General features: G+C 46.0%; 2 protein-coding genes across 2 annotated transcripts; one reads left to right on the plus strand and one right to left on the minus strand.

Annotated features, from left to right (window-relative positions):
• Positions 1–19119: 19119 nt before the first annotated feature.
• Positions 19120–22106, plus strand: LOC117856829 (probable E3 ubiquitin-protein ligase LUL2). The gene is made up of 3 exons (XM_034739246.1): positions 19120–19559; positions 20423–20921; positions 21720–22106. Exons 1-3 carry the CDS (start codon positions 19267–19269, stop codon positions 21855–21857), a joined length of 930 nt encoding a protein of 309 aa, XP_034595137.1. The 5' UTR covers positions 19120–19266; the 3' UTR covers positions 21858–22106.
• A 793-nt stretch (positions 22107–22899) lies between these two features.
• Positions 22900–28397, minus strand: LOC117856827 (uncharacterized). The gene is made up of 3 exons (XM_034739245.2): positions 28257–28397; positions 27965–28161; positions 22900–26551 (listed from the first exon to the last, which is right to left on the minus strand). The coding sequence occupies exon 3, from the start codon at positions 26391–26393 to the stop codon at positions 23262–23264; it is 3132 nt and encodes a 1043-aa protein (XP_034595136.1). The 5' UTR covers positions 26394–26551; positions 27965–28161; positions 28257–28397; the 3' UTR covers positions 22900–23261.
• Positions 28398–72089: the final 43692 nt, after the last annotated feature.

Here is a 72089-nt window from a genome sequence, read left to right on the forward strand (position 1 = left end):
AAAGAGATCCAATCCAACACGTTTTGGCGCTGGATTCAGACTGCAGCTCTACCCCAACTTGCAATAGCCGCCACGACCTCATCCAGACTCCGTATTGGGTGTTTAAATACTCCTTGGAATCCTTATGAAGTCTATTTTCATATGGATCTAGACTCATATCCATATCTGTTCTGAGACGGCCGCAATCACCAAAATACTACTGAGAGGTTTTCTGTCCACAGGTGCTGCGTCGCCTTATTTTGACCCAATGGGCCGTGTATAAGGTTGGGTCCATTAGGGACATGTCCTAGAGTTGGAGCATGACCCCAAAACCACCTAGTTATCCTCCTAGGTATTAATAAGGATTAGAGCTGCCAAAAATAGATTGGGTTTTGTTTAGATCAAGTTTAGCTCTTGCTACTTGCTTGTAAGCGCGCATGCTGGATCAGCCGCCCATCTTCCTATCTTCGGAACCCCAACTTATTGAGATTGAGTTGGAAACCTTCATCTTTATCTAGTAAATTCAGTACTTGTTATACTTGTTCTTACTAGTTCTTCAATTGCTTGAAGGACGAATGCCCTAGTGGCCGGGTGACGCGCTCCACAAGATCGCAGCAGCCATTGGAGGTGGTGTATTGATTGCTAAGGCGGAGCTTGGAAGGCTGTAGTCGGGCTGTGAACATCATCTCCATTAACCAATCGAGTTATCCCATGCCTCTCATCGAAAGATCGGGAATCAACCCAGCGGGTTCATATCAGTCCTCAACCTCGAGGGCTGCATGCCTAATCTTGGTCGGCGTGCCTCCATGGCTCCACTAGTCCTCGACCTTGGGGTCTAGGCGTCTAATCCTGGTCCACATGCCTCCGTAGCTCCACCAGTCCTCATCCTTAGGGGCTGGGTGCCTAATTATGGTTGGCGTGCCTCCGTGGCTCCGCCAGTTCTCTTCCTTGGGGGCTGGGCACCTAATTCTGGTTGTCATGCCTCCGTGGCTCCGCCAGTCCTCATCCTCAGGGGCTGGGTGCCTAATTCTACTCGGCGTGCCTCCGCGGTTCTACCAATCCTCACCCTCGGGGGCTGGGTGTCTAATTCTGCTCACGTGCCTTCATGGCTCTGCCGGTCCTCATCCTCGGGGGCTGGGCGACTAATTCTGCTTGGCGTGCCTACGTGGCTCTGCCAGTCCTCATCCTCAGGGACTAGACGTCTAGTTTCAAGTCAGTATGCCTCCGTGGCCCCATAAATCCCCAAAACCAGATGGAGGAACATATTTTTGCTTAGCTACAATTCCTTTCCCTAGAAATATTACTAGCATTACATATTACAAGCGACTATGAATAGCTCTGGGATAGCTGACATCCTAGGATAAGAAGCTACAATGCAGAAAAAGAAAAAAGCTCAGTACAAGAAAGCTGCACAAAACACTTCCCCTAGTGGTGTCCTAAACAAAATGGCAGGGTTCACGATACAGCCTCCTCATGAGGATTCTTCTAGCATCGTTACCTCCCAGCTTCATCGAATAGACTGCGAAGGGAAGGAGCATCTAGGTTTTCTTCACGAGAATTCTTCTAGCATCAGGCTTTCGAGCGGGTGTTACTCCTATTAAAAACAACAAGCTTCAAGCCTATGAGTGCTATTATTTGGGCCATGACTCTCCACGCTGAACGCTGGTCTATTTATAGCCGGATCGCAAGATAACATCCAAAGTGCTATAGTGGACTCGTGAGGGTGCACGACAAGGCTTTCCCATGCCAATATGGCTCTACAGTATTCACATGATGCTCGGACTAGTCTTCAAGTACTGATGAGAATCCTAACGTTGCTTAGACGGCGCAGTACTCCCGTGAGTATACATTTTTGTCACTTATCTATCATTGCATGAGTCCTTATCTCCAGAAATTTGGACGTGTATTTTTAGTTGGCAGGCCTTCGTGGCTACGCCTATCCTCATGCTTGGACACTGGGATCCGCTTCAAGGGAGAACTTCTTCTTCTTTGACCATTGGAGTGATTATCCTAATCACTTCTATGCTCAGGGGCTACTCCTATGGAGTGCATCTTGCGATGCCCTCCGTAACCTTCGCTTTGACTTGCCAGGTGCTAGCATCAATCAACTTGGCACTTGTCTTCGCTCTATGCGTTGGCTCTGCATTCGCTCGGATTTTCTTCTTTTTTGAGCACTGCGCAGCCTCTCCGTCACTATTATGCCATTGCAGCTTCAGCTGACATCATCTCAAGCTTTGCTGTGATGACCTCAAAATTCCTGTTCGCCTACACATCGCTCGGGGGATTGAGGGATATGGGTACCCCATGGGTCCCCACCGACTAGGATACTGGCCAAACCTGACAAGTGGGCCCACCTGATCGGGGCGTGCGGGCCAAGTACATGAAGTTACTTGGAGTACATGTCAAGGCAACAAGACAGTCCAAATCTACTCGAATATTACAGAACACATATTGTAGTCTGACTCAGATTACCTTCCATGTAACTACCGAGTAGATTAGATTCAAAATGACTTGTAGCTCTTGGTCACCAGCCTTTATAAGGCGGCCAAGGGAGCCTCCGAGGGCAATCGAATCCTAGATCCGAACATCAGATCAACCCCAAGCAATACAATCCACGCACACAAGACGTAGGGTATTACTCTCTGGAGGTCCGAACCTATCTAAAACCCTCATGTCCCCTTTGTGTCCTCGCAATCACCTTCGAGTTCTTGGTTTTGCAATCGCCCTCACTTACAAATCAACCACTTGGGTAACCACCAGGTGGACTGCCGGGCTACTAAATCCAATAGGCTTTATTTACTTTTGCATAGCCGTTGTCTCTTTTGCAAGGATACTTTTGGAGAGACAGGTCACACCACATATGGAGCTTTATTTTGTGGATGGATCGATGTGATGTTACTACCTTCTAGTGTAGAAGTCTAGTATGCGGAAGTGAAGTGTACGTGATCTTAATCATGATAGTATGAAAAATATTCCACAAGGGTCACAACAATTTGGCAAAGCTCGACATGATAGCAAGCAGCATATGTGTATAGGTTTTTCAATAAGATCAACATATGGCTTGGGAAGGACGAAGGCATATCATTGAGGAGCTAGCTAGGTCATTATTTTTCAAGATAAATTTCCCAAGTACTTTGGACAGAATAGAGCAAGGTTCATTTTATCATGCCATATCTCAAACACCAATAACCTAGGTAGCATGCTTTCCTAATGATATAGGTTCACAAGCAGACAGGTGCAAGCAAGGAACATAGAACATGTATGCCAACCATAAGGAGCATGTTTCCTGACAAGGTTCATTTTAATTCTCATTTTAATTTTAATGATCAGGGATGAGACTCATTTAAACTCATGAACGATGGAGTAAAGAGGTAGAGTGCACATACCATCGCTTCTCGAAGAAGAAGGGGATTGAGGTGGACTAGTGGTGACTTGGCCAAACCACGGGGGTGGTCGACTAATTCTGGTGCCCTCGCCTTGTCCCTTGTCATGTTGGTGCAGTCGATGTTGTGCGACACCTTTGTGGGAGATCTCGAGTGTGTGTGTATTGATGAGGTTGAGAGATCTCCCCCACACTTGTGCCTGTACCTATTTCTTTATTCAAACAAAAGATGGAAACAAAAGAGGGACTCTACTGGTTCGAGAACCAGGGAGCATTACTTTATTCTAACTCAAATATTTTTTGGGGATTTTTTTATTTTATTTTCACCATAAGACCTAAATCAAATAAGGTTGAATTAAAACTACATCAACATAAGTAAAAGAGGGTATACTCATGGTGTACTTTCTTTGTATGTGGTGCAACATGACTACGATGTCTTGGTATGTCTTCCCATTTGAATCAACCTCAACGACTTACCCGTTTGGATTTGAAGACTTTCCTGCAGGGGTTAGTCCACATATATAACCAAGATCTATGAAAGTATTAACTCCTAGGTTCATCAATCATACTCGACACCATGTGTTGTTTGACTGAAGAAGACATTTTAACCTAAGCGCCATGCTTAATTTAAAAGGCCTATGGATGTATGCTGCAGCATAAATTCAAACAAGAGCAGCGAGCACAGATAAAGGAAGCATGAAAGCATGATCAAGCTATATTCAAAGGTAGATATAAACATGAGTATAAGACTGGTGAACATTGTGCAACCTCCCGGAAGGGCTTTGTTTAAAGTCAAAAGCAGGACATACCTGAAGGTACTTACCATGGTGTTTGGGTGATGAAGATTTCTGAATCGCCGCCGTGGTAATTCCTCTTTTTATTTTATTTTATTTCTCTTTTTTTTAGTGGGGCAAGATGCAAGAACCAACACCATCTCCAAACCAAGATAAGATTTAGTGAGAAAGGAACTTTACTCGGGATACTCACATACCTTCCCCACACTTGGAGTTTGGATTGCTAAGCAACATGACTCAAGTGTGTAGAGTTCAAGCTTCCTTTCATAATCGTTTCCTCACCAAGACTTACCAAGGTGTTGTAGTTGGTGTAGCTCCCATGTTCTAAGGCATCACCTGTCCGTCGTTCTTTTTAATCTCCACCTGAAATGGTTAGCAACCAAAAATACCCAAAGGAAAATTTATCCTAAGTCATGCTCTTGATTTTATTTGAACGGGAAAAATCTATGATAATCCGGGCTATTTCCCGGCAGTGCTTTGTTTATGGTCAAAAGCTCGACCATGGGAACTTCCTCTTGCAGCTATCATTGGCGATGTTGTTCCCTTCTCACCACCAATTGTTGATGTGTCATTGAATCTCTAGCTGCAAAGATAGCGCCACAATGCATCCATGAAATTTGCAATGTTTATGATAAACATATGCATCTACAACCAACCTTCTAAACTTTTTGCAAGAGAGGACATTAAGGTGTTTGTAGTCCTCGTACATGCTCGGGGCACAAAGCGTGGCTGACTCTAGGGAGGCATTAGATGAGCATGGTTCTTTGGTATTTCAAGAATGAAGCACCCATGCTCATCTATGGAATCCTTTCCTTTGGACTCCAGAGTCAACGCCTCACAAATTCCATGGCCCATGAATTCTCCATCTCAAGAGATTCATCATGAGAGATCAATGTTGATTCTCTATCATGGTCAAAAACAACATAGTACGGGCTGGCGGGAAGAGGCTCAAACTCGATCGAGGGTGATGATGATCATTTTGTTGAGATACGAGGTAGGCTACACTAGCGCAAATCAAACTTTTCTACCGCCTAAACCAGGAAAACTGCCGTATAAGGATCACGGGATTACCACTCGACGCACTACTGGTGCAGAAGATGTAGATTCGCGTCGATGCAGCGAAGTTGATCAACGTAGTCGTACGTAGTCAATCACGTCGACGTCCAGCAGCTCCTCAGCAACTCGTCCACATGCAGCAAGATCACCCTCGTGCCGCGGCTCGTCATCGGCTCATCGTGGCTCGTCGGCGGCTCGTCGTGGCTCGTCGGCGGCTCGTCCAAGTGCTGCAGGCACAACACCTCCAAGGTATCCACACCTGCAGGGAGGAAGCGTCGCAAGCCAGACTGCTAGATCTGTGAGTTGCAACAGGCAAGGGCGTGGGAGGCACGGCAGATGTGTTTCGCCAAAAGGTGTAAACCCTAGGGCACCCCGACCCCTCTATTTATAGAGGTTCCTAACGGGCCTCTGGGTCCGAGGCCCATTAGTACTTCTAAACCTAATCCAACTCAGATCACATCCGAATTGGGCTTCCAGCCCCTTAAGTGTGTGACCCTATGGGTTCAGATACATATGGACATGGCCCGAGTACTCCTACTCGACCCAATAGTCGGTAGCGGCCTCTAGCAAGACATGCCAACTCCTATATGCACACGAAGATCATATCAGACGAACCATCACAACATTATATACATGCTATTCCCTTTGCCTCACGATATTTGGTCTAGCTTCAAGCCGACCGCTCTTTCTCAATCCTGTGATTCGGAATCCCTTTGTAGGTCAACTCTTAACCGTACGTAGCATGGCCATGCATTTTTGAATCCGATCACTCGAGGGGCCCAGAGATATCACTCTCTATCAGAGAGGGGCAAATCCCATCTTGATTAACCATGTCTCACAGCATGCTTCTTGACAAACCCGAAAGCTACCTTTATAACTACCCTGTTACGGCGTAGCGTTTGATAGTCCCTAAGTAGGTCGATCCACATCTTGAATACATGCTACAATCTCAGGTCTAAGGACAAAGCGTATATGTTGTTTAAAGAGAGAACTACTTCTCATGTTGGGTCAATCCAAGCACATGTCTCCACATGTGCCCACATTATTAGTTCAACATCTCCATGTCCATGACTTGTGAAACATAGTCATCAACTAATACATGTGCTAGTCTAATATTCATGTGTGTCCTCACATGAACTCCGACTAGGGACAACTTTAGAATAACCATACAAGTAAAGAGTTTCACACACAATTCACATAATTGCAAATCAATTCAAGTAGCCTTTAATGGATATTCAAGGAACACAATATAAATCATGGATACAAATGGAATATCATCATCTCTATGATTGCCTCTAGGGCATACCTCCAACACATTTGTCTTCACAAAGGTGAAGGGTTTCTTCCGATGAGATGAATAGAGATGCACCCATCACCTTCTTGAGCGGGTTTTTCTCAGGAAGAGGCTTCGCCATAGGATTTTCTAAATAAGAGGTAGAAGTGGCAAAAGCAGTTTCCCTAAGGTTTTCATCTAGGCTCCCTTGAGAAGCATCTAGAAGTTTTTCTAGTGGGTAGCCTAGGAGGAGATCAAAATCGATGATGGCATAGATATGGAAATCTAAGTTCACCTTAATTTTTTCTATGATGATCGGCATGTCCCTCGCCATCCCGCGACATTCAAAGAACAGTCCCGAAGGAATTCTGAATTATTTGTCGATCGGAGTTAAAGGCTTGTAACCCACAAGAATGTCCAAGAGATACTCGGATATGATACAAGCCTCGGCAATAGGGTCATGAAGGGCTTCTATGGCATTTTCCCTCATAGAACACGGGATGGTCATGGATGAGCTATCTGAATTGGTTCAAAAGTACGCTTTACCTCGTTCAACCCATCCACTATAGTTGCATGGTGGAAAACTTCATCGAGGGCCTCATAAGGACACAATGATGTCGTAGGCTTCTCGTGCCCAAGATAATCTCGAGGTGTTTCTAATTTTTTGAGAAGGGTCATCCTCGAATCGGAAAGAGAACTTGGAAGGTTAAATTTCTTCTTCCTTCGATATTCGTGGTTCGGGAGAGGGCTCAACAGATGAATCTTGGGATGTAGAAGGTATAAGCTCGGATTTGGCTGTGGAGGGACTCTCATGGCTCGACTCGGATTCCTGTTGGCGAGGTTCGTTATGGTCGGTAGGGAAGGAAGAGTTTTCTAAGAGGCAATCTAGGATCTCTCTTCCTTCCATCGGATCTTTGTGTGCAAACAAACCTCCGGCAGCAATTTCAAGGTCTAGGGCTGATTTCTTGTCTAAAGACAAGCAAAACATGTTCAATGATACACCATTGGGTATAGACAAGTCTAGGCTAGATGCCAAAAGGCATAAGAATCTAGCCTATGCTGCACCTATGGACTCCTTCTCTACTTGCTCAAAGCCGAGGACGTCAACCAGAAGGGAGTCTATCCGTTCCGTAAGGGAGAATGAGTAACAAAAGTCAACTCGAAGTTCTTCCCAATTATCGCTCACACTCCCTATCGTGCGGGTGTACCATTGCTCCACCCTCTCTGTGAGAGAGAAAGGAAACAACTTCCACCTCAAGGGAGGCTTTGACAGGAAGGCTTCACCATGGGTAGTGCGGGTAAAGGTAGAAGGAAAGAAAAGCAAAAGATACGAGGATGACGAGGTATGAAGAAAGATACACCAACCGTTCCCCAACAATGGCGACAGAAAGCTTATTGGTATAATTAGCGATGTGGAATAAATCCGCAAGTGCACGGATATCGTTGTAGCTTTCACCTCAGAGTATTCCAAGGGTATCGAATCAAAGGGAACGTGTGTGCACTAACTTTTATTCTAGTCGGTCTAAGGACACACCAAGATAGGTGCGTCAGGGTAGAGAGGATTCCTAAGGATAGCACTTAAGATAAGTTACAGGTCGATGTCTCGAGTCAAATACTCGCTTCGAGCACCGGCTTACCTTGAATTAGTCAGGTGCCTCCGACCAATGGCTCTACGCTATATCTGAATGTGGAGGATTATGAAGGACCAATAGGGCCATCACCACCTATGGGCTACCTCTGCGGCCTGTGGGATATAAGGCAAATGAAAGATAACTCTTAGTCTAGACACCACGACTACACTAATGATTACTACTACAGTCTAACTACATATAAGCTCCTATAGCAGACATACAACACTCTATATAAATACAGAGTGATGGACCCGCAAGTAAGACAACTGATCGCACTAATATAAGTCCTACTAGTGTATATTGTATCTAGGTCTCAAGGCATACATAAGAGCATACAAGCCTATACTATGATAGCAAGGGTATATGACTAACATACGAGCATATAAGCCAAGCATATAAACATAGCAAGGATCATATACTACTCATGCATATAAGAACCAAGTATAACACTATAAGAAGGAATCATGAATACGAACTTACTTTACTGAAAGGAAGCCAGCATCCGTAGAGGTACAAGCTTGGAGGAGAGTACCAACACCCTAGCACTCCTCCCAAACCGCCCCTCACTCTCTCCCTATTCTAAGCACAAGCTAGGCAAGGCTTTGCCTTTGGAGTGGATCTCTACTTCCCCCTTGGATGGTGTGTCCTCAAGTAAGGACCTCCCCCTCTAGTATTTATAGAGTGGAGGTGCCTTGGGAGAGTGGAGATGCTCCAAGCATCTCAAGGAAATATTATTCATCCAACCTCTCTCCTTGTGCCACCTAGGAGGATCCGAGGCTTTGAGGCGGTAACTCCTGGGATAACAGCCATAACCGCCTTTAGGAAGTCATCAGGAGTTGACACGTGGAAGATGGACTCGAGGGGTGCCAGGGCTAGTTCGACCAAACCCTGGGCACCGCCTCTCACGCCGCCCTTTTTCTGGGACGCTGCTTGGTGGGCCCTCAAGTCAGTTCTAGGGTGTGCTTTCTCCTAATTGGCCGGAGTTGTGTTTCTTTGCCTCTTGGGTGTGCTTTCTCCTCCTTTCTAAGGATAAGTCACCTTCATACAAATACTCATCAACACTTATGGAAATGGTCAGTAATAAACTCCTAATACTAGGTTGATGCTCATCTTTCTTGTGTTTATTCAAGAGTTGACGGCTAGAATTGGCACTTAAGAGCTGTCAATACTAAGGAAGGAACCGACTTGTAAAGTAAACCCTAGGAAGGAAAGGGGGGCCGATATTTATAATCCTAGGGGGACCCAGGCAGTTGCGCAAGGACCTGAGTGGTAGGCAGGACCAAGGCGACCTGACCACGTGGACCAACAGGGGAATGACGTGTGTCCACTAACTCACGCAGCGCTACCAATAGGCACCCGCCCCCTCGCATGCTGCGCCAAGTGTGGTTCCTCAGGTTTCACCCACCTCGACCCCCGTGCCCGCACCAGGTGGCCTGTGGGAAAACGAGAATGCACCACCCAAGTAGGCTGCGAGCTCAGGAGTAGGTAAGAGAAACTGTTCCACCCCTCCAGATCGCTCTTCTATCCTATTCCTCCACCGGCTGTCTTCCCAACCAGCCGGCAAGGTCTCAGAGCCCATCGTCTGGAAGCTCGGATGACGATCCCCAAGAAAGGGTTGTTGTTGGGGAAGTGGTCCAAGATTGCGGGCTAGAGGGATCGTCCCTGCCAAAGCACTTCCGAAGATTTGGAAGCTCCGATTTCCCCCGCGGAGAGCTCATACCTTTTCTCCCTTATCCTCCCCGGCTGTAAGGAATCGAAGGGCGAGGAGCCAGGCAGGGGAGAGGGGGCCCCGAAGTCTTCGGAGGTCCTCTGAAGCTGGTGTCCAAGAGATTGTCGCCAGCTCCAGAGTCCCCAATGGAACGCAATGGAAACAGGATAATCGGCATACCGTAGGGAGGGTAAAGAACACAGACGAACGTTTCGGGACCCCTCCAGAGGTCTTCGACTCCTCTGGGAGCACCACCCTTCCGGGAAGAGTAGATGGGGGGGCTCTTAGGAAGAATGTGGCAGAACCACCCAAATTAACCTGGCTAAAGTGCTCTTAACTCTACCTCACATGCGAATCAATACTTTAATCAAGTTAACCCGGTAGTCTGTCAAATCATACCCGATAAACCACTTAACTTGGATTGCCATAAAGCATACTCACTCGACGGTGAGTACAGAGATCACAACATTCCAGTTGAATTAAACATAGGTCTCACTTTAATTTATTACAACACAAGTTTGAAAAACAAACATAGTTTTAAGAGTGTTCTTGCAGCGGAAAAGTTCATGTGGAAGCTACTCGTCGATACAAAATATCATGGTGAAGCCAACCATGATATTAATAACCGCAATCCTCGTCGTCCGAGGATGGGTCTCACTTGACCGTCCAACTCGGAGGGAGTTGGGTCGGCCAAGTCAAGCTAGCAGCACAATTATTAACATCTATCATAATACCTGAAAAGATAAGCCACAAGCAAGGCTGAGTATACTAATACTCAGCAAGACTTAACCGTTGGGTGATAACTACTCTACCAACTTCTAGACATGCAAGGCTTTTTGGCTGAGGGGTTTGTTTTGCCAAACGCATCTAGGTGGGTCCTTACTTTCAAGTTTTAGCATCAGGTTCTAGTTGATTATCCATTCTAGGTAAGCACCTATTCTAAGCAATCATGTGATCAAGCAATTTAATTCAAGCATCAGTATTATTCATCACCATTTGTTCCTCTTCTTACTCGGTGCAGAAGTGCAGTCAAGTAGTCTCAAACTATGAGCGGCAGACGATTCAAATCGAGATTTTAAAACCTTGCAAGGTGAACCTAACCCCATGACATCCGCGTACCACGACGGGTTTGGTTCGCTTCAATTGTCATCCATCCCCATCAATCCCCAAGCACGTGGTCGGGCCCACTTCCCTTGGATATAAGGCCCCACGATCCCGGACGATGTCGTACCATGGTAGCACTTGTACCCACATGCGGTCGCAGGGGAGTAGTTTTCTTCTAGACAAACGGGGCAATCCACCATCCACCAAAATAGAACATATAGCCCAGCCCCGCCTATCAATCCTTATGGTTGCAACATAAATAAACAGGCAACTCCTATAGCTCGTGAGTGATAGGAAATCACTCAACTTTTACCGTATCCCTATTTAGCATTGCAACTACTTGCCTTAACATACTAGTATTCAACACATAGGTACCTAGGATCATGCAACTAGGGTTTCAAGCAACTCCTATGAACGTAAATGCACAAATATAATTAACATAGATATTGCATGAATTTAGAAAACTAGGTTATGCTCCGGGGCTTGCCTTCCTGGACTAGGTTAGTAAGCGGGTCATTGGAAGCTTCAGGAATCTCCTGCTCGGCCTCGGTGTGGTGCAGCTCAGCAGATCCTTCCTCCTCAGCAGGCATCAGCTCGTACGTTCCGTCTGCAAGGTTCGCTTCTACACGAGATGCATATGCAATGTTCAAGTTTCATGAGTTTACGAGCAAGATGCATTTCAAGTTAAACAGACGCATTAAGTGCAATGACCACTACACTTGGATAAACATTAAACTTTATATACTAGATGAGTAATTTCGTGTTTTAATCCTCGGGTGTATTTGATGGTGGTTGTGTACACATATATTAGGTTTGTTATTACTAACTGCCAAAGAGAAAAGGTACCAGCCTAGGATTGATCAAGCTTAGATCGGAAAGTTATCCTATTTCTAAATGTTTTTCTGTACCTCTTCCTATATTTCCCATATTACCCTTATTATTACTTAATTTGTTTTCATTCATTTCTTTTGGGTTTAACTTCCATAATTTGTTTCTACATGCAAACAGTGAGATATGGTAATGAAAATTTAATAGGAACTTAACCATGTCAATGCTAAGCTACTGTAAAAAGTTGGTGCTCGTTAGACTTCTACAAAAATAATTAAAATTAATTTAAGATCCTATGGTTGATTGCACTTAACCATTTTTATCTCCAGTTTCATGGAGAGTTTGGCTCTAAAATTTTAACAGTGAGTTATAGTGAGTTATACTAGTGCAATAGATGTTCCTGAAATGTTTCCATGATTTACAGTGAAGGACATCTATTTCCCATATTTTTCCTTCATTTAAACTTGTACAAAATGTTAAGCATGTTTCATCAAGTTTCATACAGTGACCCTTATTTTTTCTAGTGAGTGTTTTGCATCCATGATCAAACAAAAGCGGTTTCATATTTTCTCTGTCTTATTTAGTTTATTATGCAAAAAGTCAAATTCCACCTAAGGTTTCAAAGTTTATTCTCAAACAGTGTGTTAAACATCTAACTAGGGTTACAACTATTTTATTTAGCACAAGCTTAACATAATAGAGCTATCAGAAGTGGATTTGTCATTTTACCATTTTTAAGTGATTTATGGTGCATTTATTGGCTTGAACACAAAATAAATCCTAGAGAAATAAATACTACAGTGACATGCACAAAATTATTTTTCTATGAAACTATTCAGCTCAGAGAGTCTAACAAAGTTGGTTTTGTGTTTTTCCCATTTGTATATGATTTTCTACACATTTTCAAAATTTGCAGCCATTGAATCTAGGAAATAAAAGAAAACTGTGACCAACTTGCAAAACAGCCCCCAGATCTAAAGTTTCTTCGCATATAAGTCCCTAAAATATTCCCCATACCCCCTACTCTTCTTTTCCTTCTCCCTTTAACACCCTCACGCATCATATTCAGGAAGACAGAAACACAGCACAGTAGACTTGGCATGGCCATGGCCAGGGGGATGGCACGGCTGGGAGGGGGATAGCGGCGCAACGGCGCCTTGGGGACCAGGAGCCTCACCAGCAGGGGCACAGCATAGGGAGGAGGCAGGCAGCGCAGGTTCCAGGAGGCTTCACGACAACTATAAAGGGGACGGATGGGCTCACCGTGGGGAGGACCGTCCGGCGAGGGAGAGAGCTCGGGAAGCGGCAAAACGGATGCACGGCGGCTTGAGGAAGGTGTGGCTGCGAGGAATCGAGCCAAGGCTCGCTCACGGTGACGAATTTCGCCGGTGAAGGATGGGAAAAGATGGAGCTCGGGTCACTGGTAACGGAGGTGTGGGGTGTGGGGGAAGCCAGCGCTTGGCTTTATACGCGGGGAGCGGCAAGGATAAGGTCAGCATGAAGATAAGGATGCCACGGCGATGCAGGATGGCCATTGGTGGCGAGGCGAGCACCGGTGTTGGCCGCGTGGCGGTGGTGGCGTTCTCAGCGGCAAGGGCGCAGGGTGGCCGTTGGCCGGCTGGGATGTGCTGCAATGGGCGGAGACGTGCTCGCGAGGGGTTTGGGTAGCGCAGGAGCTCGTGTTGACCTGTCGACAGCGGGGGTTGGTCGGCGCGAATGGTGGCGTGGTGCACGCGGTGACCGTGCACCGGGCAGGAAGGCGAGAACGCGACGGCACGTGAGGTAGCTAGGTTTAGGCGTATTTTACTCACATTTTTCAAATGGAACTTGAAAATATTTTAAACTAAAGGTTGTAGTCGTAACTCCAAACTACAAACTCTAGACATACCATAGGCTCAAATCTGTGGTAATTTTGAAGTTAAGCTCGAGCCAAATTTGCTGGAACACCGCTTCCAACACTTAGCAGAAGATTTGAAATGAAGTCATATTTAAAGCTTTTGCTGAACTTTAACTCAAGTTTTGAAAGGGTTTTGCTCTGATTTAGACCAAGGTCAAATGGACAATATTGTTGTACACACTTCACACTCAAACTCTTAGAAAAGGATTAGGTCCAAAAGAGTTTTAAATTTTGTAATAATCACACGCCAAATTAGAAGACACTCACGTCTTTTAAAATTTAGAGCAGTGTGCTGAATTTGGAGTTGGAGCTGATTTTGGACTTCAATTTGGAAGGTTCTAGTGCGAATTGGTCAATGCTCAAATTAACAAAGTTGTTGTCTAAAGTTCATTATACAAATTCTATAAAGGCTTTAGCTTCAAACCAGGTCTAGATATAGAGATAATAGGTTTTGAACTTCCCTAACAGACATGTTCTTAAGGACTTAGTGAATTTGACAAGGTGTTTGAATTAATATTGAACTTCAAACTGATTTTTGAATGTCTTCCTCTCCAAACTAGCAAAAGTTCAACTAAGCAAAGTTGTTTTTTAATAATTTTTACAACTCTTATATTGGTAAAAATTGAAGTTGTTATGTAAAATATGAATTTGTGATCTACCCCTAATTTAAGCTTTTAAAGGGCATTTTGGTCAAGTGCTAGATTAACTTCTAAACACTCTACTTAAGCTTTGACAAGACTAATTAAAACTAGGGTTGTTACAGGGAAGGAACTTTAGCTTTGTGCATCACCTAAAGGGAAAAGGAGTGCGCCTGTGTCAGCCCTAGGCACAGGGGCTGCCACGCCCACCCCCCCCCCCCCCGAGCAATAAGTCCCCGTATGGGGCCACCATGTTAGCCTTTGGTACGGAGGACCTCCGTACCTAGAGGAAGCTTTTGACCTCGCTACCCCCAACACTGCATCCCAGTGGGTCCGGCTCCGCGGGAGTCGTATCGGGGGCACAAGGGTCCTTTGCCCAGAAAGGCCCTGCCCCCTAAGGCTATAAATAGAAGGGCTATAGGTTCAATCAGGACACAACATTCTAGCCACTCAATCCCCTAGAAGCTCTTTGGTTATTCTAGAGCCACCCTTTATTGTTTAGGCATTTTGTAACCACCAACAGGTATATCAATTTGTTTGTTGCTTTTTATTTCCTTGAAAACAAGTCAAGAAACCTATTTTCCCCTCCAAAAATGAAGTTTAGAAATCACAGGTATTCCATGAGTAGTAGTTGCTTTTGACTTCTGTCTCATGTACTGTTATACTTCAGGGGCAGGGGGTAATGTCACCGCAGGTCTTACCTTCATCAGAAAGAAGCCTTAGCTGTTGCAAAAGAGTACTTACTTGCAACAGTGAAGGCTGATCCTAAAGCTGCATCAGTTTCGGTTAATCTTGCATATGCATATTATATGGCTGGTGAGCATAAAAATTCAAAGAAGTGCTTGGAGCAGGTAACAGCTGTTGTTACATTTCAATTTCCTTTTATTGACATTATTGCCAAGACACGTATTGCTAATTAACTGTCACAAAATTTGATAATACCGAGTTCATAGCACCAGAACCGTCGGCCAACACTACTAGAGAAATAACCTTTCATCCGATATCTTTGTACCGGTCACTTTTTGACCTGGTACTAATGTTAATCTTCACTTTAGTACTGGGCCTAACGGCTAGTTCCCCACGGTGGCTCCGTGACCCCCTTTAGTACCGGTTGGGGGCACCAACCGGTACTAAAGGGTGCACATTGCCTGGTACTACTGTGACACCCCCCATTAATATTGGGTAGGAGCACCAACCGGTACTAATGTGGACCATTTAGTACTGGTTGGTGATCCCAACCGGTACTAAATTGCCTTCTATAAATCTGCCTCCTTCTTCCTCCTGCTCAAGCCATTCACCACAGCTCGAGCTTCACCCTATCCATGGCACCATAGGGGAGGTGCTGCCGGATTGAAGACCATTTCTTGGGAATTTCACTATTTCAAATGTAGTAAAGGTTAGAAACTTTATCCTACCTTGATACATGGTTAGTATACTAAGTTTTATACTTTAGAGATAGAGTAATTTGTGATTTTTAGAATAAGGTACAATGCAGTTTTTCATGCTTATATTTGTGATTTTTTTAAATATATGCACCATTTTGTATAGGAAATTATAGGAAACCTTAGGAAATTGTAGGAAATAAGTGAAAATTACGTCATGTTAATTTAGCAATTACATCATAAAATTGTAGGTTGTTATTGTGAGACTAGTTATGATGTTAGTTTTATTTGCTCAATGTGGATTTACTTCTACTTCTTAATATAATCAGTGTACTGCTCCGTCAGCTGAGAAATTGTCAGTTAAAAAAGAAAGAAATAGTGCTATGCGTTTATTTTTTTCCCAAGCACCGGACTAACCGAGGAGTGAAGGGTCATGACTCACGGGCTCGCTGGCCACCGGTCGCCCCGTCCCGCACCATCAGACCTGACGGATGCGTGCTGTTGCTACCTTTGCCCGCTTGGTTTGTTTCATTCAACACCATCCATCACCGGACGCGCGACTTTCTTTTCTCCGCCGAACAGCGTGTCGTGCCGTACCATGTGGTTCCTCGGGCTCACCGACAATATTTGAGTTTGTCGCAATGTATCATGTTGTTTGAGTCTGAAATTTAAATTTTTGTATTTCTATCTAAACTTTTAGGAACATTTCAGTTTAATGGTATTTGTTTCATGTTTTTTTATGTTTCATTTATAATTGTATGGATGATTAAAATATCTTTGGTTTGGTAATATTTTGTAGATGGATCGGCAATGGATGTACAATGCAGACAAATATTCCATGGAGTACATTAATGGCTTGCGTGATTTTCTCAATCAGGCAGAATCCAACAAACCGTCGTCCGGTTTCATTTGTTGTTCATGCAGAAATTGCAAAAATAAGAAGGATTACTCATTTAGAAAGACTATTCACGCCCACATATACAGTTCTGGATTCATGCCTAACTATTTTGTTTGGACCAGGTACGGGGAAACAGGAGTTATGATGGATGATGGTGAAGAAGAAGAAGATGACAACATTTTTGACTGGATTTAAGGAAGTGCCTTTGCAGATGCTCCAAAGTGAACAAAGTGACAATATTCTAAGAGATAAACCAAATCAGACATTGAAAAATATATATAAGTTTCTCAACAGGCAACATTATTACAAGAAGGACATACTACTACCGTACAACTTCAAGTAAGTGTGTTTCCTATCTCTTTCTTTTCCAAACTACCAATTAAACATAAGACTAACTATCTTTAATTTGGTTGTACAGATACCATTGGATACTCATTATTATCGTGCCTGATATGAGATTTGTATATGTATTCGACTCTTTGAGGAAATCAAAACAAGAATACAATGACATCATAGACGTTTTGAATAAAGCATGGGCTCGATTCCGTCGAAATCACGTGGTGAATTCAAGGAGGAACTTTATTGGAAGACTAATTTCCTAGTATATGTTGAATTTTCACATCTCGTGATATTTCCTTTAACACAACAAATACTTCATAACTTTTTTTCCATATATATAGTGTTGGAGACAGGAGCCGGGTAACAATTTATACGGATACTATGTATGTGAGTTCATCCATAGCTTTGTAGGTCCGAAGCGTATAGCCGACCACGAGTTAACCGTACGTATACAAAATTCTTAACAATAAATTAAGATGATGTCAGGAAGGATAGAGTCCTCGACACGGACTAATGCAGGGCAGTTCAAGAACAACTCTGTGGATTTCTTCGTCCAGAGTCCTCGACACGGATTGCATCAGGGCAATTCAAGAACAACTCTGTGGATTTCTTCTGGACGAGGTAGTAAATCCAGCGAGAGAGTTCATAATGATAGATCAAATCTACATCACCGTCAGGACTTGGGTTCAGAATAGTAGATACGAAATGTTGAACTTGGAAAGTTGAGGCAACGTAATATTATTCATATATGTCTATGCACAATATGTCTATATATATATAATAGTATCTCAAATGTAATATTAAAGATAAATCCAATTTTATATATATTAGCGTATTAGAACTGGTATACATAAAGGAAGCAAATACGAAATACGAATATAGAATAAAGAAATAGAAAAGAAAATGAGAAAAGAAAAAAGAATAATTAGTACCGGTTGGTCTCCCCAACTGTTATTAAAGGGTCCCTTTAGTACTAGTTGAAACAACCGGTACTAAAGGTCCCCGATTAGTACCGAACTAGTAGTACCGGTTGCGAAACCGGTACTAAAGGGGTTCCCGACTGGTGTTTTCTCTAGTAATGCAAAATGAGTAGCCACCCCTTTTGCATGTCAAAACGAGCAACCCACCACTTCTATTTGGTACCCATGCACGCCCTGGAGCTGCTCGGGCACATTTGATGTTCGCTAGGGATGGCCACTATTGGAGCTCGGCGATGCAGCCACGGTTGATGTCGGATGCGAGAAGATTGACCTCGGGAGCTCAGTAGCTAGGGAGCCGCTTATCTAACTCTGTGCAGCACAGATCGGATGGCAGAGGAGGGCAACTAAGTGCTTGATAGTGGAGGAAGGCGGTGCAGCATAGAAGGATGCTAGCTGGGTGCATGCCGCGCAGGAGAGGCATTGAGCCCAACTACATTTAGGGGCCTCCTTCCCCACCTGCAAGAGAAGGAGCTAGGCGGGAAGAAGCAGGGGCCTTCATACTCTAGGTAACTGAATAGGTTTGCTATTACAACTGGATTTTTTGAATAGAGGTCCTATGAGTTGCTGACATAGTTAGCATAAGAAGAAAAAAATTGGTACTAAGCATGTCTGAACGGAAGCACATCTCTAATATAAAATGCTAAAATGGGAGTATTGTAGCAATTGGACGACACATTGGTCGTTGGCTTGCTCACGCTCATCCAACCAACCGAAATAGGGTTAAGAGCATCTGCTTTAGATTCCATTTATGAACCAATAATCCATTTAAACTCACCCAAATAGAGAGAGAATTATGACTCTTCCATTATGGTAGTTGGATTGTGATAAGATTATTGTGAAACCGTAAAAGTAACACTACCAATAATCTTGAAATAATATCGGAGCATCTCCATTATCTAAAAGATTTATTAGAAAAATTCTAGAGATGCTCTATAACGTAGAAAATACACGTTGGGGGTTTATTTATAGCAAAGTTATTCAGCAATTTTGAACAAGGTTAGATTTGTTGGAGAACAGAAAAAAGGGAATCATGGGACGTGACAGCCGGAGTGGGAGTCATCGGAGAGAGAAATAGAGGTAGCCAGTGGATCGGTGCATTTGTGAGTTGTGTCCAGACATAATATTCAATATTAAATTAAAAGTGATCTATAGTGCGGTTTTGACCAAGACACCTTTCTTTTAGTGTTAAACGGTGCCCCGCAGCTAATTTTTCGTTAATTTTTAAAACCAAACAGAAACAGGCCGTGAACGAAAGATGTTTGCAAGGTTGCTGCAGTAAGAGTCAAACTCAACGCAAACTTTTTCAGTTCGCCACCAATCTGGCCAATCGCACCGGCAGGAAAACTAAATCAAGAAAACCGCAGCAAGGAGAAGACGATGGGCAACTTCCGGAGCAGAGGCGGCGCTCCTCCTCCACCGCCTCCGCCGCCTGCTCTGCAGGCCCATCTGCACGGGGTGCGCCCTCCGTACTACCACCGGTACCCCGGTTGGCCCCCGGGCACCGCTCCGGTGCCTCCGCCTTTGGGGGTGCCCGCGTCGGTGGAGCGGCACAGGACCGTCGCGGTGCACGCAGGCGTCAACATCAAGGGGGACTCCCTGCGGCTGGAGCCCGATGATGACGGCCGTGGCCTCCTACTCGCCTTCTCTTTCGACGCCGACGCCCCCGGAAGGTCCCTCTGTTTCTTTTCTTTCCCTTTTCGCCCGCCTCGGTCTGTCCTAGGTTAGTTCTTGGAATTTCGGTTTCTTGGTTAGTTCAAAGTATTGAAATGGCGATGCCGTGACCAGTCGTTTGGCTCTTCATGCCCTGAGGTGCCAATAGAACCTGTAGACTGAAAATTGGCCCAGATTTTCATTGTTTTTCTGGCAAATTTTGGTTGACATTTGAAAAAAAAAATGAATGGATTTTATCTGAACGAAAACTAAAGTTGCCTATTTTTATTTATTTAACCCCACAGAACTGAAAATCACTGATTTTCAGCTGAAATTCTGAACATTGATTAGAACCATTGCACTTTTGATCATGTGCTCCTGTTTGATTGAGCAACAGGATGTGGTTGCTTCTAAATGATCAAATTACACCTATTCCTTGAATATATTTTAATTTTCATTATGTTGGGTTCTTAGCACATAGCAGCTTTGTGTTGACTGTTGGGCAATTTGAAAAAGAAAGTTGAACAAAGTAACACGAGGTTAGTGATTTGCACTAGGTATCGAGGTTGAACTTACAATGTGATAGGTTTGGTTGAGCTGTAATGCTCTCAGAATCTCCGTGATTGTTGGCCATGCGCTTTTGTTTGTGGAGTTGCCTTCTCAAAACATACAGTTATATTGTACCTATCAGATTCCTGTGTCTTTTTTTTGTTACCTTTTGAGGTTATGCATTTATTTCTTCATTTCTTTGTATCCTTTCAGAGGCCCCTGGTTTTGTTGCCACAATGCCACCTATTATTCGTATTGATTTATAATTATCTGTAGAACTTTCATGCCATCTTTAATTACGAGACTGATTCTTGATTATTCATCCTTTGAACAGCATAACTGTCTATTTCTTTGCGCAAGAAGACGAAGAGCTTATCTTGAAGGCTACTAAGGAAAACTTGCTCAAACCTGTGACAACAGCTTTCGACAAAGGTCATGATCAGGAGTTCAAGCAACCAAGTGGAACAGGAATCGACATCTCTCAGTTTGAAGAATCTGAGCTAACTAAGGTTGGTGAAGGTGGTATATTCCCAGTTGCATTCAAAGTGGATGTGGCTGTGTCAAACAACCAAGAATTAGAAGGGGTACATGAGGATGAGGCATCAAAGTGTCTGGTTAAATTTGCTATACTTGCAAAGAAAGACAATGCAGAATATGGTGTTCGTATTGTGCAGCAGATGTTGTGGGTAAATGGTACGCGATATGTCTTGCAGGAGATATATGGTATTGGCAACACAGCTGATGAGAACAATCATGAAGACGAATCTGGGAAAGAATGTGTTATTTGTCTTTCAGAACCAAGAGATACAACTGTTCTTCCGTGCAGGCATATGGTAAGCTATTCTATCATACTCAGTATCCTCTTTATGAATCAAGATTCATTTATAATATTTAGGCCTATTAATTACCACTCCCCCTTGCCCTACTCGGAACTGGACTAGACACTACAATGGCATGAAAATGGACAAAATCATTTTTTGCCCTGAAGGAGACATGCTCTGGTGTCTTGCACCTTTAGATGTGCATTGAGATTCATGCACTGTAGGAAATCAGATGGAATCATTGTCTCTTACCCACAGTGTATGAATCTCAATGCACACCTAGCAGGTATAGGAACAGTACATGCCTGTAAAGACAATAAAACTGTGTTCATTGAAAATGCATTAGTTGCTTGATGATTTGTTGGTAGTTGTTGTAGTAGGAGAGTATAGTAATTGGGAGGAAGGAAGTCTCTCATGTTAATGGTCCCATGTGCATTGTAAGATCACAATTAAACCCTTAAAACTTGTCATTATGGTAATTGTTGTATTCTTTCCAAATTTCTGATGACTATTGATTATGAGGAAAGATTCTTCATGTTCCTTTCTCTTAGCATTGAAGCAAAAACTTGAGAATCCAATGTGGCTTGTAATATGATACGTGCTGCATTATTACAATTATTTTCATTCTTCTCCAGATGCAATACTAGTTTTACTTTTCTAGTGTATAGGAATTTGTACGAAAATGACTCATTTTGTACTCAGTGCAGTTGATAAAAGGAGGATCAAACATGAAACTAGTCTAACTGCAGTGCCATCTTTGCAACTCTAACATTTGAGAGAATATAATGATATCTGTTGCTTTTTTCGCAGTGTCTCTGCTGGGAGTGTGCTCAACTTCTAAGACTCCAGAGCAACAAATGCCCCATATGCAGGCAACCTGTTGGGGGACTTCTGGAGATCAAGGTTGATACAGAATCTGGTGGTCATCAAAAGGAGCTCAGTAGTTAGGAGACCATGAAAAGAGTCCATTTTAGTCACTAGCAATCATCCTGAATATATTGCTCGTGTATGAAACTACCTTGGAATAGGATGAACATGAAGGGATTTAAGAGTACATATCTCCGTAGTCTTGAGCTTTTAATCTTGAACTTTTACTTGAAACACAATCGGTACTGTCACTAACAATACAAGCCTGTTGCAGGTTTGCATAACACAACAGAGATGGTTGCCTTAATTCGGTTACTCAGATTGCTTGAAGTGTTGTGTACTATGAGCCTGTTTGAAGTTTGAACATCCCCTGCTTTTCGATTAGTGGATGTTTGTGTCTCAGGAGGCCTACAATGAAACTATGGGTGCTACTCTACATGGCAGATTGGAAGCAACTCTTCCAATATTTTGTTGTACACATTTGTCAACGGATACTATGACCTATGTCATGGTTGGCTAACCATCGAATTACCTGAGTAATTCGGAAGAAGGAAGTTTCGAAGCAAATTGAAGGGGCAGAACAAGAGAACGCAACGCTGAATTCGTTCCGACAGTCTTAGGAAGTTGCAAGCAAGTGAATTATAGTGAGTGAAAATTAGGTCCTTTTACGCAAACTAGTTGCTTGTGAAAATCAAGATTCTTTTTGTGCAAACCCTAGTACAGGTTATTGCTACGATGATTGATGAATGAAGTTGATAACACCGAACTAGTATGTGTGGTAATTTTTGTTTTACAGGTTTTTTTTTGTAAGAGGTTACAAAGCCGCACATGACCCGGACGTACTACACTCGAACCTTGGGTGCACGAACGCAGACATGCGCGCGTCCTTTTGCACGTAGCACCATTCAACGCAAATTACAGGAGTCGAACCCACACGACGTTCGGGAGCAACACCGTAGGCCCTAAATATCCGTTGGACAAGTAGAGCCTGTCTTGACGAGTTAGGCAATGTAGAGATCTATAAAAAGGCATACATTAGCAATTAACACAAACCGAAAGAATGCCTAACTGCACAAGATTACCATGACAAAACCTTCAGCGCAACTAGGTCCCTGCAGCATCATCGGGTCAACAGCACCATAAACAAAATAGATACTGCTAAATTTACAGTATGATGTTTCTCTGGTCAACATGATCCTGAAGCTCATAATAAATAACGCGGAGCTGTTTTGCAGCACATCATAGAGAAGGCAGCCGCTCCTCGGCTGCAGATAACACTACCAGTCTACCAAATAGAATTATCACAGTTTCATAGGCATCAACATTAGAGATACAAATTTTACTCTGCCTACAAGACGAAGGATGCCACACTTGCCCGGTGCACAGACATCCCGAAGCGCATACAACTGATCACCGCTTCAATTAACGTGAAGGAATTTAGTCTTCCTTCTGAGCAGCCGAATTCGGCCTCCGCAAGTCAGTGCCTCAGTGGGTACCCCCAGAGAGGTAAGGATCAGGAATAGAAGCTGGATCCAGCTCATAGAAGCCACGGAGCTTGCCACCCTTTTCTTTTGTCAGGCGGAAAGAAGGTATCTGATGAGAAAACCGCAAATCATCCTTTGTTGGCACCTCCAGAATACTCCTTTCATTGTCTGGCTTGAATACAGTTTTATAGCCCTCTACCTGAGTGAGAAATAAGACTTTTGTGCTACCTTCAGTGCGCTCAGTAATTTCACCAATGGCATATTCACAAGCATCTTTGCTGGAAGGAACCCAGCCAGGTGACCAATTGCAGTAAATTGCCCAGATCTCCCCTACTTGTGGGTGAATTTCAAAGCACTGTTTCGAACCAACTTGGGTTTCTACTACATGAGAGAATGCATCATTTGTGTCATACTTGATCCTCCAGTTGTGGATTTTAAATGTCCCGCAGCTCACAGGTAGTTCTTGCTCTAACCACATATTCTCCTGCTCCGATTGAGGGCGAGCTTCCAGCCAAGTCAGATGCACTCCAAATGGATCCAGATCAACTTTGGTAACCCAACCATAGTATTTGGGAAGTTTATCAAAATCACTGTAAAGAGCCCATATCTGGCCTCGTTCAAACTTATTATATGACCGGCCTTCTTCAAAGTTGTAGAATACTGTTTCTGGATACGTAAAAATAGTGGGGGAGGGGCAGCCTTGCTGGGTGGAATAACTGGACATACTAACACGACATGCATTATGCTGCTGAGTAGGAGTTACAAGGGAATGATTTTTCCACCTTCCTGCATGTCTCTGATTTCCCTTTTGTGCACTTTGTTCATTTCCAGGGCCAGGTGTAGTATTGCCAGTCAAATCAACAAATTCATTCATTGTGTTGTTGATTGGCACACAAGAATCAAGAGTAACTGGCGGAAATGCTACGTCCAGGTTGCTAGGAAGCGATACAGTATCTAGTTCAAGAAATCCACATGGGACACCGACCTTCTCATTTCCCTTTGTTCGGAAAAATGGGATATTGTGGGAAAATCGAAGTAGTTCACTTGATGGTATAGCAAATGATGATTTGTCCTTTGTTCTTGCAAACAAACTCACGAAACCTTCAACCTTAACCAAGGGGATAACAGTGACACCAGCTTCCATCGTGAAGTTTGAAAGAACCTCCACAACTTCATACTCATAGGATCTATGATTGTCTGCATCTGAGATCCACTGCATACACCAGCCCTTATAAAGGGCCCATACCTGACCCTTAATTGGATGTATTACATAAGAACCCCTTTTTCTGCCTTTCGCCCATGAAACAATGTGAGAAAACATGAGGGGATCTTCTGACACCTCTGTATCTCCTAATTTGAAGTTCCCACAAGCCACAGGCAGTTTATTATCAGTCCATTCATCCTCCTCATCGTTTGCTGCATCATGCTCCAGCCAAGTGAACTGAACTCTGAAGTTGGTAGTATCAAGACTTCTTATTCTAGCATAATATCTTGGCATGGCATCAAGGTCGTCATAAAGTACCCATATCTGATCAACTGCAAACAGATTGACATCCCTGCGCTCATCAAAGTTAAAAAATTCTGGGTCAGGGTATGTGAAGCTCCCAGCATTGCAAGGCTTCTCAGCAGTTGCATCACAAGCTTCTTTGTTGTTTCTTAGATTGCCTTCGCTAACAGTACAATCTTTCCCTTCTTTATTTGTGTTGCTAGGGACATGAGGTTCACTAGCCCTTCCATCAGCATGGGCAACATTATCATCAAACACTTTATTAGAACTGAAGGCAGCATTTGAGAACCAATCTTTGAGTTTCCGACTCTTTTTATTTGGAGAATTCAGGATGTTGTTGCCATCATCACATGCCTTTCTCCTAGAAGATCTCCGTGGATTAGGGGTCCCTGCAGCACCTGGCTCTCCTGATGTGTCCACCCCACTACCTAGGTTTTGCCCATCACCAAAACCTTGTCCGATAGCGTCAGATGCCATCCTATCATCTGCCCTATCATTTCCATTTGCTGCAGATGCTTTAGATGGATTCCTTGCAGAAAAATCAACTCCTTTTCCACTTGTCTCTGTATGATTAACCATACCCTCACCACTTGGTTTTGAACCCCTCTTCATTTGTTCACCAGATTGTGCTCCATTCATCACGTGCCTTGCCTGTTTGTTCTCTTTCGAAGAGAAATTTGTTGAACAGCCTTGTTGAGTGGGAACACAGCCCTGTTGCCCAGCACCATTGGCTGCTTTTGACGAGAACACAGAAGGCACATCTTCTTCGCCTATCTTGTATGCAAAGAAATTTTGCTTGCAGTTCTGACAGCGAGTCTGACGATTCAGTACGTCACCATAGTACTTATATTTTGTTTCACAGTGGATGCACACTGTCCAGAATGTCCACCCATCTGTGGGTGGTGAACCTGATGGTCCATATCCTGCTGTGCTACTTCTATTGGCATCATTTTTGTTACTTCGCTCTGTAGTCTTCACTGGTTCTGTAGCCTGCTTCGGCTGATTGGTTTGCTTTAGTTCTGTAGCCTGCATTGGCCGTGTAGCCTGTTCTGGTTCCTTAGCCGTATTAGGTTGTGTAGCCTGTTTTGGTTTTGCAGTCTGCTTTGGTCTTGCAGCCTGCTTTGTTTTTGCAGCCTGTTTTGGTTGTGTAGCCTGATTTGGTTGTGCAGCCCGTGTTGGTTCTGCAGCCTGTGTCGGTTGTTTAGCCTGCTTTGGTGCAATTTTAGAAGCAACCTTATATTTGATGTCATATGCATATCGTTTTGCTCGATCAGACAATGTTGAGTATGCTTCTGCAACAAACTTGAAAGCAGATTCTGCACCAGCATAACTGTTTTTATCAGGGTGGAGTGAGAGAACAAGCTTACGATATTGCTTCTTTATGGTCATCTCATCCGCTGTCCCTTCCGCTTGGAGAATTCCATAAAAGTCCAACATTCCATTTATCTTTGCTTCTGCTGCACAATGTACTTCACAGACAGTTAACAGCTGGAGTATGTTCTCAACCTCTGGAAAAATTCTCTGTGCTTTAAGGGCAATCCTTTTAGCACCAACAAAATCTTTGTTTTCCAACTTCTTGGCAGCAATTTCTCTGGCCTTCAAGGCCTCTTCTCTGTTGCACTCCATTGTACTGATTTCCAAATTGGTTCCCTAAATCTTCCTTAATATAAAATGTTATCCACGCAAGGCTTACAACCCTTCCTTAAACCATCCAAAAGCATAGCACCTTGAACCAGTTCGCTTCCCTCAGAAGCAAATAGAGCCTATGGCATGTCAGGTCCTGCCTGCAAGTTATGGAAGAATAAAACAAACGCATTAATGGACTCTAATCTAATTATTCGAATGCCATTTTAGCACTTTCATAATGATCAAATTGACAAAACCGTGCAAGAAGCACCTTCAACAAACAGCAAGCATTGTGAAATTTCCCATAAAATGGAAAATCTGTAAAAAAAAGGGTATGATTACAACCTTAAACATTTGGTCCTATCTTGTGTCAGAATCAGTATTTAATGGATTTTTCATCTTGCTCAGTAAGACCGCAATAGAACAATGAAGCCCATGGTATTTTGTTTTGATTTTGGCTATCCCAAGTACATAGGCACAACACTTTTGGCTTTTGCTCCTTTGACTGAATTCACCTACAAATCTATAGTGGGCTGCAAATTGGTTTGTGTTTTTTTTACTGTTCCCAAATGTGTGGTCGAGCAAGGAATGTTCTGTTTGCAATCTGGACAACAATAAATTGGTTTGTGTTTTTTACTGTTCCCAAATCTTTGGTCGAGCAAGGAACGTTCTGCTTGCAATCTGGACAACAATAAGCAAAGAGAAAATTTCAAAACCCTACAACTATATTGACACTTAGTTGTAAAAAACTAAAACTTTCTAACCATGGACCAACCCAAGATGTCAGCCTTAGGTCTGGTGAGAAAGTCGTAGGTTTTTGCAACAGAGTGTCAAAATGGATATAGGTTTTTCCAATAGGCATCAGTAGTTTTATGCCACAGTCTCAAAATAGTCGTATGTTTTTTTAAAAAAGTACTCATAAACAAATGACACTGCGGCCAAATGCAATACCAGCATGGTGAGGATGTGATTTGAGCATGGTGAGGAGGTGATTTGAGCAAGAGGCCCTCTGGTGAAGAAGACGGCAAAATGAACAGATATGAGTATGGATGGATAGAAAATATGACAGAGTAGTAAATTTCTAAACAGAGGGATCCTTCAGTAGTACTAAAGTGAACCAAGATTGTTGGGTGGTATATTTCTAAACCCAGTTCTTTTGGTGTCACAGAATCAATTTCCCTCAATGCAGTTCATAGACTGTAGTCCTGTAGTAAAGGAAAACAAAACACTTCGTGTTTATGAAGACAAGGTTGATTTGTTCACATGGGCCCTCAACCAAAATGCTCTTGATGTATCATTTTTAAAATCTAACATCAGGACTCCCAAACTAGCTCTAAAAGATCCAGAATATCACAATGTTCTGCAGCTTAAAGCCGCACATGGTTGTTTACAAATCGCAATTTCAGTAATAGCTTTCCATGACACGCAAACAGATGATATCGAGGTGAACAGACATGACGGAACGGATAATTCAATTCGATGGCTTACAATGCTGCATAGAAACTAGAAAGGGAAGACAAAACAAATTGACTCTTAGAATTATCACTCCAGGAGAGATAGGGCTTCCTTACCCACAGAAGAGGAGACCAGTTCAAGTCCGGATGGATCTGCACCTCTGGCACCACCGCACCAGTAGAGGGGAGGTGGGCGCCAACGACAAAAGCGCAGAATTTGAGGTGGCCTCTGACGGTGGAAGGCCTGAAAATGTGTTTCTGCGGCGGTCGCGCAATCTGGTATGAGGCCTGCGGTGCGAGGTATTCGACGAGGTCTGCGAGGTAAATCAGGGATGAGAGGAAAAGAAGCGGGAGAACAAGAACATGGACGGGCAGCGAGGCAGTGGCACAATAGAGGGAGCTAACTTACTGCGTGAGATATCCTATCGCCGGGAGCCCGTGCGCTAGCTGCGGCGCCGGCGATGACGGAGCCTCCGGTGGCGGAGGCGAGGAATAAGAAGAGTGCGGGGGGTGAGGTGGGCTTCCCGGACTTTAGAGGTTGGTCGCGGCAAAATTTGCCACCGCGCCGTTTGAAATTTTCAACTCTGCCATAACGTTTGCCCCTGGCTTTGCTAATATTTATTAGATTGCCATCAAGGTTGTCCTTGGCTGAACCACCTATCACAATACTGCCATTAGATCTAGGTTTTTGGGTTGGAGGGGGTGAAATGACATATTTGCCCATCCCAAGGGTATGGTAACTCTTGTGTTTCTTTGCAAAAGACTCTAATACTATGGGTGCAAATTAGTCTAACAACTTGTAAAATGCTCAATTTAGTACCATATAACTTGAAGTAGGTCCACCAACTTATAAAATACACAATTTATTGCAATAACTTGACAAATTGGTGCACCTATAATCCGAACGTTACAATGAGAATGTATTAAGCAAATTAGATGGACATGTGAATTTTCTTTCAGCCAAATTCATAATTTTTATCCAAAAAAGTTGTTGATGGTGAGTTGGTGACCAGGTTGTAGCTTCTCAACTACGTACATTACTTATTATGAAATTATTTTTTAATAAGCTCAAATTGAATAATATTTTAGAATTACACCATTAGCATTAGCAAAAGACAAAATTCCATAACAGAGGTCCTGTGGCTCTAGGTTTTTTCTGTGCTTCTGCTCGTGCACTCATCAACTATATACAAGTATGTATGTCTCTATTCTTTTAACTCATTTTCCCTTTCTAAACAAGTACTTGAGGCTTTAAAAAAATATTTATGCCAGATTCCTAAAAGGTATTGCTAGTAAGTATTACCATATTGATTTTTGAGCAAAGTGCATGGCCGATCCTTAAACTTTTTTGGGTGTGTTATCCCGGTCCATGAACTTTCAAAATGCATTTGTATCTCCCTAAACACTTTTCGGGTCACAATGTGGGCCAAAAGGGTATTGATGTGACCGTGCCACGGTGGAGCTTACGTGGATAGGTGGAGGCGATGCGACGGATATTTTTATAAAATCCCCCTCCTTTCTCTCCCATTGTTTTTTTCGTGGCCATTCCTTTCTATTCGAGTCCATCATCGCTGCCGACGATGGAGGCAACGAGGAGAGGTGATCGGTGGCAAGAAGACTCATCAAGAAGAAGAGGAGAGGCGCCCATGCAAGCAAAGCTGGACAAAAGTCCCGCAAGGACGGGGAAGGATGGTGGCGAGATTAGGTTGAAAAGTGGAATCAACCCCAATCTATGGTGAGTCCTTTGCAACCTAGCCTCCTAATCTGCATCGATTCCTTCCATTAGGTAGTAACAGATAGTAGTAGGACAAGGAGAAGATGGTAATACTAGTTAGTATATCTGGAATTTGATGAAATTTTGGAAGGTTTAGGGTTTTGGGCGAGATGTGGTGTGCCTGATTGTTGTGATTTTTCTTCGCATAATGTAGGTGATGGTAGAGATGAGTTCACGGTGGAGCTTCACCATGGAGGGTTCTTTGTTTGTTATGGACAGCTCCATTCATATGTGGATGAAAAAAGTAGTCTGATTTGATAATGTTGAGATAGATACTTGGTCACTTTTGTGGTTTGATGATTTTTCTGGAGAAGCTAGGATACAATAGTTAGCTAAATGCCAAGATGTACTGGTTGTTACCTGGGAAGACTCTTGCAGATAGCCTAAGAGTTATTGCTGGGGATCATGGCACAAATGTGATGGCATCAGTGGTTGTGAAACACAAGAATTTGGTTGTTTATGTTGATCATGATGATAACATCGGAGGCCTGTCAAGGGATGACATAGTAACCAATCTAGTTGTTGAATTGCCGAAGGTTTTTAGCCCCAAGTAGGTTTCTGTGCTGGAGAAGAAGCAAGGTGAGAAGCTGCCAGTTTTCTACACTAATTTGGAGAACAAAACGGTTCGGCAAAATATGAATGTAACATCTGATGCTGATGAACTAAGTGGAAGTGAGGATAATGACATAGAAGATGAGGACTTTGTGGACAGTGACAATGAGATAGAGGATGGTGATGATGAGTTGTTTGAAGATAATGTAGATGGTGATATGTAGAGGAAGGACATGCCAAAGATAATAACAAAGCAAAAGGTAGCAATTTGGAGGTCTCAAACAATATTTGTTTCCCTATTCCTACTAAGCATCTCATATGCTTCAACTCATTTCATCTCCTCGTTACAACAAAACCATTCCATGAAAATCCAAACACAAAAACAACCAAAATACACTTCAGTAACACAACTATTTTGTTGCCCTATTCCTACTAAGCATCTCATATGCTTGACCGAATCCTCAGTCTTCAGTTCTTCCTTTCCCGTGTTCTCTTTCTTCACTTCCATCTCCTTCATAGCCACATATTCGAGCTCCAACCTACCTCTCACAAGCTCGTTGCTATGTATACTTTTAAGTTATTTTGAGAATAGATTGCTACCTAAAGATATTATTATAATTAGGAACCATGGAGAGGACCATGAAGTACTTGAAGAGAGGTACGAAGGTAGAGAGGACCAGCAAGGGACGTCCAAGCCAAGTTAGAGGCCCAAACTATATCGAGTTCGAGTCCACCTCGGAGTCTAGGAGCAGTACAGCTTAGAATTGACGCCCAGATCTCATATGGACATTCTATATATGCATGGAAAGCTGAGAAGACACACTTTCCAATGGCACCAGTCTCATGTTAAAATTCCATCTGAGTTAACAGGAATCATCAAAATAATTGGACATACAGAATCTGCTAGGGAGCTGTGTCACCTTTTGTCGGGCCTCAGGCCTTGTAAGTTTGCTTGGGACATAGGCCCAAGTTGGTGTGCACCCCAACTAGGAGGAGAACGCCCCAAAGGTACCCTAGGTCATCCTCCTCCTTGGCCTCCACCTCTTCGATGTATAAAACTCCGCCTTTAACACTTGAGTTTTGCTTAGATTCAATCTGTCATTGACAGTCGCCGTTCATCGGTTTGTGAGACTCCAACTTTGTGTGCTTAATCCAAGGTTTCTGCAATTGAGTTGTGTTCTTCCTTGCTCTTGCTTGTGTTCTTGATTTGCTTGCAGGAGGTAGCCTTCGTGGCGGTCAACCAGGCTGCGCACGGCTGATAACCAGAGGAGAAGTGGTACATCAATTGCAGGGTTCGAATCTTACTGATTAGAAGCCGGCTTGAGTGTATTGCTACTCCACCAAATGAAGAGTTATCCTTACTTGGCAGAAGATAGGGTATCCTAGTTCCCATCAAATACCAAAATGGGCATCTAGAACCATCCTGCTGCCATCCATAGCACAAAATGAGATTAGAGACACCCAAATCAAATTAGCTCAAATCCGGCCAAAACAACAACAGTAGGCCAAATGCAAACTCAAACAACAACTTACTCACCTTGTGATTAGGGCATTTGTAAAAGATGCGCCCACGGTTGCCTTTTTCGTCAGTCTGAACCTTGAACTCAAGGATTGTGCGTCGCTTGCAATAAGTACATGATATGAGTGGGAGCTCCAGCCTTTTCCGCCTACTAGCCACCGAGGAAGACGACTGAGCTTCCATGGAACTCTCGATGGTGAATCTGGGTCCAAAGGCGACGGCGACGGTTGCAAGCGTCGGGTGGAAGAGAGAAGAAATAGGGAATTTTGAGGTAGTTAGGGATTTATAATGGCATTGTACAGATTTGTGATGGGTGAGGGTTTTCAAGGGTTCTATGCAAATATGCACCAACAAAACAGCGGCAAAACTCCCACCTTCCACATCAAAGTGTCACGTCAACTACCAGGCACGGGTTTGTACCCATTAATACCTTCTATGTTACAATAATAGTGTTTGGGGGATAAAAATGCATTTCGAAAGTTGATGGACCAGGATGACACACTCGAAAAAGTTTAAGGACTGGTCATGCACTTTGCTCTTGATTTTTTTATGTAGCTGAACAATGCATATAATCAAACATATAAAAAATATCAATTATTGAATATGAAATTAAACATTACTAATAAAATTAAATCTATATAAAAGATAATTAAGGCGAAGATATAATATTAAGTTCTTAAATACTAAACGTTCTAATCTTTGTCAAATACTTTGCCATTATGACGCGAATATCAATAGTCAAACAATACTCAATAATTTGTTTTGACGCGATTATATATATCCTAAGCCGACATTAACAAATATGTTGCTTGTTATAAGATTTTTGGATTAAAGGTGCACTAATTTATCAAGTTATTGTACTAAATTGAACATGTAGGGAATTATATGCTTAACATGCATGCTTAGAACAATGAAGGCTTTATTTGGTGCACTGCAAAGCTCAAATTTTAGTTTAGGCACCTAAATATTTTATGTTCAAAGATCTTTCCCAACCTACAACAACTTAAGGCCAATCCATCTTGTAACTAGCATCAACTTTTCCAACAATCGAAACCCAAACCACCAAACCATCCATCTAACCATGTGAGGGTTCAGGCCACTCATGACCATGAGCATGGTTATTATAACAGGTTTACACTCTGCAAAGGTTGTACACTTTACTACCCACGAGTCATGATACCCGGTTGCCAGGGCTCATGAATTCCATATCACATTCCCGAGATGTGTGGCTGTGTCTCACTATGAGGCCTTTACAAAGGATCCACTAGTAGGTGTTGGCACACTCCTTGTTGAGTATTGGGCCTCGCCCTCATCAGCGCTATCTAGCCACACCCATTACTAATTTTTCCTAATAAATTGGCCAAGCCAAGATCCCTTTAGGTCTCGTGGTTGCACTAACTTCCTGCATGGTCACTCCACAGACCGGTCCTTGAAGATTAACTCAGACAAGACCATCAAGTCAGAACAAAACCTTACATCCATATTTCATCACCATAAACCATCATAACCAACACTTGCCATAATGAATTGCCTAGGGTTCCATGTTGCTAAAAGATTAACCCAAACCATATGTTGCATAGTTCCATTAGTCAATATTATTTAAGAACCCAAACCATGTTGAGCAACCTAAGCAAAGAACTACCCATCATAGGTGACCTCTAAGGGCTTCAAGGAATGATCATAAAAATATAGTAAACAAGCTACATAGGCTTCCCATCAAGTTTGACAACTAATGCAGAAAGTATAAATAAAAGGTGATATAATATTCAAAAGTAAGGGTACAAAATAGCAAGATGTTCAAGGACACTTGCCCGTTTCCTAATGTTCCACTTCACGGATACGTTCCTTATTGCAAAGCAATCAACTGAAATAATAGTTTTGGAAAAGAGTAATATTAACTAGCACTAGCTACTACGAACGTGGGAGTGCAAGAAATATTGAAAATAGAGCTATGATTGAAAAGATACAACTATCGGTAGATTTATGTTATAAAGGAAGGTAAAACACTATATGCTGGATTTTTTAATTAGTAAAAATATTTTAGGAAAAATATACTTGGTTTGAATTAATCAATATTAAATTTGAATTTAAATGACGGGGTAAATCTATGTCAAAATGTATTTATAATTGTTTCATATAAATTATGCGATTTAATATTTTATTTTTAAAGTAAACTATGTGAGGGCATCTAATGTATTATTTTGTGTGTCGTGTTGAAGTTAACAATTTATAAGTAAAATATGTTTATGTTGATACTAGCCATATTAGTAGTTGATTATGAAAAGCCCATGTATAAACCTATTTGGATTTTTATTTAAGAAAATACATTAACTAAGCATTAAAAAATTAATATTGAATTTAACTTTCAAAAGTAAGTGACATGATAAATGTCACTGCTAACATGTAAAACATGTCGCAATGAATCTAACATAGAAAGAACGGGCTAATACGGAGCTAGGACCGTTAAACGACAAAGGTTCAAAGGTTCTAGGGGCTGACTGGTAAGTTGCGCAAGGCTCAGAGAATAGTGATCCCAGAAGGGTTAAAGAAGAGGGTTATTTGTGCAAAAGAAGTACAGCTGGGCTTATTTACAGGTTGACCAATACGTCTCGGTCAACGGCTGATCTAGACCATTTGTGACACTTTGAACGACTGGTCATGCACCACCCGGCTTTAGTCGCCGAAGTAGATGGAGGATGGCGGCACAGGTCGCATGGCAGTGGTGGATCGCCGGCATTGCATCGACCTTGCTCTATGGGCCACCATTCTCTACAAGATTTGGAAGGGGAGGATGAGGATAACAATGTGAGGCTCACCAGAGGGTAAACGATGGTGATTCCATGACAGAGGTGATTGATGCAGCGAGTAGTGGACGGTGCTTTAGGGCGTTCATGGGAAGGAGGTTGGGGCCTTTTGGTTGTGATTCTAGGTGGCAGGGAGTTCTTCTGGGTGAGAGGGATCCTGCACAACCACTAGAGGAGGAGAGAGCGGGGTGAGAGGGATCCTCACAGCGGGGAGAGACGACGGTGGGGATTGGATTACCGGGAGGTTTCAGCTTCGATTAGTGTTGGGGGGAAATATTAACGACCTCCTTATACCCCTTAAAACAACAATCATGAAGGCCCAGGCCCACCTGCGGTAATGACGACCACCGCCGACCCGACATGGGCAGGGAGCATCCCACTCCGTCTTACCCGACCCAGGGCCCCGAGGTCGGCCACGCCCGACCCCTCGCTGGCAAAACTCCGTCTCGCCCGACCCACGGTCCCAGGGTCGGGTGCGCCTGACCCCTCGCCGCAAGGCTCCTCCTCGCCCGACCTCGGGCGTAGTGGGTCAGACTCATCTGGGCCCACAAGACGAGGGTTCGCCTCAGGTGCAGACCGGCAGATGAGAGTGCGAATCTCGTGGGCCCCCCACCGATCTTGCCATAAATGCGCTGCGGCTCTTGCGCACAGAAAGGCGCTCGTGCCCCTCGATGTGACCCGCCACAAGTACCCGGGCGGAACACTGTAGCCATGACCGCACAGGCTACAGTGGCCGTGGCTCCCCCTGATTCACCATAGGGCACTCATTGCATGCGTCGCCTAGCACAGGAGGGAGCGCCGCTCATTCTCGTGCTCGGCCTATACGGCAACAGGGACGCGACGTCCATGTTCCACGGGCGGTAAGCATGACTATTGGAGTCAGCCGTCTCCCCCAACATGCACGGTTATGGTGGCCGGACATCATCATCATGCTCGGTGGCAACGGTCGCCCGGAGGATCGGCGACAGGATCCGACGACAGCCGCCCTCCTCCGGTGGCCGCGCTGACAGGAGCCAAAGGCCAGAGCAGGAGGTGGCGATCCGGGGACTTGGTCCTTCTCCTTGTATTCTATTTTACTTAGCTTATCTCTTTTACTTCTCCACACACCCGGCTCACTTGTAACCCTGAGCCCTCCTTGCGCTATAAAAGGAGAACTAGGGGCCCCAAGACTGGGGGACTCTCAAGCCAACAGAACCCACACACTCACCTCACGAGCATCAGTGCACACCCAAGAGACTTGGGACCGGCTCCCTCTCTCGCCTTTTTGTAACCCCTACTACAGACCACGCATGAGTAACATGAGCAGCTCCTCATACTGGACGTAGGGCTTTCCTTGCCCGAACCAGTCTAACCCCCTGTCTTCTCACGCCACCATCCGAATCCTTACACGCATAAAAGAAATTTAATTGTCATAGTCTTGATCTTGTAATCTCGACAACGACAGTTGGCGCACCAGGTAGGGGACCTTTGCGCGTACATCACCGGCTTCAGATGGCCAGCCGCGACACCAGCTTTGCTCCTGGCTCCCTCGTCCGCTTCGGGAGCTTGGATTTCCTCACCATGGGGGAGGGAATCAAGTTGATCCCTCTCCTTGTCCTGCCCGCTCACCCCGTCGTCCCCGACTCCACTGTCGGGATAGTGGTGAGCGGCCTGGCGCGCGCCACAGGGCCCCCTTGGGAGGAGTGGCCCTTCAGGCTGCGCAATGCCGCGGCGACCCACGGTCGCCTCCTGGCGCGGGCCATGACCGTGCCACCCACGAGCAACAAGCTCGTGGGCGTAGCGAGGACAGCCTCCGACGCCGGCTCCGACAACAGGAGCCACCACCCCTCGCGCGAGTGCTTCATGGCCGACGTACACTCCGAGGGGTCCAACGACGACGGCACCGAGGGAAGGCAGCGCACTCCTCCACCGCGTGCCGCAGCTACGACTGGGGTCCTTGCCAGGGTCCCGGTGCAGCCACAACAGCCAGAGGCGCGCGCGGCGCCCCACTAGGAGGTCGAGCGCCCCCGCAACGAAGGTGGGGCATGACAACGGGCGCGTGACGTCCAGCGACGCATTTGCGCGGACGAAGATCACCCTCAGCTCTTCGCTCGCGCCAGCCAGAACATCGCTGCAGTAGTAGCCGTACTCCGACGACTCCCCGAGCCGGCAATGCCTGAGTAGCGACAGGCCCACCAAGAGGTACGCGACCTGCTTGAGTGTGCAGCAGTCCAGCAGGCAGAGAGCTCCGCGTCCCGGTGACGCAAACACGACGCCAGCAGGGTCACACTCTCCGCACCTCTCGAGAGGCGTGGAGGGTCTGTCCATCAACCTTCCTCCCAAGGGGCAAACCGGGCCTCGCCCATTCGACAGACTCCACCACACGCGGGCGGCGGGGCTTCGTTCGTCCACCGCCGCGCTGGCCCCATCCGTGACGCCCGTGATGCCTTGGATGCGCAGAGACGCTCCCGTGCGGACAGGGAGGATAGAGCCGACCGTGGCTACCACGTACACCGCAGTGGTCGCCACGACGGCGGAGAAGATTGGAGCCCGAGCTCTGACCCAGCGGGGCCCAGGGCCTTCTCCGCGCGCATCCTGAACGCGCCGTTCCCAGCACGCTTTAGACAGCCCACCAACATGGCCAAATACTCTGGGGAGATGAACCCCGGGCTTTGGCTCAGCGACTACCGGCTTGCCTATCAGGCCGGTGGAGTAGATGACGACCTGTTCATCATTCGTAACCTCCCGCTGTTCTTGGCCGACTCGGCACGAGCCTGGCTGAAACACATTCCGTCAGGTCGAATCCGTAACTGGAACGACCTGAAAGAAATCTTTGTAGGGAACTTCCAGGGCATGTACATGCACCCCGGGAACTCCTGGGACCTCCGGAGCTGCCGCCAGGGGTCGGGAGAGACTCTCCGAGAGTACATCCGGCGCTTCTCCAGGAAGCGCACCAACCTCTCCAATGTCGCCGACGCTGACGTCATTGGAGCCTTCTTGGCGGCGACCTCCTGTAGGTCTCTAGTCCACGAACTGGGACGTGTAGGCCCACGGACCACCAAGGAGCTCCTCGACATCGCCGCCAACTTCGCCTCGGGCGAGGAGGCTGTCGGGGCGATATTCGATTGCTCCAAGGGCAAGGCAAAGCGGGAGGAGGATGCCGACGAAGGCGCCTCCAATCGCCAGAAGAAGAAAAAGGCCGCGGCGGGACCCCGAAGGCTGTGGAGGGGCTCAAGCACGACAACCGATGAAAAAGATGATGATGATGATGAGGATGATGATGAAGAAAGCTCTTTCGCTTTATAAGGAGCGCGCGGCAAACAAAATACAAACTGACTGCATCTATTGCAACGTCAGGTACATCCCATCACCTCCGCCTTTCTCTGGAAACCGTACGCATGATCTCTTTTTGACCGCAGGGAACACCGCGCCTCCTTACCCGACGAGCCCGGTGTTTTCTGCCGCTTCGCCTCCCGGAGGTCATACGCACAACTTCCTCTGCAAGCGGACCAGGGCCCGCTTCAGGTAAAAAAGGGATACAGAGTTGAAAATGCTCTTGCAGCCCATTACGGTCCAGGGGTTCGAAGGCTGGCCCTCCAGAGGGTTCGACAGCCGCCCCAGGACATCCCCCGAGCAAGGGGTGAGAAGGGACGGGTCCGCTAGCGGCCACCACCCAGGCGAGCAAAAGTCAAGGGCGTCCCAACCTCACGTTCGAGTCCGGACCAGCATCAAAGTTCATGGTTTTTCCCCGAAGAAAGGCAACGAGCCCCCGGATCCGATCGAATGGACTCGGGAACTATATGAACTGGCCGGCCGGAATCTGAGTACGCCACCAGCTTGGCCCGAGCTGGACCCCCCAGAATGGGGACCGGGACCCCACTCAAATTGACCTGTTCGCAGCTCAACGAGCACCACGGCTCGTCCGGCGAGGATAGCGTGGCACAGCTCACCCCCTCCGTCTCAGCGAACGGACGCTTGAGGGGTAGCGATCAAAAGTCGATGTAGCCTCCCGACCGGTCTCCTGCAACGCGCGGGGGTACGGGGGCTAGCATTGCAACCAATGACCACGCGTGTGGTCGCGATTTGAGGTCTCGAGGCGGGAGTGCCCTACGAAACAATAAGGAATCCTCCCGCGCCAAGTCATCCACAGGACACCCCGCCTGATCAAACTCCCCGGCCAAGCCGAACATACAACACTCCCTATCCCTGATCAACTGCAGCTTGCAGGAAGAGTAGAGATCCCCGATGAACGATGAAATCAGCCTCTGGAGGAGCATCCTCGCTCCACCACAGGCTCGGGGGCTACTGTTGGGGGGAAATATTAATGACCTCCTTATGCCCCTTAAAACAACAATCATGAAGGCCTAGGCCCACCTGCGGTAATGACGACCATCGCCGACCTGGCATGGGCAGAGAGCATCCCACTCCATCTCGCCTAACCCACGGTCCCAGGGTCGGGTGCGCCCGACCCCTCGTCACAGGGCTCCGCCTCGCCCGACCCCAGGCGTAGGGGTCGGACTCATCCGGGCCAACAAGGTGAGGGTCCGCCTCGGGCGCAGACCGGCAGATGAGGGTGCGGATCTCGTGGGCCCCCCACCGATCTTGCCATAAATGCGCCGCGGCTCTAACGTGCAGAAAGGCGCCCGCACCCCTTGACGTGACCCACCACAAGTACCTGGGCGGAACACTGTTGCCATGACCGCACAGGCTACAGTGGTCGCGGCTCCCCCTGATTCGCCATAGGGCACTCATTGCATGTGTCGCCTGGCATAGGAGGGAGCACCGCCCGTTCTCATGCTCAGCCTATCCAGCAATAGGGACGCGACGTCCGTGTTCCACGGGCGGTAAGCAGGACTACAGGAGTCAGCCGTCTCCCCCAACGTGCACGGTTATGGCGGCCGGACATCATCATCATGCTCAGCGGCAACGGTCGCCCGAAGGATCGGTGACAGGATCCGACAACAGCCGTCCTCCTCCGGTGGCCGCGCTGATAGGAGCCGAAGGCCAGAGCAGGAGGCGGCGATCCGGGGACTTGGTCCCTCTCCTTGTATTCTATTTTACGTAGCTTATCTCTTTTACTTCTCCAAACACCCGGCTCACCTGTAACCCTGAGCCCTCTTTGCGCTATAAAAGGAGAACCAGGGGCCTCGAGATCGGGGGACTTTTAAGCCAACAAAACCCACACACTCACCTCATGAGCTTCAGTGCACACCCAAGAGACTTGGGATTGGCTCCCTCTCTCGCCTGTTTATAACCCCTACTACAGACCACGCGTGAGTAACATGAGCAGCTCCTCATACTGGACGTAGGGCTTTCCTTTCCCGAACCAATCTAACCCCCTATCTTCTCACGCCACCATCCGAAGCCTTACACGCATAAAAGAAATTTACTTGCCGTAGTCTTGATCTACTAATCTCGAGAACGACAATTAGTCGTCGACTTGGGCAACCAGTGGGCTGAGTTTGGTGGAGAGGCAAAAGGTATGGGCGAGGCTCGACCTCACGACTTTATAAGTGAAGGAAGGGTCTGGAGGGGAGGGGGATCGGAAGGTAGCCTCCATAGCCGTGATTGCTGCGAGCGGAGCTGGTGCCTATCATTTCTGCTACGGGATGGACCTGGATAGGAATATGGTGGATGACGGAGGAGAGGCAGGGGTAGGGAGCAGGTCCACATTGCTGGGACCGGGTGGAGAAGGTGCCTATTTAGCGGGAGAGGCCTGGGATTTGAATGATGCGGTAGTGCTACACAAGATCAGGTGAAGACGATTGAGCAGGTGTGGCTAGAGGTGGTGGATGATTGGGTAGGGCTTGGCTGGTAGCGAGGCGGGACGTCATCGCGGAGGGGGCGGGGAGGGGCTAGGCTAGTGACCGGACTAAGGAGGAGGTGCTGTATTCGGCTGGAGTGAATTTGGCCAAAGAGGAGAGAGGGTGGGGGCCGGTTTAGGTCCTGGTGGGAAGGTTTTTAGGGGCACAATTGTCCTGGGTTCCAAAGGGGATGTGAGCTAGGTTAAAGAAGAGCATGGAGAGGGTGTGGGCTCAGTTAGAAACAGGTTTGGAGATCAAAGTGGTTTAAAGGGTTTAGAGTTTTTATGAAAATGACATATAAACCTAAGAGAAACCTATTCGAGTCCTAAAACTCAAACTCATTTTCCACTCAATAAACATTGTGCATTTCCACATGAATGGTTTATAACCTATATTTTTGAAATTGTATTTAGAAATTAATTTTTGTTTCAAAATATTATACAGTCTTCCTAATTGATTCTAACAATTTTTAGAAAATTTTAAATTGTAGCAAAATTAGAACTACGGTTTGCAGCTCCCACATGGAATAGATCCGCATATGCATAGCAACTCTCTTACACTTACGTCCGCACTTAATGTAAAAGGGTTAACTTAGAGGTGCTACATTTGAAATACAAAGACTTATAAACTGGCTCGAATCTACTTAGACTTCCACTCGAAGATGACACTTGGGCCACAACAGGCTGAAACTGGAACACTAGTGGGCCAAGTATTACATTCTCCCTTCCTTCAGGGCTGACACTCTCAGCAGCTTACCACTTTCATGGTAGACAAATATCCAAGATCTCCCCTCGATGCCATAGTCATGCCATGTCCCCTCCACAGGCTGACACGCATGCGCTCATACAAGGAGAGTACTAACTCCGATACCATCTGTAATATCTTGCCCAAAAGTCTTCTTACAGCCCAAATCCCACATGGAACGAGTCTGCATATGCATAGAACCTCCCTTAAATTTTCGTCCTCACTTCGTGTAGAAGGGTTAACCCGGAGGTGTTACTTTTGGAACACAAAGGCTTATAAGCTAGCTCGAACCTACTTAGACTACCAAGGTGGGATTAATTCCACCATAATATGACACTTGGGCTACAACAGGCCAAAATCAGGACACTAATGGGCTGGGGTATTACAATTACTGCAAGCTCTACTAAGAACATATGTTGATTATAATAGTGCACTTACATATGTAAATAAGCATTGGAATGACATAAACCATGAAGCACTAATGGGTATAATGTACATGTAGCCATTACATAGCGAGGATCTAATCAATCTTAGAAAAGAATGAAGGCTTTACCCATAATCTTACATACAAAACTTGATGCACAAAGGGGTCATGGAGACTCTGGAGAACTCATCACCGAAGATAGCGGCAACCCTAGATCAATTGGCTTGAGTTGTTTTTCCACCTCCTCGATGTTTGATGGTGTTCCTACTCGTGCTCTGATCTAATCTCCATTCGTTATCTTGCGGCATCAGTGGTATGTCTAGAATGCGATGAATGTTTATCCCTTCATGTACCTATTTAGGGGGGTTTTATACTAAAAATCCATGTCGGTTGGTATGCCTTCTAGATGAAATATCTACGTGAAAACCCTAGAATCATCAAGGGCATTCATCAGGAGGAATCTGGTGATATTTGGGGCCAAATTGGCCAAGGCTGATTGCCCAAGACCCCCAAACCGATCGGCCTCGACCCAAGCCCTAATCGACCTGGCCGCTATAGGCCTCAAACGTTTGGGCGATCCATATGGAAAATGTAGATGTTTTGGAGCTATGCAGTTTTGACACAAAATTCACCCTAATCGGACTTCGGATGATAATGATATGATCCGTGCAAGTTCTGCTACTCTTGCAAGATTGCGGCCCAATGTTCATGTTTGTCTGGGCCTAAATTCAACTTGTCCAAAAATGCTTTGTTTATGTTGTATTTTTTGAGACTTTGCAACATAGTTTAAAGCACAACACATATGCAATATATGGGATTATTTCAAATACCAATTGGCGGGTTAGTGTAAGAGTTAGTCCAATAATCCTTATTAAATAGTGCCAAAACGGTGTCATTAACGAGCGTTAACAAAATAATTAATCTACACTCACAAGTATTATGTACAAAGAGCATCATGGGGTGTTGGATTCCCTTGAAATCAGCACACATGATGCTAAGGTCCTCTTTGGGCGGGCTTTGGCCAGCTCCGGCTCCACTTGATGCATCACTGTAAATGTACTATGTAATATTGTGCAGCACTATTGTAGGGAAATGGAACACAAAACAAGGCACAAAAAGAACTAGAAAAGTGGCTCCCCTACCTACGGCTTCACCTTGCTACAGTACCTCAATAGTAGTGCTACAGGTCACGGAGCCAGTAGCTGCACCAAACTGGCCCTAACTACTGGTGGCCGCTTCTCCATCCTGGGTCCTAATGGCAAAATTCATGGGTGTGTGTTGTCTGGCATGAGTCCATCTTGCACCGCAAATCCATATAAACTCACATGACTCCGTCTTGCACCACAGATCCATATAAATATTGGTGCTCATTATTGATAAACTTTTACCTCTATTTATATTCAATATTAGCATACAAATAACACCATTTACATTGATCATACTTAACAATCAGGCCATTGAGGGATATGGGTACCCCATAGGTCCCCACTGACTAGGATACTGGCCGGTCTTGACAAGTGGGCTCGCCCGACCAAAATGTGCGGGTCAAGGACATGAAGATACTTGGAGTACATGTCAAGGAGGTCGGGCGATTCAAATCAGCGCGGATATTGTGGGATACGTATTGTAATCCAACTCAGATTACCTTCCATGTAACTACCAAGTAGATTAGATTCAAACCGACTTGTAACCATAGGTAGTCAACCTATATAAGGCGGCCAAGGGCGCCTCCCGAGGGCATCCAACCTAACGCATCAAAATTCTCAAGCAATACAAGCCACCAAGCACACAGGACGTAGGGTATTACTCTCCAGAGGCCCAAACCTGTCTAAAATCATCGTGTCCCTTGTGTTCTTGCGATCACCTTCGAGTTCTTAGTTTCAAAATCGTCTCCACCTACAAATCAACCACTTGGGTAACCCCCTGGTGGACTGCCGAGCTTATAAATCCAACAGTTGGCACGTCAGGTAGGGGAGATTGTGAGATCCTCCCCAGTGAGCTTGATGGCATCTCGCCCTAGCGTCATCCTCCCCGAGAGCATGAAGGATTTCCTCGCAAGCACCCACCCACCCACACCCTCCAACCTAACCGGATCCGATCAGCATGGACCGGCATATTACCTGACATCATCATCAAGAGGTACTCGGCGCATGGCGGTTGCAGCAGCTCGACTTTCTCTGCGTTAAGGGTGGAATCCAAAATTCCAACGAAACTGTTTTTCTCGAAACTCTTGACCGATTTGGAGTAGAAGACGCTGTCAATGTGGTCCATGGACCAGCTACAGGATTTCGAGTCCGAAGCCAAAGAATTAATTTCTGTATTCAAATCCAAAGCAAAGCAAATAAGTACTCGGTATCACAGAGTTTTCCACCTATACCACTGCACCTGCTAACCTGCTGCACCGTTGAAGACCTCTTGTCTTGTGTTGCTGCTGATCTAGAAAAGATAAAAAGCAAAGCAAACCACGAGACTCCAGAAGAACCAGAGAAGCTTGCTGTTCCATGCAGTGGATTGATTCCTGTCCAATTAAAGTACCACTGCTAAGTGCACACGGAAGATGTACCTAAAAGCGTTAAGCTCCTAGGTATTCGACGAGCTCACGACCTACGACTGCTTTTACTTTGTGAGGACACTCGGTGAATCATCGATAACAACCTCGACTACTCGTCTTGACTAGAAACTAGTCGAGGACAGACGTCGCATCGTCGACAGCTACTCGGAATTGACTCTGATTAGTCAGCTTCATCAACAACCATCGCAGCTTCATTGACAACCGCCACGGCTTCATCAACAATAGTTCGTGAATCAAGCTAAGTCTTATTTACAATTAGATATTTTTACAGCTTCCGTATACCTTCATATGCCTCAGCTCCTCCATGTCTCCATGACTTTTGCTGACTGCCTCGGCTTCTCTGTGTCTCCGTGACTTTCGCCAACCACCTTGGTCGCACCCCGACTGCTTATACAGCTTGGTTTGTCCACTACACGGGCGGTCGGGGGCTACACCCCATGGGTGCCCAGCTCATGTTGGTGCTTTTTCGCACAGTTCCGACTACTTTGCGACTTGTCCATCTTCTCTTAATGGTTGCTAAAGTTCTTGGGTAGCACACACCTTAATTCTTGAAACCTTGACTCATCCTGCGCGTCTCCTATATGCGAGCATCAAGTCAAACCTAGAGCTATAGCCTGAGATAAGTCTTCCTCTCCGTGAGCAGTGGTCAGCAGGGCTAGGTACTTAAACGTAACAGGCTAACTACTCGGGAAAATTACATGACCTACAAGAGCAGGATGTGCAAGAATTTACTTCTACAGCGAATTCAACTTCCGAGTTGTTCAATTATTCAATGATCTACACTATACTACATAATGTTTGTATTGTCCTTTTACAACTCACAACTACTTAGCGTGCCTCCCGTTGCCCAGTCGACCTCTCCGGCAGGGAGGAAACTCGGCATACTTCTATGACTCGTCTGGCTCCCAGGCTCGGGGGTTGGGCGCTGCTGACGACTCGAGGTACCTTCCCTCACCCGACCAACCTCTCAGGCTCGGGGTGGGAGGCGACTCGACGTACTTATGTGGCTCGTTCAGCTCCCAAGCTCGGGGGTTGGGTACTACAGATGACTCGGCATGCCTCCCGTCGCCCGGCCGACCTCTCTGGCTCGATGTGGGAGGTGACTCGACGTACTTCCACGACTCGTTCGGCTCCCAGGCTCGGGGGCTAGGTGTCACGGATGACTCGGCATGCCTCTCGTCGCCCGGCCGACCTCTCAGGCTCGAGGCAAGAGGCGACTCGATGTGCTTCCGTGACTTGTCTAGCTCTCTGGCTCGGTGCGGGATGCGACTTGGCGTGCCTCTGTGGCTCTGCTAGTCCTCATCCTCGGGGGCTGGGTGCCTACTTCAAGTCGGCGTGCCTCCGCGGCGCCGCTAGTCCTAGTCCTTGGGCTGGGCGCCTACTTCAAGTTGGTGTGCCTCCGCAGCTCTGCCAATCCTCGTACTCCTACTTCAGGTCAGCATGGCTCCATGGCGCCGCTTTGCCAATCCTCGTACGCCTACTTCAGGTCAGCATGGCTCCATGGCTCCACTAGTCCTTGTCCTGGAGGGCTGGGCACCTATTTCAGGTCAGCATGCCTCCGTGGCTTCGCCAGTCCTCATCCTCAGGGGCGGGCGCTTACTTCTGGTCGATGTACCTCCATGGCGCTTACTTGTTTCTGGATCAATTTTTTCATCTTTTTTGACCATTGGACCAATTATGCTAATCGCTTCAATGCTCGGGGGCTACTCCTATTGAGTGCATCTTGCGACACCCTCAATGTTCTTCACTTCGACCTACTGGATGTACGGCATCCAAAAAGTTGGCACTCGACTTCACTCTACGCGTATGGCTCTGTGTTCACTCAGATTTTTTTCTTTTTTGAGCACTGCACAGCCTCTCCGTCATTATGATGCCATAGCAACTTAAGCCGACTATATTCCAAGCTTCGCTGTGATGAGCTCAGGTTCCTGTTCGGCTACACATCGCTCGGCGGCTTAAGGGATATGGGTACCCCATGGGTCCCCACCAACCAGGATACTGGCCGGTCCTAACAAGTGGGCCCACCCGACCAGAACGTACGGGCTAAGGACATGAAGATACTTTGAGTACACGTCAAGGAGGCCGGGCGATTCAAATCAGCCCGGATATTGCAGCATACGTATTCTAATCTGACTCAGATTACCTTCCATGTAACTACCAAGTAGATTAGATTCAACCGACTTGTAACCCTAGGTCGTCAGCCTATATAAGGCAGCCAAGGGTGCCATCCAAGGGTATCCAACCCAACGCATCAAAATTCTCAAGCAATACAAGCCACCAAGCACACAGGACAGAGGGTATTACTCTCCGGAGGCCCGAACCTATCTAAACTCCTCGTGTCCCTTATGTTCTCACGATCACCTTCGAGTTCTTGGTTTCACAATGGCCTCTACCTACAAATCAACCACTTGGATAACCCTCTAGTCGACTGCCGGGCTTATAAATCCGACAACCATTTTTTCATGTTCCTTGCATTCGAGAGGTTGTTCTATTTTTTCAAGAAATTGGACTATATTGGAGCATAATTGGACAGGATCCAGAATGAACAACAACCCAAAGAAAGACAAAGGCATGAGGGCTGTTGGTATATTTAATGATCACAAGTAAATTCACAAGTGCTCAGATATACCATTGTAGAACTTTACCCAAGAGTATTTGCAAGGGTATCGTATTTCCCAAAGGAAGGCAGGTAGGTCAAAAGAGTTTACTATGCATATGAGTTACCATAGATGGATAGAGACAATACTCAAGGCAGGGGTAAGATAATCATAGATATGTAGTGTGACACACACATGAATCATCTCAAGATAACTAAGCTAGGGCGAAGGACTAAAAGTTAGCTCTAGGTTCATATGTACTCATATATACTGCACAAATCATACAAGCATAACATACATACACATTGTATAGGACTCAGGCCTATGCACCCAAGCACACATGGGGAGACAGTACGTACCGGTTCCGCCTAGCAAAGTTACTGCTAATTTCTAAACTCCTACGGCGTACCCGAACGTGGGGGGTTACAGAGGACAGACAAGGTTGTCACCACCTGCCGCCTACCCCTAGCAATCCATGGGGCAAACTCATATCCAATGAAGCTAAGTAATCCAAGCACCACGCTTGCATTGTTAACAACACTCCAGCCATTCCAAGCTATTGTGACTATGTCTGAAGCCACCATAAAAACATGGCCATTGAACCGATGCCGTAGCATAGATCAACCCAGCTATAAAAGGTATATACGCACATAGAGTATGTACTTAAGTATGGTCTCAAGGCATACATGAGAATATATAAGCCTGTACTATAGCAAGGGTAGACGACTAGCATATGAGCATATAAGCTGAGCACATCAACATAGTAAGGGTATAAATCTAACTTATGCATATAGGAACCAAGCACAACACTATATAAAGAAGATGAATACTTTGAATAGAATAAAGTCAACCTAGAAATGTAAGATACAAGAGCTGTACCCTAGACTCCAAGAAGACCTGGAACCTGAAGGAGAGCTACTCTAACCTAACTCCACTAACTTGGAAACTAAGAGGGAGAGAATGATTCACTTGTGGTGTGTGTCATAGAATGGAGCCCCTACCCTTATATTTATAGGCTCATAGAGGCGGTTTATAGGAGGAATATTCGGGGAATCTCCTATAACCGACATAGGGAAGCTGTCAACCGTTGCCACGTGGAAGTAGATCACGAGGGGAGCTAGAGGCAGTTTGGCCGATCCAAGGGTTCAGCTGAATCCCTGGTGGCCGCTCTTGCTTCCGCCTTCGGGTGGTAGTCTGACATGTGGGTCCCAATCGCGGTTGTGTGTGTTATCCGGTGGATTGATGCAGTTGTGGTAGTTTGTGGGCCCTTTAATCCATGGGATGCACACGTGGTGAACTCTTATTGGTTGGAGTTGTGTTTCTTTGTCATGGGATTGTGCTTTCTCCATCCTTTTGTGTTATTTCACCTACAACCAAATATTCTCCAAGTACAAGTGGAACTACATTATTCCAAACTAAATATGCGTGTAAGAAATACCAATCCTCCTTTATTCCTGAGTATATTGACGGTTATGTTTGGTACTTAACAACCGTCAACAACTCCCCCAAGCTAGCCCTTTGCTCGTCTCGAGCAAATGCTAAGACTTAGGTTGGTTGATTAGGAGTTGCTATGATGTTGTATTCCTAACTTATGTCAATCCTACAACAAAATATTCTACCAAGAATTCAACAAAGTTGGCATCGATATTACCTCTTACTTTACTTCTATGGGGCATGTAGTTTCACCTTGTCTTGGGTGGTTGACAGATAGAATGGTTTTGTAGAGCACCATTCACTCATCCCATGATCAGCTATTAATCCGAAGGTTTTGCAAAGTTTTTCAAAAAGAAATCAAAGTTCCTCAAATGATACTCTCGGATTGCTCAATGTGTATGATTCCTCACCAAGGCATAGGATTGCCTTTCTTTCACAACCTACTTCTAATAGGCTTATATGTGGAGCTATAGTTAGGGAAGATAAAGGCATACCTGTCTCTCATGCATTGCTGAGTGAAAGACCAGATCGTTTGGAGAAGCAAGTCATATAACCTAATCAAGATGTGCATGTGTGTGGATGGTGGATATGGTGGATGGTATATAGACTCCTTTTTTTGCATGATTCATATCTCTCCTTTGCCTTTTCTCTTGAGGCATGGGCTATCTATTCTTTTTCTCTTTTTTTTCATCATGTTTTCATGAGCATGTACTTTAGTCTTTTTGCATAGCCCAAGTCTCTTTTGTAAGGATAACTTTGGAGAGAGAGATTATAAAATAACATGGAGCTTTATTTTGTGGATCGATGAAATGATGATTGCTAACTTCCAGTGTAGAAGTTTAGCAAATGGTGGTGGCGTGTACATGATCTTGATCATGGGAGTATGACAAGTTTCTCATTAAGGGTAACAACAATTTGACAAAGCTCAATGAGAGAACAAGCTGCATATGTGGAGGCTATGTAATAGGATCAACATATGGCCTTGGATAGGATTTTTCTCATCATTGAGGAACTTATCATTTTAGCATTTCAAAAATAAAAAATCCAGATTTCAAGCATCACGTAGAACAAGATCATAGCAGCTATCTCACAACAACCGAGACTTGGATCATGCTTTTTGCTACCCACAAATTTCAAGCTAAGGTTTGATCATGCAAGCCACCAAACTCAAAAAAATGGGTAGGATACTAAGTTGTAATAAGACATATGAGAGGAAATAAATAGAGCAACTATTCATCATTTCAACTATGGGGAATTAAAATATTCTTACGGCGCATAGGAAAGCAGTAAATATTTTTGGTCTTTTTAGCTTTTTTCAGATTTTTATTTGTTTTTATCATGCAAATTTTGAAAACAGTAAGGATACAAGATACCTCTCTTGTGGGGTCCTCTCCCAAGCTAGCTTCCTCTTGTGGAACAAGAGGCATGGTCAGTGACCGGCAATTATACAAACGAAGCCTCGGGTTAGGTAACAGGATTTCATTTGTATAGTCAGGAAAGAACAAAACCAAAGAATCATCCGGGCCCTTCTTGAGTGCGTGGCCATAAATCAATACATGTGACATCCGTAGTAATTAAGAGCAAAATCAAGAGAAATTAAGAAATAAATCAAAGCAAAGCCAAAATGGTTAAGAGTTAAGCACCTTTGTAGTGATGCACTTGGGGAGCAAATAAAAACAAATTCGTATAAGAACTCAATTTTTAGCCAATATAAAAGTCTTCAAATGAAGCAACTTTTATAATTGGCACTTTTCTTGATTTTGAGTGGGAGGTATTAAAAAACTGAGTTGAAGTTTGGCCGAAATTCAAATAATTTTCAAAACCAGTTTTGGCTAGCGTTCTACCAAAGTTCTCCCAAGTTTATCTCCAAATCCAGCGAGTTTTTCCGATGTTGGCTTTTACAAAAGTTGTATCCTATACTTTGAACTCCAACTTTTACTTTTGGAAATTCAAATGCCAAGTTCAACAATTTGGAGAAAACTAGCGTTGAAGTCAGCCTCTTTGCGCGCCACACACGCACGCGACGCACCCTAGGCGCGGTCACCGCGTTCATGGCGTGCTCGCCGGCGCCACGCGGCGCAAGATGCCTGCCACCGCGCTGTGCTAAGCCAATTGCCGGCGGCGAGGTGACAGCACAGTGCATGCAGCCGCAGTGCCCAAGCCCCCCGTGAGCTATCTCCCTTCCCCGCACGCCAAATCCTCCCCGGCCAATCTGCTGCCGCGACACACCCCGGCGCACCGGCGCACGCCAAACCTTCCGGCCACTCCCGCATGCCTGGCCACCGCCCCCCCTAGGTAATGCGCTAAGAGCCTCGCCTGGATGACTCACCCCTCCCCTCCCCTTTGCCTGCTATAAAAAGGGCCCCTGCCCATTCCTCGCCGACCGCCCGCACACCCGCCGCTCCGCCATTGCCAACGCTGACGAGCCCCTACTCCCGACCATCCCCGTCGCCACCCAAGCACCTCAGAACCTTCCCCTACCACCTCACCACCTTCCCAGCCCCACAAACCACCACCACCACCGCCACCCTCACCGGAGCTCGAACCGAAGCGGTTGCGCCACCACTGCTCTGCCGCAAGCCGTCACCGGCCCTCCTCTGACCCCAAGCCCTACACAAAACCGGTCACCGGTGAGTCCCTCGTCACCCTAATGCCCTTAGCCCATGACCTAGCAGCCCCACATCGCCGGAATCGTGCTACCCAAGCCATTGGCCGGCCTAGGGACCCAATTGCAATTGAAGTTTTGGTTTCAAGGTCCTTAGTGCAAAATGCAGGGGCTAGTTCGTAAACAAAAGGGTGTATCTGTTGAGACAACTTGTTTCAGAGGGTTTTCTTGCAAAACATGTTTTCTTTTTCGGATTTAATTTTAGATAAAATGGCTGAAACTTTGGTAATCCATACAAAATCATAGAAACAGGAAAAAATACGAAATAAATTTTTTTAGTTTGTTGATACTCATATCTCACTAATATGTGAAATATGTGTTTTTGTTGCTTAATAAAATGCATGTTGTTTAATCTCCTTATTTTGGAATAAATAGTTTTGTACTTATACAATCCTGATAAATTCACAGTAGTATCTCATAGTGTTGAAAACCATTCTGTAAAATTTGTAGAGCTAAACTGATGATAGAACCCTAGTTATAAAACTGTAGTTATAAATCATTCTTCAAATCTGCAGTATAACCCTGTTTGATTTTTAATAAATTCTGTAATTGTCAAATCCATCTCAAATTTTTAGAGTAGATTTCTTGCGTAAGGGCAAAGCTCCTGTAAATCATTCATGTTCAAATACTAGCAGATGCTTCCTGAACATTTATTCATGTTAAAAGCTAGTTTATTTAGTAAAGATAATTGTTACTAGGATTTGTAGGCTCACAAATGATTATTTATGCTCTTCATTAGTAGCATGATCATCCCTAAAAAGTTTGCTAAACAATACCAAAATAGCACCATCTGTTGCCGCTTGAATACTAAATTTCTAAGAATTTTATATCTGTACACAATCACCATCAAAATAAAATATATGTTTTCTTTCTAATGAAGCTTGTTTTGTGAAGAAAAGAAATGCTTATAAACTTGTCTAGGCGAATGTGGCCAAAGGAAAAGAAATGTTTATAAACTTGTCTAGGTGAATGTGGCCAGAAGAAAATACACCCCATGCTTTTATGGTTAACGAAAGAAAAACCTACGTCATGAAAGATCATAAAAGAAATCTTATGCATATGCATCTCGTGTAGAAGCTAACCTCACCAACGGAACGTGCGAGCTCATCCCGAAATGCAAAGAAGGACACCCTCGTGCTGAGTTGAATGTGATCGAGGCAAACAAAGGCCCGAACCAAACTTCGGAAGAGCCCAAGGCTGATTTAGGGCAGGAAGGCAAGCCCCGGAGCATAATCCTAGTTTCCAAATTTGTGCAATATTCTTGTTGCTTATTGTTGACGCAAAAATCGGGCAGTGACTTCCATGTGCTAACACACGAAACCCGAGAGAATCTGCTTCGCTCTTGCACGGGTTGTAAATTAGCGCGCGTGGTGAACGCGGACGTACCAGTTAATCTGACTTGCTAATTGACAAGGAATCGTGATGGCTAGGCAGCCGATACGAATAGATATGATCAGCTAGATCAGCCGATGTATGCGTAATCAATGCAAAGGAAATGCTGAGAATGTAACCTGAACAGTGCTATGCGAACAACACTTGAAACAGATCCGATCAGCTGTACGATAATCTCTTGACAGAAGAACATGATAAAAAGCCAATAGAAACTACTTCAAGCTGGATAATGGTGATAAAAGCTAAAACGACAAGATGAACTTGCAGATCTAGCAGATATCGATAATTTGGTGAATAAATCTAGACGAAACCACAATGATGCGCCCGGAAGTTAAAGCCTAGAAATTACTCGGTAGATGTGGAACTCACAATCCAGTCGGAGATCAAGTTGATGCAGCCCCACTAGCTTGGAAGAACTTGTTGAAGAAAAATATAACTTTGGCGAAGTCGCCGACTTGAAAGTAAATTCCGAGTAAAGTATATTTGTCTTGATGTGTGTACATGTCCTTTCTACACCTCGCAGAGCCTCTATTTATATCCTAAAATCCCAAACTCTTAGTCCTAGTTGATTACGTTGAAATACAAGATTTATCTCAAAGAAACAAACTATTTAAATAAAATGACTCGTGCAAGAGTTGGACACGAGTTTAACCTTTATTAACTAACTCTATACTTACTATCTAGAAAGATCTTCAGCCGAATCTCCGAAATCCCCGATCGGATAGAATCTCCTTTCTTGTATTGGCCAAGCCCTTCTATCTCCATCGACTGGGTCTTCATCGGCTGGGTCTCCATCGCCTTCCATCGGCTGAATCCCTCTGTCCTCATCGGCCGATCCCTTGTGACGTCATCGGCTGGACCACTATGACTCCATCGGCTAGGCTACCGTGACTCTGTCGGTTGGACTGTTGTGACTCCATGGGTCGATTCCACCAGCCATTGTTCCTTCGCCCTGTACCAGCACCTTCGCTACCTTTTGACGCCAATTTCGACATGTGTCAAAAAATGGTGTCAACACATGCCCCCCAATTTCAAAATGAAATATATATTTTGTTTCAAAATTGTCTTGGCCTCATTGTCAGGTAACACTTGCTTTGCCTCCGATATTTCACTATGATTGGCTGGAGCCATGAACTCCCTCAGCAGGATGAAGACCATGTTGACATCTGCAGCCGATTTATAATTCACCCTTATCATCGGATTTCTCTTTGACGCACCATACTTGGGATTTGACCCTTCTCCTCTCCAGGACACGCCCTTCTTCTTCTTGTTGTTGTTCCCATTGTCGCAAGCGCTGGACCCTCCTCTTCTAGGATTTGATCAAAACTTCAGGGACCACCTGGAGTACTTCGCATCATCATCGTACTGAGGTGCACACTATCGTTCCGCCTTGCGATACATCGGTTCTTCATCAAAAACTCTTTCACCACCACTTTTCTCCAACCGATCATGTGCATCAACTCTGTCCTTCAGCCGATTATGCACGTTGACTCTGCCCCCAGCCGATCAAGCACTAGAGCACATTTGTCACCATAATTAGATTTATCTCTGACAATTGGCTTCCGATTCTTGTCATCAAGACGTGTCCTCTTGAACGATCGGCTATCTGGATGCAACCTATTGCACTCAAGACAGTTATCAGCCGATGGTAATCTGATACCTTCCTCCCAGCAGTACATGAAGAACGGGCACCTCTAATGATCTTCATGGCGCTGCATCATCGCTTCCTTGTGCCTCATTTTCTCTTTCTACCTTTGGAACTTGTTGAGCAAATCTTGAGAAGTAATCGGCCAGTTTCTCCTTCTTCTAATTGGCCCTTCCCCTTGATGTCATCAGCCGATACCTAAACTTTAGGATCCACGGATTCCCTCTTCTTGGCCGATTCTGATGTCAACACTTTAGCACGGAGTGCATCCTTACCATCACCTTCGACCATATTGGTTGGGAAAGAACGCCGGGCAATCCTCACCGGCTTTGCTAACTTTGTAGGGATTTTAAACATAAGTCTCCTTTGTTCAATAGCCGATTGGATTTGCTGGCGGAAGACCTAGCACTCGTTTGTATCATGAGACGTTGCATTGTGCCATTTGCAATACTTGATCTTCTTGAGTTCCTCAACCGATGGGACAATATGACAGGGTGAAAGCTTGATTTGCCCTTCTTGCAACCATACATCAAAGATTTGATCAGTCTTGGAAGTATCGAACCCAAACTTTTCAGGCTCTTCCTTGTCAACTGGACATGAAATCGGCACCTTGTTTTTGACCCATTCAATCGAGACGGTTTCCACTTCTTCAACTGAATCAGAGCATTCTGTATGCACAATCCTTTCCTGGAAATCACTTGTTTGCTCATATGGACGCACTTCTTGGTGTGACACCCGATGTACAAGTTGACATAAACTTTCGAACTCCTGCGATGCGTATTTATATTTGAGCTGCAGCAAAAGTCCTTGAAAGGCTGTTTCAGCTAGCTGGCTATCACTCAAGACCAAACTGCAGCATTTGTTTTTGGTCTCTCTGAATCTTTGTATAAAGCCAACCACTGACTCATCACTTCCTTGCCTCAAACTAGTCAGATCTGTGAGCTTCATCTCGAGAACTTCAGCAAAGAAGTATTTATGAAACCCCTCCTCTAGATCGGCCTAGGAAATAATGGAATTAGCCGGAAGTGACGTGAACCACGCAAAAGCTGATCCACACAAAGACAATGGGAATAACCAAACCTTCAATGCATCATGCGTAGCTACTTCCCCACATTGAATGATGAATCGGTTGACATGCTCCACCGTAGAAGTATCATCTCGTCCAAAAAACTTGGTGAAGCCAGGTATTTTATACCGATTGGGAAAAGGAAGCAGATCATAGGCTGGTGGATATGGTGTCATGTACTCGTAGCTCTGCTCCTTAGGTTCTAATCCGAACTAATTTCGCATCATCTCGGTTATTTTCGCAGCCCAATCTTCTTGTTGATGTGCAACCCGCGGCTGTTGTGGACTGGCTGGCTGAATTATCTACTGAAAACCCAATGCTTGTTGTTGTAGTCATGGCACAATTATCGGCTGAGCAGCCGAGGCTTGTTGCTGCAGTTGTGGCTGAATTATCGGATGAGAAGCTGATGTTTGCTGTTGAGGCTATAGTTGAACTATCGGCTGATAAGCCGATGCTTGCCACTAAGGCTGCGGTTGAACTATCGGCTGATAGGCTGATGCCTGCTGCTGGAGCTAAACTATCGAATGACAGGCCGATACCCACTACTGAGCTTGAACCATCGGCTGATAGGCTAATACCCACTGCTGAGGTTGAGTTATCGGTTCATAGGCCAAGGTATGCTGTTGAGATTGAACTATCGGCTGATAGGCCGATACCTGCTGCTGATGAAGGTTAATGTGTTGCACCATGTTTGACCGTTCACCATATACAACCCTAGCACTAATCCACCCTGATGAGGAATCAAAGTGTTGGCTCCCCCATTGATCTCTGAAGCAGCTTAAAGTTGATACTGAGTCATTATATGAGGAGTCAATCTCTGTGGTACTTGTACCATAGATGTGTATGATCCTAGAGGCATCCCAAACCTAGTGATCGGGTTCCATCTGACTGGCATCCCTATTGCCCCCCATGGCACCGATGCTGGCAACAGTGATGGCATGGAGTATGCTGGAGCAGGTTGATTTGCCGTCTGAGAAAGTGAGGATGGCGCAACGTTGGTGATCTGAAGCAGTGCAGCACCGTAACCCCCACTTGACATCTGGATCAGCTGAGAAGCCGATTGACCGAAAACAGGCGCAGTCACCATGGTTCTGACCGGTACGCTCCTAGGTGGCTCGTATGCTGGGCCGTGAAACCCCTGAGAGCTTCCACCATAGACAGTGCTGAGGATAGCGTTGTGCACGGTGTTGGTCATTACTGCAGCTTGGTTAATCAGCGCGTGATTGAGAGCCTGATCGATCATCTCCTGCATCCTCCCTGGATTTTCAGCAATGGTGATCTGGTGAGGAGTTGGAAGGGCGTGCTTCTTGATAGGTTCCCTTTTCCTAGTATGGCTAAAGGACCTCAGGCACAGCAATCTGAACTCTTCCACAGCCTTTGCCACTTCGCCCTTCTGATCGTCCTGGAGCTCATCCTTAGTAACCTCATTGATGTTGTCATCCAAAACTTCGGCAGTCTTCGGCGCAGACATGTTGAGGCTTTGTATGGTCCCACTGGGCGTGCTAAAAGTGTGTTGACGCAAAAATCGGGCGGTGATTTCCACGTGCTAACACATGAAACCCGGGAGAATCAACTTCGCTCTTGTACGGGTTGTAAATCAGCGCGCGTGGTGAACGCGGGCGTGCCAGTCAATCTGACCTGCTAATTGATAAGGAATCATGATGGCTTGGCAGTCGATACGAATAGATATGATCGGCTAGATCAGCCGATGTATGCGTAATCAATGCAGAGGAAACACTGACAACATAACCTGAACAGTGCTATGCGAACAACACTTGAAACAGATCTGATCAGTTATACGATAATCTCTTGACAGAAGAACAGGATAAAAAGCGGATAGAAACTACTTCAAGCTGGATAATGGTGATAAAAGCTAAAATGACAATATGAACTTGCAGATCTAGCAGATATCGATAACTTGGTGAATAAATCTAGACAAAACCACAGCGATGCACCCAAAAGCCTAGAAATTACTCGGTAGACACGGAACTCACAATCCAGCCGGAGATCAAGTTGATGCAGCCCCGCTAGCTTGGAAGAACTCGTTGAAGAAAAAGATAACTTTGGCGAAGTCACCGACTTGAAAGTAAATTGTGAGTAAAGTAGATTTGTATTGCTGTGTGTACATGTCCTTTCTAAACCTCGTAGGGCCTCGATTTATATCCTAAAATCCCAAACTCCTAGTCCTGGTCGATTACGATGAAATACAGGATTTATCTCTAAGAAACAAACTATTTAAATAAAACAACTTGTGCAAGAGTCGGACACGAGTTTAACGTTTATTTATTAACTCTATACTTAGAAAGACCTTCAGCCGAATCTCCGAAATCCCTGATCGAATAGAATCTCCTTTCTTGTATTGGCCAGGCCCTTCTGTCTCCATCGGCTGGGTCTTCATCGGCTGGGTCTCCATCGCCTTCCATCGGCTGAATCCCTCTATTCTCATCAGTCGATCCCTTGTGACTTCATCGGCTGGACCACTGTGACTCCATCGGCTGGGTTATCGTGATTCCGTCAGCTAGACTGTTGTGACTCCATCGGTTGATTCCACCAGCCGTTGTTCCTTTGCCTTGTACTAGCACCTTCGCTACCTTTTGACGCTAATTTCGACATGTGTCAAAAAAAAGTGTCAACACTTATGTGGGTGCATTAAGTCCATAGGAGTTATATTGAAACCCTAGTTGCATGATCCTAGTACCCATGTTTTGAATACTAGCATGTGAAGTCGCTTAGTTGCTATGCTAAATTGGGGTACGGTAAAAGTCAACTGATTTCCTATCACTCGCGAGCTATAGGAGTTGCCTGCTTACTTATGTTGGAATCATAAGGTCGACGGGTGGGGCTTTGTACAATGTTCCTGAATTTGTTGATGCCCCGTCTGTATAGAGAAAATTGCTAAGATCGAAACATGTCGGTGTTCGTGGTCAAGTTTTTGAACGTACTAAACACATGCTGAGAATATGGTAATCGTAAGCCTAGTACCTGATTGAACCAGGGCGTGCACCTTTTCCCCACTCTCTCTGGAAACGGTTTCCCTTAATGCATCATGTGGGTACAAGTGCGGCCACAGCACAATGTCGTTCCGGGGAGCGGTGGGGCCTTGTATCCAAAGGAAGTGGACCTACTTTAGAAGCTTTTGGCAAAAATAACCCCTCAGCCAGAAAGCCTTGGATGTCTAGAAGTTGGTGGATTAGATACCACCTGCTGGGTAAGCCTTACGGAGTATTAGTATACTCAACCTTGCTTGTGGCTTTGTTTTTAGGTAATGAAATTGATGAAATGGTTGCTAGTTTAACTTGGCCGTACCAGCTCCCTTCGGGATGGACGGTTGAGTGGGACACGTCCTTAGTGGGCAAGAACCGTGGTGAGTGATGTCATGGACGGCTTCACCATGATATCATGTATCATCGTTAGATTATTGTTTCTTTCCGCTGCACTTGAACTCCGAACCACTTTATGAATTTCAATTGGGTTTGCAATAAATAAGTATGGACCTCTGTGATGTTTGTATCTAGATTGTTGTAATCTCTAGGCTCATCTTCGTACAAGTATTTGTATGCTTGTTTCAATCTCAAATATGTGGTTGTATCAGATGAAACATGACAGACTGTCATCTTGATCTGATTTAAGTGTCTGATCGCATTTAAGGTGATGTTTAGTACACTTAAGCCAGATTAATTTGGGTGGTTCTGCCACAACTGCTTCAGAGCGAAAAGCATTCACCAGAGAAAGCAACAAGCCTTAAAAACTTATTTCGATAAAACTTGCCCAAAAAAATCACGTTTGAAAAGTGTGTTAGTTCATTAAGGATGAAATGTAGTCCGTGAAGCCCTAGGGGATTATGGGTTGATCAGGTGGCTAACTAACTTATGGTTATATGATTCTGACTTCCAGCACATTACTTTCAGTCAAAACGTACTTTCTTGCACAATGGTTGGCGTAGGGGTATGACGATTGCTGTAACGTACCCACAGCACTATATGAAAATATGGTGGCGGTACATAAAATAGATGGTTGGCGCAGGGGTACGGTGATTGTTGTAACATACCCATGGCATCATATGAAAGTATGATGGTGGCACATGAAAAGTGAATACACTATTTCAGCGTATGAACGTTGTCCGTATAGCGAAAATCGTGCGGATGTTATTTCTATAGTGAACGGTAATGAATGGGGACGCTTTCATGAGTGCTAGCACAAAAGGTTCAATTTATACTCTAGATGATTTTCTGCAGGTACACTAACCACGATTACATTAAGTTAAAGAATGGTTAGAAATTTGGTTAGATATTATAGGGTGAGCCATAATTTATGCCATGCCACCGGCACTAACCCCGTAAGTCCTAGCTATTGGCAATTCTTTGAATTTTGTGAGGACGTTTAGGACGTGCACACATCATGTTAAAAACCTACAAATTGGTTATGGGTAGCACATCAACCTAATGCAACTCTCACAAAAACTATTGCCAATCACCTAAGGATTTTCTAGCTATCAACAAACTGTAACCATCAACTATTAGAATTTTTTGGGCTACAGATAATCTTTACTCTAGAAATGTTCTATACAAAAGTTGTTCCAAATTTAGCATGAGTTATGCTTTAAAAATCTCATAAAATTTGGCAAATTAGAACTCAAGTTATACCCGAATTGGTAACCCGCTGTTAACTGAGGATGAATTTTTTGACTACCTTGGGATCAGTTTTGGTCAAGTGTCATAAAATAAAAGTTGTGTATAACATAGTAGAGAATATTTTGGTAAAATCAAGATTTTTGGATGAGTAGATTATGAGTTATGGTCAGTTTAGTGGTGCTTAGTTACTGAAAAAATTCAGATTTGACAGTGGTAGAATGACAACAGATTTCTGAGCTTCTTGTCATTTTGGATAAGTGGTTTTCCTAACTCACACACTCCCTCATTTTTGTTTTCATCCAGATGGCTGACCCTGTTTATGTCATGATGGACATGGACGGGCATGTTCACTCCGAGTGCCTACACTGGGAGGACTTTCCTTCCATTTTGTGGGGCGTTCTGAGATCGGTGGGCTACACTACCCCTCGCCGCTACGTGGGACAAGAGTTCGAGTAGCACAGAGTGCCTCGTTGTCGTGTGCACCTCACACTTCTCCCCCACCCGGCACACCCCGAGTGGCCTACTTTGGAGGTAGAGACTTTTGGGTACCGCCTCGATGACACGTGGGAGGCGACTGCTCTGCAGGCGCTCACTACCTTCTGTAGTCAGCACCCGGAGGAGATTGTTGTCACCCCCATGGGTCTGTTCCCGGTAGCACAGGAGGACGACCCCATGTGGCTTGATAGAGTAGACCACATGGATCTTCTGGGGTACATTTGTCCTTAGGAGACAATCCTTACTTCCGCGCGGTGCATGAATGCAATGTACCATCTTCAGGCTCTCCAGAGCAAGATGATGGCTCAGTTGTCTGATTTGGCACAGGCAAATCAAATGATGGTTGATGATAGGAGCAGCCAGATTGTTGAACTCTCAATTGAGCTAGTTGATAAGGACATGAGGATCGACCAGTTGGAGGTTCAGGTGGAAGAGCTCAAGATGGAGCTGAGTGATAGAGTGGCTACTGTTGACCACTTGGAAGATCAGATTCACGACCTAAACATGGAGTTAGAGGATGCAAACGATCACATCGAGATGCACCACAAGCAGGAGGCAGCTCTGCAGGCCCTTCCGGCCGACATGGAGGAGGATGAGGAGGACCTAGAGGAGATAGAGGGTATCTCCAGTATGGACCCAGAGAGCGAAGTGCCACAGCCACACCTAGGGGAGCCCACTCCCCGATGCTCAGTGTGTCTTCCGTCAACAACTTGGATGACTTCTAGATGCTTAGGATACCTTTTGTGTATACTCCTCAGTGTAGCCTAAATTCTAGACCATGGAAGTAGTAGGCCAACTTAGAGTTCAGTATTCTTTTGCATAGCAGATGCTACAATTATGACACCTTGATGATGGGGGCAGGTCCCAAAAACTTGGCACTTGATGTAATCGACGTGTGACTGCTGACTTTCTGCAGCAGAAACATATTTAAATTTTTAACCTAGTTTCGTTCATCTCTGGGCCATTTGATGAATACCAAAGTTGTTGGGAATTTCATAACCTAAAAGCTCGCAAAATTTCAGTACCATTGGATTTCCCTAACTCAAGTCATGAGTAAAACATTGCAGCTCAGCCTGCTGAAAAACAGCCAGAACAGAGAGGCAAAGATGAAATTTTTCGGCCTATATAACCCTTGAATTGGTCTCTGAGTTGAATACTAAAGTTGTATCATACTAAATTTCCTACTCACTGACCAAAGATGAGAACTTATGGGTGCTTGGGTCAGGAGATATGAATTTTCTCCTAGTTACAGTTTTCTGCCCACATTATTTAACTGCATCTTGAACTTTAACATTCCGCACATATTCTACCTTGTTTCATCTTTTTGCGAGCAAGTTTGAGAATTATGTGACTAATGGATAGGTTCACCACTGCAGATGGTGAATGGGACACGTCAAAACCCCGGTGGTTTTGGAGGTAGTGGTAGCGGGCAACAGCCACCACCACCCCCGCCTTCCATGGAGGCAATTTTGGCTGCCCAAACCGAGTTGTTGCGACAACTTGTCCAAGGACAGCAGAAAAATCAGCAGCACTAGGGGGGGGGGGGCGAAACATCCATCTGCCCCAGGTTGCAAGCTACTAGGATTACCTAGGCACTCAGCCCCCTTTGTTTGTCAAAACAGAGGAGCCTTTAGACGCGGATGTTTGGGTTCGTACCATTGAATCCAAGTTATCTCTACTCGCGATAGTTTGTCCTGATGAGAACAAGGCGAAGTTTTTGCTGCATAGCAACTTTAAGGCTCGGCTTGTTTATGGTGGGATCATTACCTTGCCATACTGTGGCGGATCCACCTTGGATTAGCCTGATTAAGGTACGGTTAAGTCGCCTAATATGCAACACTCATGCCTTAGTCAAGTTAACACGAAGTGCCGTCGGATTTCATCTGATTTGACCACTTAACAGGACCAAATTAGCAAACTCACAAGAAGGTGAGCGGTTCCAGAGAATACAGCAGGTCCACCAAAGATTAACAAGTTGATACACACTTGGTTGCAAATCAGAGTTTAACAAGTTCGGAAAGAAAACAACAGAAGGTAAAACGAGCGGAAACTACTTCGCCGGGGTCGGACATCCTTGGTGAGGCCAGCCAAGACATCAATGATCCCCTTCCTCGCCGTCCGAGGAGGGATCCCACTTGACCGTCCAACCCGGAGGGAGCTGGGGCAGCCAAGTGCCAACAGGAACAAGCTCGGGAGTGGCGACTTCACCTGAAAATAAGCCACAAACAAGGCTGAGCTGCTAAGCTCAACAAGACTTAACCGACCGGTGGTAAACAACTTCACCACAACTAGACATGCAAGGCTCTCTGGCCGAGGGGCTGGTTTGCCAAAAGCGCTACAGTGGGTCCTTGCTTTCAAGTTTTAGCTCAAGTTCTAAGTTCATTAACCGGTCTATGTTGGCAACTTACTCTAAACAACCACAGTTTTTCAACAACAAAGTATAGAACAAGCATCAGGTTCATAGCATCATCATGTTCCATCTTTTTACTCAGTGTAGCATAGCGATCAAGCAATCTCAAACTGTGAGAGGCAGACGAATCGATTCGAGTTTCTTAACCATGCATGGCGAACCTAATCTCACGACATCCGCGCACCACAAAGGTCGCTTCCTGTGTCGGTCGTCCCCATCAATTCCCAGGCGCGTGTCAGGTCCAAACTTCCCTTGGCATGCAATGCTCCACAGTCCCGGTCTCTACCGTACTGTGACCGCACTTGCACCCACATGATGCAGCTTGGGAACCTTGTTCCAGGGACAGCAGGGGTATAAGCCACGCCCTAGTTCAATCAGGTACTAGGCTTCCCCATCCCATACTAGGTATGAGATTAGTACCTTCAAACACTTGATCACGAACACCAACACTTTCCGACCTTAGCAACTTCAAATAGATAGACAGGGCAATCCACCGACCACCAAAAGGATTCAACATGCCCTGCCCCGTCCATTGTCCTTATAGTTGTAACCAGAAGAAGAACAACCAACTCCTATAACTCGCGAGTGACAGGAAATCACTCGACTTTTACCGAGTCCTATTAAGCAATACCACTACTTGGACTCATCGGCTAGTGTTCAGATCAAGGGAAACCAAGTCATGCATCTATAGTTTCATACAACTCCTGCACTTAAATGCACATACAACAAGGAAGGCATGTGTAAGTTTAGAGAAAACAGGTTCATGCTCCGGGGCTTGCCTTCAAGCGGAGGGGAGGGAAACTGGTCCTCAAAGGGCTCTGCTACAGCTCCTGCGGTCGGCGGCTCAGCTACTGCTCCGTCTTCTTGCACCGGGTGCAATTCGTAGACGCCGTCGGCGAGATTCAACTCTACACGAATGCAAATGCAAGAGTTAGCACTTAGACGGTTATTTTAACAGCAACACTTGCAAGCTTTTAGCCCAGAAACTGGTAGCAAAAGCTACGGAAAAAGTGTGAAGGTTCAAGCTTCAGTGGATAGAGAACAAGACCAGGGGTCGGACAAATAGAGGGGTCGGACGAGACGGAAAAGGGGTCGGAGGAACAGAGGGGTCGGACGAGATGGAAAAAGGGTCGGGCGAACAGAGGGGTCGGACGAGACCAAAAAGGGGTCGGATGAACAGAGGGGTCGGACGAGACGGAAAAGGGGTCGGACGAACAGAGGGGTCAGACGAGATGGAAAAGGGGTCGAACGAACAGAGGGGTCGGCAGCTTACCTTCGGTTTATAGGTGAAGCTTTGGGATCGGGAAGGAGCGGACTTGGGTAGCGGCGAAGTCCAGCGGTACTCCGGCAGCGGCGGTGCTTCTTGCGGACAGCAAGCAAGCTCCAGCACAGCGCGGAGGAGCAAGCGGCTGGGTGGATTGGGGAAGGCGGTGTTGAGCGAAGAGGAGAGTTCCTCAGGAACTTAAGCTGTAGCGCTTTGAGCACGAAACAGAGAGCAAGGAAGAAGGGCAGCGATGGCGAAGGGGAACTCCGGCGGGGCTCTGGCATTCCCTTTTATAGCCGCGCGGAAGAGAGAAGGTTGGAGCGGCGCGAAGACCGGGAAGAAACGATGGAGTGCGCTGCCGGGGTGGCGATTGAGCAACGAGGGTGGTGGAGCAGGACTTCGGGGATGACACCAGCGGTCATTGGGCACCAGCGACAGGGCGGCGCAGGCGCGGTTCTGCCGGTGGTTGAGATTTGGCGGAGATGGGCGTTGTCGTGCGGTGGATCTGATGGAAGTGACCGGGGAAACAGCGCTAGAAGCAAGGTTGGTCAGGTGAGAAGACAGGCGGCTGCGGCTGCACGGGCGAGCACGAAGCAACAGACTGTCGGGGCGCTGTTCTGACAAGGCGGGAAAGGGACTGTCGCGGCCGGGGTTTGGATTGGCGATGGAGGAATCGTCGCGTAGCGCAGTTCGGGCGGCGCGACTGTGAAGGGGTGGCGGAAAAGGTGGGAGGCATCGGGCTCCGCAGCCGGGGGTCCGGCGGGGAGATGATGGGCGCGGGCAGCGAGGCGCTGCAGAAAGGGTTGCAGAGGGCTTCCGCTGCGATTGGGGAAGGGGGCGCGGATATCCATCCGGTCGCGGCCGGCGACGGGGCGGAGCGGCGGGGGTCGGAAGAGTTGAGCCACGCGGCGGGGAAACTCTGAAGCGGGCATGCTACTCGAGTGCGTCTGCCGGTAGAGATCTGTGGAAAAGATTTTTGTGGGTCCACCGGTCAGTCTCGGTTGGTCCACTGCTCAGATTGAAGGGAGGCGTTGTGGGAAGACTTAGAAGGATCCGCTGGGATGAGTTGGGGTCGGCGGGGTCGGGACTGGGGGAAAACGGAGAGGGGTCGGATCTCAGGGGTCAAAACCAGGGCTGGAGGTGGAGTACTTAAACTCGGGAAAGCTGAGATGGGGATTAGGGAATCGGATTAAGATTAACTCATGAGATTTGGGTCGGTCGTCACAGCCTACCCCCCTTAAAAAGAATCTCGTCCCGAGATTCGGATGTAGAAGTAACCGGTGGGGGTGTGCAGTCCTTACCTCCTTGGTTGGGGAGGAAACCTGGGAAAAGCTTGTTCAAGTACTCTTCTGTCTCCCACGTAGCTTCATCCTCTGTGTGGTTTCTCCAGAGGATCTTGTACATTTTAACCACTTGGCGTCGGGTGCACCTCTCCTTCTGGTCAAGAACCTTGGCCGGGTACTCGGCATAGGTTAGGTCGGGCTCGATCTGAAGCTGCTCCTACTCTAAGATCTCGGTTGGGACTTGAACACATTTCTTCAGTTGAGACACATGGAAAACATCATGTATGGCCGAGAGCTGTTCTGGGAGTTGGATCCGATAGGCAACTGGTCCACAAATTTCCACAATTTCATATGGGCCAATGTAACGGGGAGCCAATTTTCCTTTTACTCCAAACCGTTGCACCCCTTTGGTCGGGGAGACCCGAAGATACACATGATCACCAATGTCAAACTGCAGGGGTCTTCTTCTCCTATCTGAGTAACTTTTCTGTCTAGATTGGGCAGCCTTGAGGTTTGCCTGAATTACCTTCACTTGCTCTTCGGCTTCTACCACTAAGTCAGGACCATAGGTTTGTCTTTCTCCAGCTTGGGACCAATTCAATGGTGTCCGGCATCTCCGACCATACAATGCTTCAAACGGTGCCATCTTCAAGCTAGCTTGGTAGCTATTGTTATATGAGAACTCTGCCAATGGCAGGCACTTGTCCCAATTCTTGTCGTAATGGATGACACAAGCTCTCAACATGTCCTCAAGGATCTGATTAACTCTTTCGGTCTGACCATCGGTTTGAGGATGATAGGTTGAGCTACGGATGAGCTTGGTGCCCATTGATGCTTGTACCTGTTCCCAAAATTGTGCCACAAACTGAACTCCTCGATCAAAGATGATCGTCCTAGGCACACCGTGCAGGGAAACGATGCGGTCCAGATACAACTCCACATACTTCTTGGCCGTGTAGGTGGTGTGGATAGGAACGAAGTGGGCAGACTTGGTCAGATGGTCCACAATTACCCAAATGGAATCATGTCGCTGCGATGAAAGGGGCAGTCCAACAATGAAGTCCATGATGATGTCTTCCCATTTCCAGGAGGAAATAGGTAGGGGCTGCAGGGTACCCGCTACCTTTAAATGGCTAGCTTTGACATGTTGACAGGTGTCACACTCCGAAACATACCGTGCAATCTCGGGCTTCATTCCACTCCACCAGAAGATTTGACGGAGATCATTGTACATCTTGTTGCTGCCAGGATGGATTGAGAACTTGGAGAGATGAGGTTCATCTAGGATTTGCTTCCTAAGGTTGGGGTCGGATGGTACAACAAGTCGGTCTCTATAATACACTTTCCCACTCTCATCCTGTCAGAAATGCTTATACCCTTCATCCTTCCATGAAATCTTCCTTTTTATTCGCCTTACTTCCTCATCCTCCAATTGTGATGACCCAATTCGGTCCTCCAAAGCAGACTCAAGTGATATGTGGCCGAGGGCTCCATGGGAAACAATTTCCAAACTGAGTTTTCCCATCTTGTGACACAGTGTCGCGGTGAAGGTTGTTGCCGACAAATAGTTGCAAAAGGTCTTGTGGCTAAGAGCATCGGCCACCACATTGGCCTTGCCGGGGTGATAGTGCACTTCCAAATCATAGTCCTTTATCAACTCCAACCATCTTCTTTGGCGCATGTTGAGGTCGGCTTGGGTGAAGATGTACTTGAGGCTCTTGTGGTCGGTGTAGATGTTGCAGTGAGTGCCCATCAGATAGTGTCTCCATATTTTTAAGGCATGAATCACTGCTGCCAACTCAAGATCATGGGTCGGGTAGTTCAGCTCGTGAGGTCATAACGCCCGTGAGGCATAGGCAATGACTCGGTGGTCTTGCATAAGAACACACCCAAATCCAGTGCCAGAGGCGTCACAGTACACGTCAAACGGCCTAGAAGGGTCGGGTTGAGCCAAAACTGGGGCTGAGGTCAGCAAGTGCTTTAGGGTCTTGAAGGCTTCTTCACACTTGTTGTTCCATACAAATTTGACCTCTTAGCTATCTTGGAGAAATCCGGTATGAAACGCCGATAGTAGAGTGCCAATCCAAGAAAACTTCGAATCTGATGAACTGAAGTGGGAGGCTTCCGGTCCATGACTTCTTGTACCTTGCTGGGGTCAACTGCTATGCCATCTCAAGAGATAGTGTGTCCCAAAAATTTGACACTATCTAACCAAAATTCACACTTGGAGAACTTGGCATAAAGCTGATGATCTCTCAACCGTTGAAGAACCACATGAAGATGATCGGCATGTTCTTCTTCGTTCTTCGAGTACACTAGAATATCATCAATGAACACCACCACAAACTTGTCCAACTCGGACATGAACACCGAGTTCATGAGGTACATGAAATAGGTGGGTGCATTGGTGAGCCCAAAAGACATGACCAGGTACTCGTAGAGTCCATATCTGGTAGAGAAGGCAGTCTTGGGAATGTCACAGGGTCGGATCATGATTTGATGATAACCGGACCGAAGATCGATCTTGGAGAACACTCTTGCTCCAGCTAATTGATCAAACAGATCATCAATGCGGGGAAGGGGGTACTTGTTCTTGACAGTCACCGCATTAAGGGGTCGGTAGTCCACACACATGCGTAGACTCTCATCCTTCTTCTTCACGAAAAGGGCTGGGCAACCCCAAGGTGAAGTGCTGGGTCGGATAAAGCCTTTCTCCAACAGCTCCTCCAACTGGGTTTTTAACTCGGCCAGCTCAGCGGGTGGCATCTGGTAAGGTCTTTTGGAGATAGGGGCGGTGCCGGGGATCAACTCTATGGAAAACTCCACCTCTCTATCGGGCGGCATGCCCGGCAAGTCATCAGAAACACGTCGGGGTACTCACAGACTACAGGGATGTCCTTCGGTTGGGTCTCAATTGCGGGATACGCACAAGAATTCACATTTTCTTGGCGAGGCAATTGGATAACAGAGGGGCCTTGGTGGGGGGGGAGTTGACCTGGATAGCTCGGGCTAGAACATCTAGCAGAACCTAGTGTCTGGTCATCCAATCCATCCCTAGAATGACATCAATCCCTTCTAGCTCAAGGATAACAAGATTCTCCTTAAAATGGTTTTGGCCTAGCTGGATAGGCACATTGACACTCATCCTATCGGATGTGATTATTCCACCCGGGGTGGATATCCTAAAAGACCCTCTTGTTTGGCATTCCTGTAACCCACACTTGTCACGGGTCTTTCTTCCGATAAAACTATGTGAGGCTTCTGAGTCAAACAAAACCAAAGCTGAAAAACTGTGAATCAGAAAAGTACCTATCATTATCGGCACACTTTCAGGAAGCTCTGCTGCGTGGGTGAAGTTCAGCCGACCTTGGCGAACTTGCATCTTGGGCCTCTTCCCTTTGTTGAGCATTGCATTGCTCTGCCCTGGGCGCTAGCTCTGATTTCTGGGGCAGTCCTTGGCAAAATGCCCCACATCACCGCAGGTGAAGCAGCGGTTACCATTTGCAGAGTGCGGTCGCGGCGGTGGGGTCAGCCGTGGAGCATGAGGTTGAAAGCCCGGATAACGAAGTGCTGCTGCTGGTGGGGGTCGGGCAACCCATCTTCCCGACTGCTAGGGTCGGCTAGGCGCCTGGGATGGAACCATCCTGAAACGCTGTGCAGGTGGGCTGGGCGTTGGCAGTGGAGCTTTCCTCTTCCTCTCGGATGCCAGAGCCTTCATGCAGTCCTCTTGTGAGATGGCCAAGTTGACCAACTCATTTTACGTATCCACCCTTATCGGGTTTAACCTTTCTCTGAGCTCCAAGCTTAGCCCTCTGCGGAATCTATCCCGCTTCTTCTCATCTGTGTCCGTATGATAGCCGGCATAACGGCACAGGTCATTGAAGGCTTGGGCGTAGTGCAGGACATCTCGGTTTCCCTAGGTATGGGCCAAGAACTCGTTGAGCTTACGCTCCAGGAGACCTTTCGGAATGTGATGCCCTTTGAACGCGGTCTTGAACTCGTTCCAGCTGACAGCATGGTCGGCCGGCAACATAGCATGGTAGTGATCCCACCACAGCCGAGCGGAACCACGCAAATGTTGAGCCGCAAACTGGGCTTTGTTATGGTCGGGGCACGGGGCGGTGAGGAGTTCGAACTTGGATTCGATCGTACGAACCCAGGTGTCGACGTCGAGCGGGTCTTGTGTCTTCTGGAACAAGGGAGGCTGCGTGCTTAGGAAGTCCTCATAACGAGCAACTTGGGGTGGTTGATGGGCTCTCCCTCCATGGGGCTGCTGTTGTTGTTGTTGTTGCCCTTGTATGATATGCCTCAGCAGCTCGGTTTCAGCCGCTAAGATCGCCTCCAACGAAGACGAGGGCGGGGGCGGGGGAAGATCCTGCTTCTGCTCACTGCTGCTGGGCACGGAGCCAGATCTGGTGCGATGCGCCATCTGCAAGAGTCAACGTCCCATTAATTCCATAACCTCAGAAGTACTCCAATTGTGTGTGAACGCATGTGTTAAATCCGCAAATGCAACTCTTGCCGATAAGGTGACACAACCACAACTCTTATTAAGGAGACACACACTTCCTTTTGCCATCTTAGTTAGCAACTATCTTAGCTCTGCACATGACTTCGGGCGAACCATAACCCTATCTTAGGAGTTCCACTATATCCGACCTTAGGCCAAGGGGTCGGGCTACACGAAACAGCATGAGAAGGGGTCGGGCGAGGCGGAGAACTGCCTCGAGGGGTCGAGCGCGTCCGACCTCATGACCCGGGGTCGGCCAAACTTGGACAGACCCACAGAAAAATAGGTATGTGGTCACAGCACCACTCACACCATCTGGCATCCCAAACGTGTTGCAAAGGAGTCAAAGGTCAAGCTTAGGATTTGATTTCACTGAGATCTTTACATGGTTGTTCCTAAAACACAAGGAATACTCAACTCAAGGCTAACCTATTATAGGATTATCCAAAATTTAGGCTGCCGAGGAGTACAACAAAAGAATTGGTTCCCCACAACTCTTCATCTACGAGGGAACACTGTGAGTTGGAGAAGGGGCGTCGTCCTCCTCAATGTCCATGCTGGACGCTCCCTCGACCTCCTCAGGGTCTTGTTGCTCTTCCAACTGCATCTGAAGGGCATGCATGTTGTCGAGCTCGACGTGATGCTCGTCCAGATGGGCATTAGCCACTGCCAGCTCCATCTCTACTTCCATCTTCTCTTCTGACAGCTCGATCATGCCATCCACTAGGTCGGTTACTTCTCCCTCGAGTTCGGAGATTCGGTCTTGTATGTCGTGGATTTGGATGCTGTTGGCGCTAGAAATCGGTCAACCGAATCTCCAGCGTCTGACACACGACCCGGGAGAATCTGCTTAACTCCTGTTCGGGTGATTGCCTTGGTGCGGTTCACGCGGCGTGCCAGCCAATCTGACCTATTGATTGGCAAGGAAGAATACGTGTCAGATCCAGAAGTCGCGATCGGCTAAATTTCCGATCTCGAGAAAGCTTATCAGCGAATCGGCCGATTTGCCGTAATAAAGAAATCGGCTATGAAGCAGCCGATTACCAGGCAGCGTGGATGAGAACTATTGGAGTAATCAGTACAACGCTACAGTAGCAACACTAGGAACAGATCTAATCGGCTATGCGTAGAATAAGTAAATTAAACAGCAAAACATGAGAAAAGCCGAAACTGCCGATCCCTAGCTGGATAACTGGTGATAAAACTAGAAAAATAGGTAAAACCTATGATTCTAGTAAATATCGATAACTAGTGAATAAATCTAAATGAAACGACAGCGATGCGCCCGAAGTTAAAGCTTAGAATTTAGTCGGTAAACGGAACTTACAAGATCGGCCGGAGGTCAAGTTGATGCAGCCCCGCCAACCCGTACGAACTCGTGAAAAAGAAGAAAGTATTTGGCGAAGTCGCCTGCTTGAAAGTAAGTACGAGGAAATAGTAGTTTGTTGTATTTAGTTGTTGATGATTACAGATCTACAAAGGTGGCTATTTATAGCCCCGTACAGACGACTCCTTATCTGACTAGAACTCTATCCCTAATTCAAATAGAAAACGAATATTTACAAGTACGATTTGTACTAGGTAGATTATTATGCGCTTAATGGGCTGATTCCCTTTTCATCCTTATAATCCTTTCTAAGCCCATACCGGCCCAACTATTCCAACCTCCTAATCAGCCGATTTCCTTATCGGAAAAGGGTAACCGATCGGGAACCAAGCGCGTCCGATCTCAAACCCCAAGCTTTAAGTAAGGCGGAATTCTAAAGATCTATCGACCGATCCTGGACTGTAGCATCGGCCGATCCTGGACTGTAGCACCAACCAACCGATCTTTAACTGTAGCGCCACTCGGCCGATTTCCAACTGTCACCCCTGCATCCTGCTGTATCTTCCCACTTCTTCTTCTCCTGACGCCGATTTTACTCGTGTCGAAATCTGGCGTCAACACATGCCCCCCAGTTTTGGAGTAAAACATAGTCTTTACTTTGAAATTCTTTTCAACTTCCCCTCTGAAACAACCGCAATGAAAATATCCTTCCGTTTCGCGGTCTTCAATCTGATGATTGCAATCTTTTCGAAACGGGCGCCCACGACAACCACTACTCCCGACAAACTCGAAACGCCGGCGCGGTAAAAATTCCATTTTTACCCTTCCTCAGACCCCCTTTAAATATCAGTACATCCCGCACTTCCCTTTCGAGCTCACGTCCTCTTTCCTCAGCGCGCGAGCCTTCTTCTTCCTCCAGCGCTTTCCCTTAGTTCCACAGCTTTCCGGCACCATCTTCCTGTCGCTTTTCTCCCTCCCCTCCAATGGCGGCACCTTCAGGCAACTCACCCGCGTGCGATGCTCCAGAAATAGCGCCTCCGGCGGAAGTAGCGACAGTGGTGGCTCCGTCGTTGGAAGAAAGAGCTCCATCGAAAGCCGAAGCTTCTTCCGGGATCCCAATGGCGATCCCAATAGCGGCCTCATCCTCCGCAGCTGCACCGGCGGTCACGCCGACTACAAGGAATTTCATCCCAGAGGTCATTACCGAATCCTTCCTCTATCAGCAATACATTTACTTTAGATCTATTTCTTACTTTCGCACCCCCTTTCCTTTTTTAGGCGGTTAGGCATCGCATTGTTGGAGGTATGCCCTAGAGGCAATCATAGAGATGATGATATTCCATTTGTATCC

This window comes from Setaria viridis, chromosome 5, assembly GCF_005286985.2.
Source record: "Setaria viridis chromosome 5, Setaria_viridis_v4.0, whole genome shotgun sequence".
In the NCBI taxonomy this organism is placed as follows: domain Eukaryota; kingdom Viridiplantae; phylum Streptophyta; class Magnoliopsida; order Poales; family Poaceae; genus Setaria; species Setaria viridis.

Excerpts from the sequence above, each read along its gene's own strand:
- LOC117856829 (XM_034739246.1), top strand. The coding sequence starts at position 19,267 with ATGGGCAACTTCCGGAGCAGAGGCGGCGCTCCTCCTCCACCGCCTCCG. Across the intron at positions 19,560-20,422 it reads GACGCCGACGCCCCCGGAAG|CATAACTGTCTATTTCTTTG; the intron begins GTCCCTCTGTTT and ends TCCTTTGAACAG. Across the intron at positions 20,922-21,719 it reads TTCTTCCGTGCAGGCATATG|TGTCTCTGCTGGGAGTGTGC; the intron begins GTAAGCTATTCT and ends CTTTTTTCGCAG.
- LOC117856827 (XM_034739245.2), bottom strand. The coding sequence starts at position 26,393 with ATGGAGTGCAACAGAGAAGAGGCCTTGAAGGCCAGAGAAATTGCTGCC.